Here is a 70645-nt window from a genome sequence, read left to right on the forward strand (position 1 = left end):
CCCTCCAGTGCCCTCATGCAAGAGCTGACTGAATTGACCAGGCGGTGGGAGCTGGGGAATGAACACGAGGCAATGCTCGATCCGGGCCCGTCAGCGCAGCTCCCTGCAGCGATGCAGCAGAGCTACTCAGCTCCCCAAACCTGTGGTCTATCACCTTTGAGCGGACAGCAGTGTTCAGAAGCACAACACAGAGCCTTACGATGTCTTGCAAGAGCTCTACGGTTTGAAGCTACAAGTTCAGCCAATCACCTTGTCTCAAGCCAGTTCTCTGTCACAAATCAGTCCATCTCACCTCTGCAGAGACCAGCCGGGGAGCTCTTGACCTGCCCAGAGAATTAATCATTAATTACACTGGGGAAGCACACAGGCACAGCCCTGACATCCAACAACAGCGGAATGGTAATTTCTCATCCTGATATCAGAGTTATAATGTAAAGGGCGCAGATCTTCCCACACTAGGGATGCCACATTTCCTGCAGAATGGTGACTAGGGACAGAAGATGGCACTCAGACATCGGTAGATAAGTCAATCATTGTACATACTCTAATTAAAACCAGAGCGCTTTGCCAATAGAAAAAGACATATCCAGGATGAGTCCGAACAGCCCTCATTAGTCCACTGCCTACAAAGAAGAAGAGGAACAAACATTTTAAGGTCATAGCAGACCTCTGCTAAAGGCACTTTATGGTTTAACCCCAGTCAGCAACTAAGCACCACACAGCCACTCGCTCACTTCTCCACCTGTGCACCTGCTTGCTGGCAGAGCACAGGAAAATGAAAAATCCTTCACTTAGGATAAGCACTACTTAACAACAACTAAAACATCAGTGTGTTATCAATGTTATTCTCACACTAAATGTAAAACACAGCACTGTACCAGCTACTAAGAAGAAAATTATCTATCCCAGCTGAAACCAGGACAGACATAAAGACACTTCCCATCAAAAACCATTTCTACAGAGATGAAAACTTGTCAAAGGTTCAGTAGTGTCTTCTCCTGGTGTGAGAAGCTGATACTAAGAATCTACTAAGAAAGCATAGTAAAGAAATAATTTTAGGAATTAAACAGTGGTTTCACATAGCTAGACACTCCAAAGGCCACAGCAAATACAGAGAGTTAATCAGATATAAAATCGTTAACAACACACAAGAAGCATGGGATGAATAATTCTCCATCATCCTAATGACTCAGTGCTTCTTTCCTGCTGCACCTAGATTTTTCCTTACAAGGCAATGACCACTTAACCTCAACAGTGACAGATTGACACTGAAACACCAGACAAACGGCAGCCAGCTGGGGTACTAACTAGGCTGGTGTTTGCATACATGATAGTACTGGATATTGATGTGAGCACTGCCATTAAGACTCTAAACTCTGCTGCAGCCTGCTAGGCAGAGGTGTAAGTGGTATCAACTTGATACCAGACCCTAATATCAGCAAGGCAATGGAATCCATGATCAAAAGAGATCAGACCATCGAAGAAGGGAACTGTAACTCATAACCCAGTCTTCTGAGGTTCATCCAAATGTGATCTGAGGCTTGACTGTGACCTTGTCTTCACTTCAGTCAGAAAAATTTCTTGTAAATGGAGCACAAACTAAAGTAAGCGAGACAGGTAAATGGAAAAAAAAAATAAGGAAAGAAACTATGGAGTCAGAAATAGTCACCTAAGGACTCAAAAATAACAAGAAAAGGTATAAAACCCTCAGCAAAAAGCAGAGGGTCAGAAGATGGACACCTGGTAAGATGAAGGATTGGCCCACTCTGAGAGACAATGGTGGGCACCACCTCCCCACCTCACCCACAACTGCCTGGCCAGCAGAGACTCACCACGTACCTGCGCTGGGCTGGCAAGCACATCAATGCTTAGCCCAGCAGCCTGTTACTCCCAGCTGATCCCTCTGTGGCTTAGCCAGAACAGAAGATAATTGTCACACAGTCACAAACTATGTATACTGCTGCTTTCCAGTGTCTACACATGGTGGACGATGCCCATTAAAAATTACCTGAAGAGCTGAGGTCTTTGGTCACAAAGTATTCCTGCTCCCATGGGTCTTTTCCACCTCTGTGCCAGAGCTTACCACCTCCTACAGTTGTGCTTTGTCACAACAGGGAAGTGATCCGTGCTAAGAACAGCTGCTAGAAAATTTGGGGGAGTCAGTCAGGGTCATGTCCCATAGGTCTACCAGCACATAGAGTAGGGAGGCAAATGAGCAGCAGGAACCACTGGTTAGATGTCAGAAGGGTGGTCTCTTCATCCACCAGTCTATCAGATGTGAGCACAGGAGTCTCTCTCAAGATGTGATGAATCACCTGCCTTTGATCCTGCTCCCACAAACACCAGTGGAAGCAGTAGCATGCTATGCTGGAATCACAGTTCAGCTTGTGAGCAGAAGTTTAGAGCAACAGTAGACTTTTCTATAGTGCTTTTGACAATTTCTCCTCAACCCAAAGCTACCTTCTGCTGAAGGCATGCTGAGTTCTAAAGCCAGGTAGGCAAATGATAATCCAGATGGTGTGATCATGAAATACTCAAGGATACAGTTTCTAAGCTTCAAATTCATTTGCCACCTGCTTTGCTGCTTCTTTCACCAGAAGTGCCCAGTATTTTAAAGCTGGCAAAGAAACTGTATTTATACATCAGCTGCAGGCTGTAATGGTCTCTGCCCCCTAAAAAATTAAGGAGGGAGGGGACAGCATGCAAGGGAGAGAAGTAAGATTTTTAGAACCACTTCAGGGACTTTTGGGACCTACTCATCCAAATGCAACTCATTTTGATAGATAACTGGTTTGCAAGAAGTAATTATGGGGGTAAAAAGAATGAAGCATCCAGTTCCCATTAACTTTTCCAGGACTTGAACCTGTTCTGCCTGTCATTGACTATCTACCCCAAATATCTAAGAGTTGGAGGGGGCTTTGTGTGTTTTTTCTTCTTTAAATAAGAGTCACAGCTTCTCTACTCCCCAGAAAACTTCCAGTATGTTTTCCCAAAGTCTTCAAACAATGAATATGCACTTAAACTTGTTTATATGAGTAGTTCCAAGATTTAAGCTTGCATGCCAAGGTTGGGAAGCCTAAGGATGCATAAACAGCATCTCTTCCCTCCTCCATAAGCTGCTCTCATAATAAGATAATGAACATTGAACTTGACAAAACCTGTTACATAAGTTGTCTGAAAGTAAATACCCGATATTACTTTAACCCATGCAACCCTCAAGGGGTTCTGATGTTCTAAACATTCATTGTCACTTTTAATTCGCATCCTCAAAGTTCAAACGCTTTACAGCTCCAATCCCCCATCATTCTTCAAGCCCTATCTCTGGAATCACTTGAACACATGGAAAACGCATCTCTCTGCCACCAGAGCTGGCCTTCCAGTCCCAAAGAGGTGTGGCCTAACAGCAGGATCCGCAAGCACTTGCACAAGGCAGATACTGCTAATGCATAACAGCCTTGGGAAACCACAACAAACAAATAAGAGAATGTTGAACAAACAGTTAAAAGATTATTTTTTTTTAAACACAGAAGAGTCATTGGCATTTTATTTTACCTTCACATAGAGAGGAAAGATTATCTGAAATAATTAAAAACTAAGTCACTCTATTTTTTTGTTCAACATGTGTTTTTGTCCTCCAGCTGAACTGGTAATCTGAAAGGAAAAGGAAATAATGTATTGCTCACCTCTCCTTGCAATCTTGGTTTCACAATTTCCTCCAGTTTCACTTAAAAGCCTGAACAATAAATTGACCCAACCCCAGCCTACGCTACCTCCCACCACTCTTCCAAAGATGGATCTGTGTCCAGCTTTTATCGCACTGAAATGTAGCAAAGTAATTTTTGAAGAAGAAAAGAGAGAGGGATAGGGAAAAGAAAGAGATAAAACCTGAAAGATATTTATCTTCTTACAAGTAGTATAAAAAAAAAAAAAAAATAGCACGGGCAAATGTAACTGCTTCAGTTAGTCTTTCCCAGCATAAATGCTACTTTTATTTCAAGATTTTGCAGAAGCTGCCTACAGTATAGCATGCTTGTGCTGGATTTTGCTGTGGAACAGTAACACGATAAAGATTAGTAGCTACTTGCAACAGGGCAGGTGGCTGGGCTGTTCTGGCAACCTGTGCAGTCCAGAGCTGGTCTGCATGCATGGGATGAACAGAACTGCAGGGGACAACCCTGAAGCAATAGCAGGAAGCAACAGTAGTGGCCACTATTTTTTGTAAGTGCCAAGTTAAAAATCTACTCCTCATCTCCTTTGTCTCTCAAAAAGGTTAAAGACGAAACTAATTTCAGCTATTGCTAAACAAGTCATTTCTGAAAAATCACAGAACGGTTTGGATTGGAAAGGACCTTTACAGATGACCCAGTCTAACCCCGGTGCCACGGGCAGGGACATCTTTCACTAGGATCGGGTTGCTCAAGGCCCCGTCCAACCTGGACCTGAACCCTGCCAGGGAGGGGGCAGCCACAGCTTCTCTGGGCAACATCTGCCAGAGCCTCACCACCCTCATCATAAAAAATTTCTTCCTTATGTCCAATCTAAATCTACCCTCCTTCAATTTAAAACCATTGCCCTCTGTCTTGCCTTGGTAAAAGTCTCCACCAGTCTTTCTTAGAAAGTCCCCTTTAAATATTTAAGGGGCCCCCATGAGATCTCTCTGGAGCCTTCTCTTCAGGCTGAAGCACTCCAACTCTCTCACCCTCTCTCCATAGGAGAGCTGCTCCAGCTCTCTGATCATTTTCCTGGCCCTCCTCTGGACCCACTTGAGCAGGTCCGTGTCCTTCTTATGTTGGGGGCCCCTGTTTTGCCAATGATCAGGCCTAGCACAAAGGACACAGCCAGCATAAAGATGAACCAATCACCAAATTGTATTTGACACAAAAGGGTCAGTACATGGGTGAGCGCTGGGGATACAAACAAGTCAGTCAGATTATACATAACCGACATCAATCCCACTGACCCCAACAACGACACCACACAACCAACAATGGGTGGAATAAATGGTGAAATGCAGTCTCCCATAGAAGGGACAGGAGACAACCAAGTCAACAAACCAAACACATCAGACCAAGGAAGCCACACACTGAATCTCTACACAGCCCACGTTTACAAAAGCCAGAGCTGACTGGAGCCCAGTCCCAGGGAGGCGGGAGGTCCTTCCCCAACAGGGAACTCTGCACAGGGCATCCCCCTCACACACAGACACTGCCCCTCCTGCAAGGGGTCCCAGCTTTTATCCCCCAGTGGGACACCTGACCTTTGGTCACTCAGTGCGGGACCCCTGGGGCTCCTTTACCCAACGGCTCTGTCTGCCAGGCCGGCACCACCCTGGAGGGAAGCCTGAAGGTAAAGTCACCCCCCTTTGGGAAGGGCTGTGGGAATCGCCCATATGTCAACCTTAATTTGGGGCTTGGGGTTGACACCCCAGCATTTCAGCCCCAGAGCTGGATGCAGAACTGCAGGTGTGGTCTCATGAGAGTAGAGGGGGAGAGTCACCTCCCTTGACCTGCTGGTCACATTTGTTCTGATGCAGCCAGTAGTTCCCAAACCACCTCAGCTAACACAGCATAAATACTAAAAAATATTTCAATATAGCCATGAAGATCTGGAGTTTTACTTACCTGGAGACAACCCATGCAAACCCTGGCTGAGGGAATGAGAGCTGACATTCCCTAGCCACAATGATATCAAAACCACATCTTCTTTGCTCTCCACCATGATATTTCATTAAAACAGTTACAACAGAGATCATTTCAAGGTAAACTAAGTTATATTTTGGCACTATCCGCTCATGCTGCTCTGGGTCTGATGGGCCTGGAGTTAACTTTCCCCACAGCAGCCCACACAGTGCTGTTCTTCGTAGCTGCAGCTAGACCAGTGTAGATAAACCCACCGATGCTTTGGCTGTCGCTGAGCTGCGTTTGCACAGCACCAAGGCTCTCTCTCCAGCACCCCCCAGAGGCAGTAGGCTGGGGATCGGCAAGAGGTGGGGAGGGGACACAGCCAGGACAGCTGATCTAAACTGAACAAAAGGTACTCCATGCCATAGGATGTCATGCTTGGCAATAAAAGCTAAGAAAAAGGAGGAGGAGGAGGGCAGAGTGGGTCATTTGTTACTAAGAGGTTGAACTTTCAAAGCAGCCGCTACATGTAACTGAGGTCCTACTTCCCACAGTGGGTCTGGATATCACCTGGTGGTGGGAACTACAGAATAAAAGTATAATTTTTCTTTTCCACTTTGTTTCTGCACACAGCCTTTTCTTTTTTTTTCATTAAATTGCCTTTATCTCAAGCCATGAGGTTTTTTTATCTTATATCTTCCCCCTGTCCTGCCGAGCAGAGAGAGAGAGAACAGCTGGGGGCACCTGGTAGCCAGACAAGGTCAACCTGCTACATATGCACAGAGTTGTGATGCACAAATCAAGGTTTCATGCAAGTTTTACTTGCTTGAATGCGCTGGCTTCATATTCTTTTGACATGTTTTTTCACTTTTTAAAAGTGCAATTAAGCATAGAAACCTGCCTTAAGAGCTGAATGTTTTATCATTCTTCTGTTTTGCTATCTGTGGTATTGTAATACAGAAGTTAAAGAAAAGATTTAAGCAAGAACATCTTGTATTTCCTATTTTATTTAGGTCAGAGTTTATTCACAAAGTAAGTGCAAGGGTTTCAGAGAGCTACAGATTTTAAAAAGCCCCTTCCTCACACCTATACACTTGAAATGTTTCAAACCATGCAAACATTCTGGTCTCATTGTTTCTTACAGCAAATGGTTTCATTGTTTCTTACAGCAAATAAATGAGAAACTGTGGACTGTGACCCAGCAAAGCCACCCACATTTACAGACCTTCAACAAAACCAAGACACCACAAATTCAGTTCTGCAACACAATGCATTTTGAAGTGCAGTGCCTAGTTTTATGCTTTCACAGCTACATCTATTAATCACAGATGAGGAAAAAATCTTCCTAGCAACAGCCCAAACAATGGAATTGCTAAGACTTCTGAAACCAAAGAGATCATAAAATGAAAGATACTTCCAATCTCACAGAAAACATTCACTTTGCTACCTCAAAGAATAATTACTTTTCTTGTGATTTGGTGCACACTATAAACTTGTCAGCAAACATAATCTTTAACTGATAGATAAGAATACATACTGTTAGTGGTGAAGTATCTCAGAGTTGCTCAGGTTCATGTTTTCCCTGATAGAAAATCAATCAATCAATCAATCAATCAATCAGAACATAACCACTTTCTTGTGACGGATGGAGAAGGCAAGCAGTCGATTCAATGTGAATGATAAAGCAAGCTTTTCTTTATTGCAAGAAATCACACCTTATATAAGCACTCACTATAATTATGCACACTAATCATAAAACTATTGGATACATCTAAAAGTCTACATTATAATATCCCAGCCCCTTGTGGTATTTTGAGTATGTCACAACATCCTCCTTCTTCTGGCTTGTTTTTTCCCAAAGGTTGTTTACCATTATAATTATAATCTGTACCTCAGTTTCTCCCTTTGTTAGCACAACTATCCTTTGTTAGCATAACTGAGCCCTGAATCTCCTTCCTTGTTAGCATAACTGTACCCGGGGTTTTTCCTTTGTTTACATCAGGTGGCTGTAATCAGCTCCTGCACAGACCCATGGCCTTGTTCTGCAAGCCATTCTCCAACAGCTTCACTCATCTTAAGCCGCTAAAACTTCATTTGTGGGGGGACCTCAAGTGCAAACACTCTAACACAGTACGCGGGGCGTTATGCTCTGTCGCCCTGTGAAACTCCTTCTCAGTACTCACCACTCAGACTCAGTATTTATCTAATGACAGAGCTGCTGCAATAACACATCTGTAAATCCCCTGCTACAGTTCATGCCCAGTCACTGAGCCATCCCTACCCCTGCATCTCTCGTGCTGCCTGTCCCCTTCCCCGGGAGAGGGCAGGGCGAGGGTCGTCTCCGGCACACCAGCCCACAAACTCTGGTCCCCTGCCCTGGGGCTCTTGTCTGGGAGTCCCAGTTTTGCCCCCTTCCCCCTTCAGATCGAGCTGAAAGCTCTCACTGACCCCAAGATCCTTTCCCCCTCTTGGACAGGTGCATCCCACCTGATGCCAAAAGCTCTGGCGTCCTGTACCCTGACCCGTGACTGAACAATCCAAACCCCGCCGGTAACGCCAGTCTCGGAGCCACCAGCTCATCTGTTGACTCCTCCCATGATCTTCCTCATCTGAGGGGCCTTCGGCACCCTCAGAATGGAGTCACCCACTACAATGACCCTTCTGGGGTTCTTTTGGGAACTGGTTTTAATACCTGGTCTAGGGCAACCTAGCCTTGGTGGACCTTCATCTTCCTCCTCCTTTGACTCATTTTCTTCCTCTTTCTCTGCTTCATTCCCAAGTTCCAGGCCCATATCTGTGGGGAAGGGCTCCCCCCACAGCACCTTTGCAGTGTGTGCTTGTTTCTGCATCACCCCGAGAGGAAGGGAAGCCCCTCCTGAGCGACCTGAGGCCATCGCAAGAGGAAACCACCCCCACAGAGCTCCTGTAGAAAGCCAGAGTCTCTCTTTGTTTTATCAACCGGATTAAAACCCTTCCTGTCTGTTCAGTGCTGCGGTGACCGTTGTCTAACAGACACATCCTGCAGCTGCTGCTTCTAAGCCAGTTCAGACAAACATTGATGCTCCACGGTTCTGCTGTACCAGACCCGGTAAAGGCAAACACCAGAGTTGGTGCTGGCTCCTGCAGCCCCCTTGTTTAGGCAGCAGCTGTAGACAGTCTTGAGAGACAGAAGGGTGGGGGCTTGGATAAAAGCCCTGGACAGGTAGACTTTTCACAGATTCTGGTCAATCCCTGCAAGGTTGTTGCCCCAGGGTGGCTGGGGGGCACCAAGAGCCTGGGGGGCACCGATCTTCCCATCATCCTGGAGGCCCTGCACCCCCCAGCAGCAATGGCCAGGCTGCAGGCAGGGGGGCGCTGGACAGGGGTTTGGTTTCTCACCGGCACTGTTTGAGCTCAGCCTGCCCAGCATGGCCTGGCTGAGGCTCCTCAAACCCCGGGTGTGCTGAGCGGGGGCAGTGTCAGAGGTCCCAGCACCGCCCCTCGCTGTCTGCTCGGCCCCTGGTGTGCAGAGGAGGTTCAGATTTCCCCTGCCATGGCTGGGCAGCTCCTGGCAGCAGAGGACTCCCTGACCCACGGCGTGGCTGTGGTGGGCATGTGAGAAGGGGACAGGGCTGGGGGGTGGGTGTCATTCTGGGGTGCTGTTTAATTGCCAAGCGCCCCCCAGACGGCTGTCGAACGGGGGAAGCTCCGCTCGATGCGTTCACTGGCACGTGACGCTCTTTCTGGAGCTTCCTTTAAAACACACAAGTTGTTCTGTGTTTGGGCGCTGCCGTCCCCACCCCTGCAGCCACACAAAACCCACCATGAACATTTGTGGTACCCTGCCAGTCTGCCGAGAGCCCTGGCAGAAAGAGCTGTTCTGCCCCGCGGTGATGTCCCAGGTGACATCAGCACGAAGCGCAGGGACCAGGTGGGAAGGGCGGGGGAAGCTCGCGCTGGTGCTGATGGCCCCCGCGGAGCTGGAGGAGGTGCCGCTCTCCGGGGGCTCCAGCGGGGACCACGGGGCCCTGGCAGCGGCCACCAGCATTGGCTGCACTTGGGGACCAGCAGTCCCCGGTTCTCGGCCTTTGCAGGGTGGGTGTCTGTGAGCCATGGGCAGGGCTGGGGATCCCACCTGGAGCCAAAGGCTTGCTGCAGCCTCCTCTGCCGGCCTGGGGCACCTCGGGGCAGCCCTTCCCTCCAGGCACCTCCCTGCAGCCCAGAGGTTGTCCCCAACGCTGGCTCGGAGCTCAGGGGGACGAGTGGCACAATGTGCGTGCAGGGAGCAGGGGAGGGAAGAGGCACGAGAGCTCCACGCCAGGTCAGACAGCCCGGGTGAGGGGCTTCACCTCCGCTGTGGTTCTCCCTTTCCAAGGCAGCCGCTGCCCTTCCGCTCCCACGCATGCACACAAAGACACCCCCCTGAGATCCGGTACCTGTCCAGGCCTCAGCCCCTGCCCCACGGTTCCCCAGAGCTGCCTGGGGGGGGGAAGAGGTCCCAGGAAGGACCAAGGGGAAGAAAGCCAGCCTGCCCCCAGCTCTGCTCTGCCTGGGAAAGCTGAGCCCAGCCCAGCCCAGCCCCACCTCTGCGGGGAGAGCAGCTGGGCGAGGGGCAGGGGGAGGGGGCTGCCTCCAAACCCAGCTCAGCTCCCCTCAGGGCTTGACTCCGCTGCCTTCTGGTTGACAGAAGTGACTGAGGAGCTCCTGGTCCAGCTCTGCTATGGGCTTCGGAGGAATGACAAAGACCTGCTCTATTCAGCCTAAGAATAACTGCTGTATTTAGAAAAAGGGTACAACGGGTGCTTGAGGGCCTCCAGAGCAGAAGGGGTGGTTGGGGCACCCAGAGCTCTCGTGCGTGGAGCAATCGCTACTTCTTGCCACGTTTCTTGTTGGTTTCGATCAGGAGCAGCCCCTGCTTCTTGATGTCTTCCCGGGTGAGGACATGGTCATGGTCTTCACCATCAGAAGCAGGGGGGTCTGGAGGAGACAGCAGAGAAGAGCGGGCTGGGGAGGGTCTGCGGGGCCACCTCCACTGTGCCCGTGTCCCCGGGGAGATGTGGCCCGTTTTGGAGGGCTGGTGGCATCCCAGAGAGCCCCGTGCCAGGCCCTCGGGCACGCCGTACATCCCTGCTGAACTACAAACAGGACAGGAAATGCAAGCGTGTACACGTGTTTGCCCATCAATAAAACCAAGCTCCCTCTGCCAGAGAAAATCCCAGAAGTTTGACTTGCAGAAAAAGACATTGGAAGGAAACTGCCTTCCCAGCACCACGCTCCCAAACCCACTTAGATTAAGTTTCTGTATCTCAAGATCTTCACCCTGTTGTGCTCCAGGTGCTGAACACAGAAACCAAGGAAACAACTCCCCACCTGGGCGAGTCTTCCCAGGAAGACTGTTTTGCCAAAGACAATGTGCAAGCTCATAGCCAGCAGAAGTCAGTGCTAAGGGCAGAGCTGCGTGGGAAAGTGCCTGTTTGCCCCTTCCCCACCTGCCTTGGGCCACAGTGGGAGCTACACACAAGTCTTCCAAGCACCCAAATTAACAGTTTTGGTCCATAGCCCATTCAGTGATAGACATCAACCATCTTTTCAGAACTATTAGATAAGAGGCCACGAGATTGTCGTAAGAATATGTTATTAAAGTCAAAAGGAAATTGCCTGGTTTCTACCATAATCAATCCTCGTTGACTGTGAGATAATGTAAACCAGTCCCTCGGGGAAACAGACCAAGACAGATATCCAAGAGTCCTGCAGAACATCCCTCAAGACCCAAAGCCCCACTTCCCAAAATTACAGGCCAAAGAGGAGTCAGAAATGACTCAGTGCTTCACCTTCTCAAGGGGCACAAAGCACAGTTCCATACACACAACCACACAAGCTGCTTTTCCAGCAAAGCCTCGCGCTTCACACCTGCGTCTCTTCCGCACGCTTGTTTACAGCAGATGATGTGTAACAACACCCCTCCTAAAAACCACCAGCCCACTGTTGTTCAGGTAGTGCTGACCCTCACAGGGACCCAGCCTCAGTGACCCGGGTCAGGATGAGCCCCCACGTGGGGAGCACCTGCGGGCACAGACACAGACCCAGACGCCCTGCCATGAGCCGCTGGCACTGAGGCTCCGGCCAGGCCGGTGGCAAAAGGAACGTCATTTCCTCTTGCCAAAGCTGAACTGTGCTATTACAAGAAAAACCCGCAGTGTTGTTTGGCACAGGTGTAAGTACTCTGTGAAATACAAAAACAGTTTAATGCCATGTTACAGCGTCCAGCTCCTTCTGCAGAGCTGAGATAAGGCTCCTTCCATCCTCTTACGCCACGCTCTTCTGCTGAGAAAGCTTCTAGGAGAGGCTCCATCTCTGCTTTTCCACAGCACCCGGCGAAACGCCACCCCCACCTCGTGCCAGGCCTTTGCAACCAACCGCAGAAGAGGGATGTCAGAATATCAGCTCTGATATGAACAATGAAAGGTCGATACTTTGCCTGCTTTGGCAGCCCAGGTATCAGGAAAGAAAGCAAAATTGTGGCTCATCTCATAACAGGAAAGAAAAAGCAGCTCCCACGGTGCATAACTAGTGCTGCCCTTCACCCCCGGGGACAGCACACCGACCAAGGCGAGTGTGGATGCTCTGCAGTTGAGAGCCACTGACAAACCACACTGAGCACTGGGCAGCCACAGCAGATCGGGAGGTGTGAGTGGGGGCTACGTGTGGGCAGGCTCACTGCCAGCCGTGCTGCGTGTAGTGGTTTAGGCCCTGCCGGGACCAGAGACCACGTTGCCGTTGTCCCTCCCCCACCCTCAGACCGGACAGGCTGGAAGTGAGGCACAAACCCCAGGGTTGAAATAAGGAAAAATTTAATACAACACTGCAACAAATAACAATCTGAACAACAACAATAGCAATAACAACAACAATAAACAGTAATAACAGTAAACAAGACAAAAGATATACAGAGAAATACCGCAAGGGACACAGCCAGCCCGCCGCGCGTGCCTACCCGGACAAAAGCCCACAGGAAACTGTTCCCGTGCTTCAGCTCCAGACCTGACGTCAGCATGGTATTGAATAACCCGGCTGGAGATCCCTTTCCACTGCTGGGGAAACTTAACCCTATCCTAACTGAACCAGGACACTGCGGAATGACCAATCCTCTTTGTCTGGCAGAACAGGGACACCTTTACTGCACCCCAAAACACCTTGTTCAAGCAACATCTTGATTTGGCAACAGATGCTGCACTCCCACGGGACATCCTGGTGCTACTCTCCCCTTGGATACAGAAATGACATCAACAGGCCACCTCCTCCACGCTTCTCCCAGGAATTACCATCAGCAGATCATTACTCTGTGCACTGGTTTGTGGACTTCTGCTCAACTGTGTCATTCGCCTGGCAAGAACCTTCAAAAAATGCACAGGAGAAACACCCTGAGAAATGCAGCACAACACTGGTGAGGAATAGCAGGCAGATGGGCTGGACTGCTGCAGGCTCAGCCCTGATCATCTCCAACAACAGATGTGGTCAGGGGAAGGCTGCAAATAAGGAGGAAGCGCAATACTCGGGGGGACCTCAGACTTCCAGAATTTTCTACATCTATCAGCTCTGCTTCACTACCCATTTACTGAGTAATTCGTAACAGACTAAAGAACAGCAAGAGACGCGGGATCTACCACCCAAGGCAAAAATAAGTCTTCATTCAGAGATCACAAAGCGCTTTACAAAGGAAGCCGGTATGATACCACATGGCAAAGACAGACTGTCCAGCCAGAGGTTACCTTTGAAGTAATTTTTTCTTTTTTTCCTCTTTTTCGCTGGGCACTCACAAGTCTTACACAGAAAAGGCCTCAAGATCTCTTGTCATGTTGTTTATGAATTGTAATTTTTTTCAATAGCCCAGGTTTAAAGAAGAAAGATTTGAACATGGGAAAGGGTGAAGTGTCCCTGTGACAAATCCAGACTCTAATGCTAGAAGTAGCCCCCAAGCAGTGAGAGGATATTTCTTAAAGCTTATTTTAAAATGTAGAATTCTGAACCAGAGTAGCAGAAGTCAAAATCTAGCCCAGACACTGAGCTCTTGCAGAGAAGAGCATGTTTTTCTTTTAGGAATCTTTCACCCATTCAAAGCTAGAGAAAGTTTTTGGAGAGCTCTAAATGTGCACATCATTTTCAGTTGATTCTAGATTTGACAGTGAGGTACCCCAGCCCTATTCCGTTTGGTTAACGTATGGCTAACAGTGCTTGCATACTCTAAAACGTTGCTGCCTGTAACACTTTGTCTGTAAACCTTGTATCTTAGACACCTTATACCTTAACACTCGTTGCCCCATTTCAAATAAAACTCCAGCCAATTTCATGAAAAGTTTTTTCACCCTCTCTCTTCCCTCGCAGTCACCCGCTCCCAAAGGGCTCTCAGCAAGCACTACGAGTGGGGCCATTTACAGTCCCCGTGGAGGTCAACGGCTAACGTAGGGTCACTTCTTAGGGAAGAGTGCCAGAGGGGACCCGGAAACCTCTCCTGTGGTAAATGGACACAAGCGTCTTGAACATGCTCTCCGGGACACATTTTGTTCATTTTGTTTCCTGTCTACTCAGTCTCAGTCTTGCTCTCTCTCTCTCTCTCTCACACACACACACCCCCTCCGTATTTACATTGCAATTGGGACTATCAGCATCGTGAAACTTTTTGTTTTAGAAAACAAGAACGTTCATCTCAAAATTGTGTCAACAAAATACGCCTACTTGATTACTTCCCAAGCCGTCCAAAAACATTTAGCATATTATTATTACTGTTACTCACGCCTGCAGTTTATAAATACGAAGGTTAATAAAGCCATTTCATTCCCTGGGAACAAGTCTAGTCTGGTCTGTCCTCCCAGTTTATCACAGTCTCCCAGCCGGGGGAGATAATCTACATTACAAAATGGTGTCCCTACGATTAATAGCAGTCTTGCAGGCTACAAACATACCCATTAGATTTCACATTTTATCTGATAAATACATTTCAGGGGAGTAACTCTGGAGGACAGAGAAAGTGTGCCGCAACTGTCAGAAGTCCACTTAATTACTAAATCCACTAGGAACCACCATTGCCTTCTGCTGCTGCATAAAAGCAACCTGGAGAACAGGCCCAAGTTCTCAGCCTAAAACCAAGCAGATGGAAGGGTAAATGCAGGGAAAACCCAGACTCTAACCCACCTGGCTGTGCATCATCCAGCCCTGCCTGGCCCCACAGCCTTGGATCATCCGGCACCTGAGAGAAGCAGCCTCAGACCTCCCCTGCCCGCCTTCACACCCTGCTTGTATCACACACCGGTGGGTTTCATGTCCAGCAGTTCCCTCCACTAAAGCACAGGCATTACCTGCACCCACAGAAAGGTTTGACTCCACTTCAGGACCCTCATAAGCATCACCTGCAACTATAGCACCTGCAGCAAGTTCCAAAAGTCCAATTACTCAGAAAAAAAAGGGCTGGATTTTAGCAGCTGGGAAGTAGTCCTCACCACACAGTGTGACATTTGGTAACAAACAGTGGAATTTACCTTTGCATCACCTATCCTTTCATCTATTTGAATGATTTCCTGTTGCCACCCAACCTGGTGCTAATTCCTGTGCTCTGATCCAGTGCTCCAAGGGCACCACCATCACCCCGAACTTGACCCTCAGCAGCTCTTTACAAATCCATCCCTTTTTCCAAGGGAGAGTGTGTAATAGCTCTACCAGGAAGAGGTTCTGGCATTCACCTTGAACTCCTGAATGCATCTGCCTGATCCTAATGACAGCAAGAACCCAGCACCTGTCTCATGCCCTTTGACAAGACTTTGTAAAGTGCAAGGAAGCAGAAGCATATGGGAAAAAAGCTGTATTTCCATCAAGTCAGGCAACAGGAGATGGATGCAAAATGAAATTAAGATCACCTGCAGAGACGGGAGCAAACATTTATTAGACACACTCACCTCCACAGCCTCACTCTGCCATCCCATAAAGGCAGGACAACAAAGAATTATGACTCCCTGTGACTGCACATCTGTCTCATCTGCTGGTGATTCCCACAAGAGGCAACATGTGCCTTCAAAGAGATCACAGCTGGACCCTAAATCATTTCAAACCGACTCTATTGCACAAGGCAGCACCTGCTATTCCATCTCCCATATGCAAGGAGTTACACTGACACCTGCCAAATCCGTGCTGAAAACTGTCAGGCACATTTCAAATGCAGGTAACTCGTGTAGAAAGAAATGTCTGTGCCATAACCATGAAATGCACAAGGTTTCCTCAAACTTGCCAGCTCGTATGTGCATAGTTCAGATACTGAAACCCAAAGCACTTGCATGTGCTGGTAGGAATTACTGCAAGACAACAGATCTCATCAGTATAAAACAAAAGTGTCAGACTAATTCTACGCAGTTCAACATTCTCCAAGAAAAAAAAAAAAATGGCTAAAGGAAAAACAAAACTCACCTGAAAAAGAAAAATTCTCATGGCACAAACTCATAGCCACTAAAGTGAGGGTTTGCCTTGAAACAAGATGCAACTGGATGTGTGCAGATAACAGCACACCATCTCCCTCTTGATTGCAACATCCTTCTCCCTCAGAGATGGCTGCTCCTCCTTGCTTATGTTCATATCCAGCTGTTGAAGAAAAGCACACCAGCTTTTTAACACCCTTATTCTCAGAGCACTGCTCAGCAAGCAAATCACACTGAGCATACATGGTCATGGTCATGGTAAGTAAGACTGCTATTAAGCTCATTCAGTATTATTTGGATTTTAGTCTCATTAGAAAGCTAAAATCCACTAGAAGTGAACCAGAGATGCAGCTCTAACCAAAACCTGCTTCCAGCCTTTTGAGGCAAATTCACTCTTCTCCACTCCCTAAATACTGCCCCAGGCAAATCAAGTGCAGATTGAAGAATCCAGCCTGGAGAACCAGAAAGGTCCCAAGCAAGCCACTGGTGAACAGCTCATTCTGATCTGAGAAAGAGCAGGCCAAACGATAAAAGCAGAGTAACCTCAAAGAAGAGGCACATGCCAGCAGAAGAGGTGAAGCAGGCCAGTGGAAGACTTTAGAAATCATCTCCATTCCTCAACTTGCTGCAGAGAAATTGCCCCAGAAAGCGAGTAAGACTAGAGAGGGAATATGACATCACCTGACCAGCACCTGCTCGCAGACCGCCAGCACACATCCCCCTTGTGCTTCCCGATGTGTCTGTCCCCAAGCAGACGCCTGTACAGGCAGAGGGGTGGCTCAGACCTGCATCGGACTTTTCCTTTCCCTTCTTTACCCTCATACTGGGGAATCAGCTGGTGGGAGAAACAAAGCAAAAGTCATCAATCATTCATGGCCTGCATGCTAGCCCAAAAGTCACAGCAGGCATCCTGCCTGCACTCTGCCCCTGGTTACCCCAGGCACCCACCGCAGGAGCAAGCGGCACTCAGCGCTGGCAGCATCAGGGTCCTCAACCTGGGTACTACCTGCTGAAACAGGAACCTGCTGAAATTTAAAGTCAGAGAAGAAATGAATTCAGTTTTGTAGTGCCCCCAGCTTTTGATCCATGCTCAGGTAAGGCTGCTGGTTAAATGGACGTGAGGAAAGCAGAGACAGAAGCGTGCACTGCAGCCCATACCTAAGGAGCAGAACTAGAGGATCCTGCAAAACCAAATGGCCTTTCACAAGCAGCAGCTGCACGCAAAAGGCATGTGCTGCTAAGGAGTGAATTCCCTCCACAGTAAAGCCTTAGAGTAAGCTCTGCCCCGAGCAAGAAGGCACCCTGTGTATGACACTGTCTGCCAGGGGAACAGCCAGCACAAAAAGGTGTCACACGCAGGAAAGAAGAAGCCACCAGTCTTGCTTCATCTGCCACAATGCTGCTTCAAAGCCTGTGAGAGAAGGCAAGGAGAAAGTGGGAAATAAATCAGTGACAAAAAATGCTTCAGACAAAAGAGGACAAGGGAAATTTTAAAAAAGGAGGTAGGCAGTGATCACATAGGTTTTTGCCACCTATGCTTTCAGTGTGAACAGCGGTCAGAAATGCTGAGTTTCGGCATCCTGCATGTGGTGTCTCATACAAGTTCCTCCAACACCAACACCTCTGAGCGCTGGGGAAGGTCAGAGCAATCCCAGCAATGGATTCAGTTCCTCTTCCCTCTCTACTGTGATGGTTTTAAGCCCTGCCGGGACCATAGACCACGTTGTCGTTGTCCCTCCCCAACCCTCAGCCGGTCAGGCTGGAAGTGAAGCACAAACCCCAGGTTAAATTAAGAAGAAATTTAATACAACAGCGTAATAAGCAATCTGAACAACAACAGTAGCAATGATAACAGCAATAAACAGCAATAACAGTAAACAAGACAAAAGATATACAGAGAAATACCGCAATGGTTACAGACAGCTCGCTCGCAATGCTCCCCACACCAAAGCCACAAAGGAAAAAGTTCCCGCGCTCCCGCGCCCGGACCTGACGTCAGCATGGTATGAATAACCCGGCTGGGGATCCCTTCCCCCTCTCTGCTGGGGAAACTTAACCCCATCCTAGCTGAACCAGGACACTCCTCAGCACAGGAAGCTGTCCCATACTAAAGCTCTGTCTAATGCCACATACTGGCAAGCTCTGGAGAAAAGAGACAACCCCACCGTGGTGTGTACCCTGCAGCCAGGAGGGTGCTGCTGCTTTTCCTATGCGATGCCTTTACTCCCTTCCAGCAGACAGAAGCACAAACTGAACAATTCTGTGTGATGGTGCAAAAAGGTAAGAATCAACTCCCCAGCTTCTAGGCCTTCCTGCTCCGCAGGGCTGAAGGACGAACAAGCAGCGCAGCAGGCAGTGCGCTCCTGGGAAGCAGGTCCCCAGGAACACAACGCCCTCTCCAGCCTGACTCGGTGCATCCCCACCACCACAGCAGTGCACAAACTGCAGAAGCGGATGTTTCTGGTCCCCTGGCCATGCTGTCGACGTGCAGGATGCAGGTGATGCCATCCCCACCGCACACGGGGTGCAGTTCTCCACAGGACCAGAGCTGCAGCCGAGGGCAGGACACGGCCCCGCTGCAGGGCCGGCAGCCACAGACCTGCCTCGGGTGCAACGTCCCACGGCAGGAGCCCCGGGGAGGGACCCGCAGCCCAACAGCACACAGAGCACACGAACGGCACCCAGCTGCCCATTAAGGATTGCATCACGTCGCACACACAACCTGGACATAACCTGGGAAAATTAAGATATAAAAGGGATATTTTAAGGCTGCAAGATCCACAGAACGGCGGCAGAAATCCTCTCATGTGGTGATCCATGTCCTTATCTCAAGGATGCGAAATATTCCAAAATCCTCTAATTACAGAGTTCTACTTTTATTGATTAAAGATAAAGCAGAATTTTAGTTCTCACTATAATAAAGTAGCCTTCCTCCAAGCGCAAGAGGGTAGGCAAGGAGAGCGGGGTCCAGATGCGTGGACCTGCACACCTTTGCTCTCCAATGAGGCTTCCTCACAGGGATGCAGCCACCAAGACAAAACAGAGTGGCTGAAGCCTCCCACATGTCATGTCTCACCCAGAGCAAGGACAGAAAGCCCACACCCAGCTGTCCAACCCCCACATGTGAACTGAGGCTCCTGTCCCAGAGCAGACTACAGCCAGACAGGCTGGGCAGGAGGCAGAGGCAGAGTTACAGCACTGCTGCTCGGCTCCAAAGACCTGCTCCACCTGGGACTGTGACAGGGGCAGGCTGCCTGCTCCTGGAAATTTGAGCAGAATAGCTCAGAAATGACAACTCCAGATCTGCCAAGGGCCTACGATCAGCTGAGGAACAACAGCCCAGACAGCCAGAGACACTCCTCGCCTGGGTCCCTTACTGACCCTGCTGCACCTCCAGAACAAGAACCTTGTCCTGCATTGATTGCTGCGACTGAAATTGCCATCCCTAAAGCAGGAACTCAGTGCAGGGCTTAGACATGAATAAGTAAACAAAGCCTGCCACCATTTCCACCATGCACCGGGTGTCTACTCCTGTTCTGAAGCAGGGTGTCTACCATTGCAAATTGCGCCTCTCCTCACACAGGCCCACCCCTGAGCAATAGGGCCAGGACAGGGTTATTTGCTGTCACAAATGTGATACTCTCACTTATACATATCTTCTAAACACATGCGCAGTTACACTTGAAATGAGATTAGAATGCCCAACTAGTGGATGCAGAATGACAGAACAAACCACTTTGTGCTACGAGCATGTATATGCAGAGTATGGGAGCAGATTACCAACCAGTAATCTTCCTGACAGAGATTTTTCTGCAAAGCTTAAGCTTTTCATGAGGAAGTTTTAAATTTGAGAGAAAATCATTAGACTTTCACCAATCGGAAATACTTGACACAGTAGCTCCAAACCAGATTTCCTTTCCCGAAACAGCTTGGAAAATTTCATATCAAGTTTCATGAAAAAGCAGAAAGTTTTTCCAAAATCACCTCCACTGCCTTATGCAAATGAGAGTTTTGGCTCATACGCACCACTGTGGGCCAGGGGGGCTGCAACACACAAACCTGCCCGCCATTTCCGTCCGACATTGCTGCAGGGACCCTCATGCAGGTGGTAACAGGGAGGAAGGCACAGCCTGGGACCAGGAGGGGGGAAGCATGAGAGGCAGCAAGGGTGCCACAAACCAAAAAATGTCTTTAACGTTGTAGTGATGAAAGACATCAAAACAGCAATAACACAAAGTGCTTTGATTTCAGGAGGACCAGATTCTTTGTAAATTAATTTCCATGATGAAAATTTTCAAACTTAATATGTGGCATTTTGAAAAGTTTCCCCAGGAACACTCCAGGACAGGAATAGTCATTTTCTCCACTTCGACTCCAGCACTGAACAAGGAAGCGTGGCATTGCATCAACAATTTCTGCAGCCCCTTGCAAGAACACCAGGCGTTCTTCAAACCACTGTTATGGCAACATGGCCTTGGGAGGGTCTTACACTTCAGGAAACAAGGTGGGAAGTCTGAACCAAAAAGCAAAACAAGGAAAAGCCTTGGCGATGAAATCATAGGCTGCCAGGACATTGCCTGGAATAGCTCCTCATGGGGACCAGCCCACGTTATTCAGTTTTAACACATACTAGCTAATTAGCATGAAAGCAGATTTTCCCATGCACCGGGAACCCAACTGTATCTCCCTAATGCCGCACCTTCGGAGGAGAGACGAGCGGTTCCCTGTTTCTCACCCTCTCAAGAACAACCTTCCACAAGACGCTAAAGCCCACCACATCCCACCATCAGAAGACAGGAATAACGAGTTCCCTGCCCATGGACTGAGACATTGCCTGTTCTCACTGCTCACTGCCCACACTGCTGCCCCTGTGCACTCCTACCTCTAACGTACATTCTGAAGAGAGAGGCTGCAGCCCTAGCCTCCAAGTGAATTACGAAGTCAGGGATGCGGAGTGACAGCTGTGTCACTGGCAAGTCACTTCTGGCACTGGAGGAGCAGCACATTAAAGCTGTGGGAGCAGGGGAGAGGATCTCTTGCTGAATGGATTGCACAGCACAAGTTGTTGCACATTCTCTGAGCCTTTCCTCACTCCCTCCAGTTCCTTGCCTCCTCCGCCCCTTCATTCACTCTCACCTTCACATTAATAACAAGTGAATTTGAAGGCTGGTATGAAATTTTTGAAGCAGATCAAAATCCGAACCCACTTTTGCCCACAATATTCTACCACTCCTATTTACGTAGTCCTGCCCCAGCTTCCACTCTTACACTTGCTTTTCTCCAAATCAGAAGCATGTCACATCCTAGAGAGGGAGGGAACCACCCAAACCCACAAAACAATAGTCCTTTAAAGAAAGTCCAAAAGGCAGCAGGAGGTGCGGTGCAGAACAGCCCTTTCAGGAAGAGGAGTTCCAGGGAGAGCTTTCTGCCCACAAAGCACCAGGGTCCCTGGGAAGAAATCTGATCAAGACTACAGCCTCTGAAGACCCTTGTTCCCCTCCTTTGTTCTTACTCAGGGTTTACACCTAAGGCTTGAGCGTCCTGGCTCTGCTGCAGCTGTAGACCCTTGCACAGATCCAGCACAGCCTGCACTGCATTGCTCCCCCCCAGGGCGCTAATTGCCCCCAAGCACTTCAGTGAGAGTGGACTGAGACCCCCAGACTCAGGCAGCCACTCCGATATGGACCATCATTTAACCAGACCTGACACACTGAAGGACCCCTGGGGTTTCCCATGAGATACCAAACCTGGGAAATTCCTCTAACACATCAGTAACCAACAAACAAAAATCTCCTTACTTGGGAGAGCTACAGTAGGATCCCAGCACCGAGCTGCCGTTGCGTACTGGCACTACAGCTTCTAGTCTGTCCAGCATCTGTACAAACGTGTGCAGCATTTACCTACAGAGAGAACTGTGACAATGGAAGAGACAACTCCTGTGCACAAAGATCATACAGGAAAAAAAAAAAAAAAAAAGACTTCTAGGCTGATGCAAAATCAGACTGTGAATATTCAACCTCTGGCTAGAAGCTCCATAAAAGCAAACTGCTTTGGGGAACATCAAAAATAGCCATGACTTTCTCCAACCCTTCATTGCCCCATCTGAGAGTCAAGAATTAAGAATCTCCTAAAGCCTCTTTCACAGGCACAGCCCTGAAAAAAAACCAAACCACTGCTTCTCTACTACTCTGTGCAAACAGAGCATGAAAAGTTTAACTCTGAACTCTATGTGGACAGTTTCTGAAATCAGACAAGTCATTTTAATGAAGACAGACCTTTTGCCTTGCACCTGGCAACCGGCAGGGATGTGGACCCAGCATCCCAGACCAGAGAGGGGGAATGGATGCAGGAGCACCCCTCCTTCTCACTTCGTCTTGGGAGAACTACCATTCAGACACTGGACCCAATAATGACAAAAAATGTCTCTTCACATCAGTTTTCTGTATGTTCAGGTTAGTTCTTTTATAGTCAGACACAGAAATCAGAAACAATCTCTTCTTCCTTTGCCAAAGCAAGCAGACTTTTAAGTAGTTATTGCTAAATAATGCAGAAGCAACCACAAACATTATAGCAGGTACTTGTATCCTCCCATGAAGCATACCACTGAAGTGCTTCTCATATTAAATTCTCTTCTCTACTCTAAGGGATCCCCATTTTCTGAGCTCCCAAGGAAAACTCCAGAGCTCTTTATGGATTTTCAAAGAAAAGAAAATGTCCTTCACCAGCCATTTGAAAACCAAACCAAAAAAAATGTACTCCAGCTATGAATTGAGAACATTTACAAAATACTCTAAAGACAAATTAACCAAAGAGCAAACATGAATGGGAAAACCTGGGAGGGGAACGAGAAGCACCACACAAGTAAAACTACCCCAAGTGCATAACAGCTCCACCAAGGACCACAAGCCCTGACAGCCCTTGGAAGAGTTTCCCTCCCCCAGATGCAAACACCTGTCACTGCACTGTGCCCAGACCAAGGATGCAAAAACGCAATGGATGCACAGGAGACCCCAGGAGAAGCCCCAGCACTCACCTAGGAACGAGGTGACGATCTGCAGACTGACAGCACATCCGGCAGGACAAGCTTGTAAAGAAACACGATGGCAACCGGTTACAGCACATTTACAGCAATCCACAGCCACAGCGCTATGCAGAGAGAAGAGACTGTTTTATGCAGAGCTGGTGCAGGGGGGAGAGGTGCAGATGAAGGAGCAGCTGACAGGCGAGGCTGAAGCAGTGTCCCCCACAGCCGGAGCTCTGCCGGCTGTTTAAAGCCTCAGAGTAAGTGCTGCTGCCGGATTTCCCAACCAGAAGCACTCCCAGATTCCCAGCACATAGAAACTTGTCCTTTAATTACTTTTCAATTACTTCTTGTACCTTAATTGTGTGAGATTTCTGCTCTGCCTGCAGATGTCAAAAGATTCTTTCTGAAAGCAGAGCAGGTCGTTCCAACTTGGAAAAAAGAGACTTTGTCTTTTGGGAAAGGTGCAAATTAGAAGCTCTGCACAGAAACCGACCTTTGTCCAGAAAGCCAGAGGAGCAGCAGGGCTCTGCAGAGGGGCTGGGCTCCAGCACACCCCCCTGCTCACCCCCCCCATCTCTCCCCGCACCTCTCAGGCTTAATGCCTGTTCCTGATCAGCACCTCTTGGCTCTGGTGACCGGCACCCTCTGAAGCACCACTCTGAGGCGTTTCATCAGATTGAACCCCCCCAGCCCAAATCACCACAGAGAGCAGAGAATATTAAACGTGTCACTTCTTTCACACCTGAAGTACAAATAAAGGGCTAAGATTCACTTTCCCTGGGGTAACCTGACAGATAAACCCCGCAGACACAACAGACCCCGACAGACAGCAAAACCCCACTGAGTTCAAGGTAAAAGGACAAGCACAGTCACACATCAGAACGTCTGGACAGCCCCAGATGTGACCACAAATATTTTTTTTTTTTTAAAGAAATTCAGAACCATGAAAAAGTTTGGGGTTTTTAGACCAAAGCTCTCCCCTTCCCCAGGGATCCCACACTCCCCCTGCAGGGAAATGGGCCCAGTCCCTGCGCTCACCCACTGCTGGGCCGGAGCCACCACCACGAGTGCTGGGGCTGCTGGGGACAGTGCCCCCTTTGCAGGAGAGAAATTCAGTCACCACCCAGAACAAAGGGAGTGTTTGAAAAGGAGCAGTTCCCACTTGCTGGGTGAACCAACCTGTGTGTGGGATATCCCTCAGGGGAGACCATCGAGAGCTGGAGGCCTCCTGCCTAGGCCGCCTCCCCGGAGACCATAGAGCCCTGGCAGAGTGTGGCAGGAAGTAGGCCCTGTGGGGGCCAGGGGCACCCCCGGGGGGCTCCAGCACCTTGTTCCCCCCCAGCACCTGCCCACACTCCTGCCTGTGCCGTGAGGGGTAATTGTGGTCCCGGGGGGATTATTGGGGGGGGTGTTATTGGGGTTCTGTGGGAGTTGTGGGGGTTATTGAGGTCCTGGGGGGGTTATTGGGGTCCTAGAGGGAGTGTAATGGAGTCGGGGCGGGGGGGAGCTGGAGGGGTTTGGGAGGGTCATTGGGGTCCTCGGGGGTGTCTTGATGGAGATATTGGTGTCCGAGGTGGGAGGATTGGGGACATCCTGGAGGGGGTTCTGGGAGAGCTATTGGGGTCCTGGGTGTGTGTCTTGAGGAAGGTATTGGGGTCTGGGGCAGTGTCTTGGTGCTTGGGGGTGTTCTTGGGGTCATGGGGGAGCTGAGGGGGTTATTAGTGTGTGTGGGGGGGCAGTGTCTAATGGACACCTGGGGGCAGTTTCTGGGGGAGATATTTGGTTCCTGGGGACAGTAATGGGGTGCAAGAAGGGTCCAGTGGGGGCTTATGGAGTCCTGGGGGGGATCTGGTGGGGGTGATATTGGGGTCCTGGGGTCTCCTGGAGGGGTAATGGGGATTTAGGGGAGTCCTGGGGGTGGGCTGGTAGGGTCCCGGGGAGATATTTGAGGTCTTAGGGGGTAAAATGGAGAACTGGGGGGCCAGTAGGATCTGCGGGGGCACTAATGAGGTTGGAGGGGGGGAGGTTGAGGGTGTTTTGGAGGAACCTGGTGGTGTCAGATGCAGTTTGGGTGGGTTGCAGGGGGCATTTGGGATTCCTGCAGGTCCCAGGGGTACCTTTCCCCTCCCCAGTGGGTGCTGCTGCCCCAGGGGTACCCCGAGAGCGTCAGCCCCGACTCCCTCCAGTACCAGTGCTGGGACGCCGTGGGGGTGGGGGACGGCGCCTCCACCATCACTGGGGCCACCCTCACCTGGGTGCTGCACGGTGAGTTCCCCCGATGCCAAACCCCCCCTTTTCACCCCAAAATGGCCCTTGGTCTCCAGATCAATGTTTGACCACCAAATTCCCCAGGTTTACCCCAGAATTTCTGTTTGACCCGATTCGCAGAAACAGACTCTACAACTGGAATAGAGTTATACAGCAGGTACGTTTACTCTGGCACTGGGGTGCAAGGGGATTTCTCCACAAAGCTTGCACCCCAACAGCACATTTTACCAGAAACTGATAGAGTGTGGATATCCATATTCATTGGGTTACGTAACACAAACATCCATATGCATGAGTGAGGCTGGGTTAGTTCTAGAGGCTGGTGTCAGCAGCCGATGTTTTGTTTGCACCAGCCCATTGCCTCCTGGTGGGTGTCTCTGGGGGTCTGTTGGAGGAAGGCTCACAGTCCTCCTCACCTTGTAGTTTTCCATGGAGCATGTGCAGATTCTCTTAGCCAGTTTCTTGAACAAGAGTGGTTCCTGCTGGTTTACCCTCTCTATCTTATCAAAACCACCAGTATATTGGATTCTACCGCCCGTACATGGCTATCTATCCACTTCAAAGACTAAACTTGCTAGAAGCCATCTGCTTTCCAAGGACATGTCTCTTATTTTTGCTGAACATTGTAGTTCTTGGTAAGTTTCCACAAAACAGTCAGGGCAAGCAGGATTATTAAGCAATATTCAGAAATCATTACAAGTTGCTATGAATTGCTGTAAGTAAATAAGTTGCATAGCAGGTGATCATTTTCTTGTACCAGTACACTTCTCCCCTGCCCGTGGTTTGAGAATGAGTCAGCTGTATCAGAAAGCAAGGTTGTCCCTAGGAGCCTTTCTTTAAATCTTAGGTCTAGTAAGGGGGAGGAAGAGGAAGGGGCAGCCTGAAAGCAAAGGCAGTTGATGTGGAAAGTCTTCTGTCAGCGCCTTTGCCATGGTGTCCCTCTGGATGCACGTTAGGGCCTCTAGTTCATTCTCCCCTGGTCCTGTTCCTCTCTGGCCACTATGCCTAATATGGAACTTCTAATCTAGGTGGAAAAGTGTAAAGGTTTTGACTTACATTTTGTGTAAGCTTTTTTTCAAGAAAATAAAAGATACACTTACTTCTTAAGTCAAGGACACATTTGTGTCCTGAATGGTTTTTGTTTTGTGGTGTTTTGTGTGGTTTTGGTTTTTGGTTTGATGGTTTGGCTTTTTTTTTTTTTTCTCTTCCATGCTTTAAAATATGAAATAAAGAACAGTAACCAGTAAAACTAAATCTGTTATTCATTTAGTCAGTGCTATGGCTAAATCTTTCTTGTCTTTTCCAGCTATCCTTGTTTAAATAATAAATCACTGCACCATAAGTAAAGTGAAGACTTTCAAATTTCGTTTAACTTCCTTTTTTTCAGGACTATGCTAAAGCACAGAACTTGGCTCTTCATGCTTGCCATAATACAAAAGTTGAAGCAATGCAGGCAGAGGGTTGTTATCAGCTGGCTAAGTCTTTTCATGTACAGGTAGGGCCATTTTCAAGTTGAGATTACACTTAAAAATCTGTTTTATGAAAGTTCTAAGTGTGAAAACACTACCTGTTCTTTGATCCTTCTTTTTCATTAGGGAGATTATGATCAAGCTTTCCAGTATTATTACCAGGCCAGTCAGTTTGCCTCGTCTTCTTTTGTACTTCCATTTTTTGGATTGGGTCAAATGTACATTTATCGAGGGGACAAAGAGAATGCGTCACAATGCTTTGAAAAAGTTCTGAAAGCCTATCCAAACAATTGTGAGACTCTGAAAATCCTTGGATGTCTTTATGCGGCTTCAGAAGACCAGGAGAAACGGGATATTGCAAAGGTGAGTTTTGCTTCTGCCAGCATCATGCTTTTACATCCGACAGTAGAACTTAGAAATCAGACTCGAAATCAGACTGTACCTGAAGCTACATGAAACTCAGGGTTACTTGGCTGTAGATACGGCTGTCATGAGAGATCCTCTGAGCTGTGGAGAGTCACAACTTCTCGACAGAACTGAGACTCCTACGGGGCTGTGGCTAAAGCAAGTCCCAGAACTGTGAGGAGCCCCAGCCTCGCCTTTGTATTTGGCACTGTGCAAAGGGCAGAATTCCTCACATGTATGTTATAATTCTCTGAAGATGGTAAGTTAGCTAATGTTTTCCTGAAGGCAGCAAATTAGCTAGTGAGTTTCATAAAACACTTGTCTTAGCTTCTCTGGAAGGACGATGTTATGCTTTTTTTTTTTTTTTTAAATGACAGTGTGTTTTAATGTAGTGTTGGGTAACTAAATACAAAAGGTGTTGGACATCATTTTTCTTGCCGCTCATGTTGCTGTAATAGTTTCTGCTTCTCTAACACTTTAAGCAGGTTTATGTTCTACAGAAAAATTCATTAATGAAGGAAGGAAACTAATGCAATTTTTTTGGTGACAAAATTGTGCAGGTGTTTAAGATGTTTTCTTTTGCAGTGAGGTATATCTGTCTAGTGTTAAGGTTAATACCTTCACTCTTTCTTTTGATTGTTTTCATATTTTTTTAAACAGTTTGTGCGTCCGCAAAGAGGCATAATTATTTTTTGCTGTTTTTCAGGGTCATCTAAAGAAAGTCACGGAACCGTGTCCTGAAGACGTAGAGGCATGGGTTGAGCTCGCCCAAATTCTAGAACAGACTGATATACAGGTGTTATTAATACACACCTGGCAAATTATGTGTGTGCTTCTCACAAGAGCACAGAGAGCTCATTCTCTTCTTTCTTTTATCCACGTTCTCTCCCTGTGTAAAGGGTGCACTCTCAGCCTATGGTACAGCCGCACGCATTCTGCGAGAGGAAGTACATGCTGACGTCCCACCAGAGATTGTGAATAATGTGGGTTCTCTGCACTTCAGGCTGGGAAACCGAGGAGAAGCAAAGGTGTGTTACTACTCAAAGTTTGAACTGAGTTTCTTGATCACCTAGAAGTTTTCCTTGAAGAATATTCTAGAGTCCTTTATTCCTTTTTTTCTTTTTATACTTTAGACATACTTTTTGGCATCGCTGGATTGTGCAAAAGCAGAAGCTGAACATGATGAGCATTATTACAACGCTATCGCTGTAACAGCGATCTATATAACCTTGCCAAAATCTATGAGGTGATGTCTGAACTTCATGAAGTGGAAAAACTCCATTAAAACATTTTAAGAGAACATCCGAATTACGCTGATTGTAAGAAACGTTTGGTACTTTAGTTTCACAGTCCTCCTTTTAATACCAAAACTCTTCCCATTGACAGTGTCTTCGGGTCACCTTCTATCTGTCTTTGCTTCTTTTCAGAGTAGTTTTGGGGGTTACCTACATGCTATTTCTCTACCTTCTTCTTTTTTTAAGGCCTGCATCATCCTTATAGTCTACTATTCAGCTTTAAGCCTTCTAATTCTTGGTAAATCATACTGTACTCCAAAACTCTAGCAAAATTAGCTTATCTAGACTTGCATGCCTTTGCTTACTTGCGCCCCACCCCTAACAAAGCCTTAGTACCTCAGCCCTCGGGTGCAATCAAGGCCATCCACTTGATACACCCAGGCTTTGCAACCCTGCCTGTGTGGGTGGAAGTAGAGACCCTCTGGGAGAATCATTTTATCTTGGACCTTGGCCCTCCTCCAGGGAAGAAGAGCTGTTGAGGGTGTTAGCACAGCTTCTATGGCACATCCTGGTTTTCCTCCTCACTCTGCTTTTCCTCTTGCCCTCAAGTAGCGGACCTGTGGTATTTGCTGCAAAGGCAGGGTGGTAGCCCTTGCTCAGCAAGCTGCAGCACACAGCATGCCCCAGCCTCATCTACAGCCTTTCCCCAGTTTGTTTTCTGTTGTTGCCTGCTAACTGATACTCTTCCTAAAGACTGTGGAGAGGGGAGAGCTGTTTGAAGTGATAAGAGAGAGTTATGTAACTGGTGTATCCTCTTTTCTTTGGGGTTTCCCAATCATCTTTAACTTATGAAACTAATGAAAAACATTCACATTACTTTAACTGTCAGAAATCTACAATTTCTGTATCACCACTGTGGATGGACATTCCTCTTCACAGGGTGTGTCTCACGGTGAATAGGGTATGAAAGGTGTCTCGATGTTTGCTGTCCTTGGCAGACCAAGAAAAAGATTGCTTTTGAAATTCATGCATGGCCAATATTTTCTTTGTTTGAGATAACTTTAATCTGTTTCCTGATTTTAATTTTCGTTTCCATTTCTGTTTTTAGGCGACTTGCGCTTGGGAGCTATGGCTAGGGATAAAGGGAATTTTTATGAGGCTTCTGATTGGTTTAAAGAAGTACTTTGGATAAATCTGGTTTGTAACCCTTTAAGTGTTTACAGTTAAAACACTTGAAATGCGACCTTCAAATTTTGTTTTCCTTTTGTTACGTTTTGATTTTGTTCACATAAACTAGGGGAAGAAGAAGAAACTACTGTAATCTGCTGTCTGTGTGTTTTGTTGTTCTTTTTTAAAATATAGAATTCTATTTAAGAAAAATAGTGTTTTATACTTGAAAAAGTAACCTTGCAAGGGAAAATGATACTTTTGCAAATTACAGTGAATTTTTATTTAGGACCATCCGGATGCTTGGTCTCTGATTGGCAGTCTTCATCTGGCTAAACAAGAATGGGGTCCAGCACAGAAGAAATTTGAAAGGATATTGAAACAGCCCTCCACACAAAATGATACTTACGCCATGCTGGCTCTTGGCAACATCTGGTTCCAGACGCTACATCAACCGGCAAGGGACAGAGAAAAGGTAATGGGCGTCTGTCTGCCCTGTGTGTGGTTTTATTTATTTAACTTTTGCAGGCTCTTAGCTACTCAGAGCCTTTCCCGATGCCTATTTGGCATCTTGTAGTCCGTCAAACTTCTGGGTAGATCCTTAATACCCCATTATAGACATGAGGGATCAACTGAGGTACTTCATTCTGCGGGAGAAGCGTCATGAAGACCGTGCATTAGCGATCTACAAGCAAGTACTCAGAAGTGATCCCACGAATGTGTATGCTGCTGATGGCATAGGTGAATATTAGACTCTAATTTTCCTTCAGAGGTGATGATATTCTTATGTTTCATGCTTTAGTATAGAATTGTTTTTGCAGGGCCTGAATGCTACGTAGTGGAGCACAGGAAGGAATGTCTTTCCTGTGCAACTATGTCCCTTAGTTTTTAATGGGGAACTTAATTCCGGCAATATTTTGTTTTCTTCGGTAACAGTACATGGTACTTGAACCTGGAAGCTTACACTGTAAATATTACTCTCCCCTTAGGAGCTGTCTTGGCACATAAAGGATATTTCCATGAAGCTCGTGAAGTTTTTACCCAAATGAGAGAGGCAACAGCCAATATCAGTGATGTGTGGCTGAATTTGGCACATATCTACGTAGAACAGAAACAGTACATCAGTGCTGTGCAGATGGTAACATCTCTAAATTGAACTAAATAATATGTTGGGTTAGATGACTTCTGGGTGTTTCGCTGCTGTCATAGCAGCTGTGAAAGTTTCTGAATAATATTTTAACAAGTTAGGTCTGTTTCTAGCATGCTGTTAGCTGTCAAGTCTCGATTTAAAACCAAACTGCCAAATGTGGGTAAGGGGTAACAAAGCAACTAGCATTTGTACACTTTTTTTTTTTTTTTTTTTTTTTTTTAGCAGAGTTAAAACTTCATTGGGTTAGAATTTTGTTCTCAATTAATTTTCAGTGAGAGAGGTTTCAGTCAGCATAGTTAACTGTATGTAATTTACATTCAGATGTTACTGAAGAAAGTAAATGCAATTTGTTGCTGAGATTTTTTTAATAGCAACAGTTTTTGTTCTTGCAAATGACTGCATAAGTAATAATCGGAGCTGTCTGAAAACGTGTGCCATGATTTCTTTCACCAAAGTTAGTATCACAAGGTAATTCATGTTGGAGAAATTGGTTGAGGTCATCTAGTTCAACCTGCTCAAGCAAGCTAACTTCCAAATGTCAACCTATTCTAACTAAATTCCCTCAATTAGTGGATGAAAGGCATACAAGTAAGCTGAAACAAAAGCGTACGCTGAACAGGACAGAAGCTAAGAACAAAATTCTTTCATTGAGAGTGGGTCCACACTGAGGCTCAGAAATACTTATCTCAAAGGAATCTTGAAGCTTTTTGTGATGGTCACAAGGAAGAGATACGGGGCCTTTCTTGTCTGATCAAGACCGCAGTAGTCCCTATCCGCCAGTGAACTCCTGTTAAAAAGCTTTGGTCACACAATCACATTTATCCTGTTGTGTTTGAATTACAGTGGGAAGCTGGGTATCATTTTCACCTTTTGATTTGTCAGAAAAACGTTGTACTCATCTGCCTGTATATTTCACTACAGCTGTTAGCAGAAATGTGTTTATTTCCTGCGGTGTTGTATTGTTCCCTGGGTTGTGCTATGCAGGCAGCACAAGCCACAGTCTGAGACACATGGCACTGGACTCAAAGGGAGATGAACTGAATAGTCTAGCTTACTACAGCCACAACAGTTATTCTACTGTACTCTACCACAAAGCATACCCACCCAAGGCAGACATAAGCTAAATAAAAAACTTTGACTCTAAAGATGAGTGAAAATTGGGCGCTCACAACAGTGTGATCCAAGAGTAGTGGATCCAAGCATTACAGTTTGGGCAGTTCCTGTACTGAGCTGGAAATAAAAATGACTTTGTATTTCTTACTATTTTGGAGGTTTAGAAAGGGTGAATGATTCCTTGAGAAAAGAGTATGTCAAACAAAAGGTGCTTGTTACTGGAAAGGATACAAGATTTGTAACTGAAGCTTTGATTCTAGACCCACAAAACCTCTAGTAACGACTCTTCCATTACACTCTAGAACAACTAGATAGCCCTTGGCATGCCAGGTTATTCAGCTAGGTGGACAAAACCAATATGTTGCTGAGTTATCTGAAAGGTGTGGATTTTTTTTTAATTAATTGCATCAGACACATGGAATTACTACATTAAATATGCTTCAATTTATAAAATATCTTGTATGAATAAAGAAAATAGATTTCATATCATATAGCGGAGAATAATTGAGTGCACTTAAAATAAGTCGTGCTTGTTGGACTTACTTTGCAAGTACCACCTATTGTAACGATTCTATTGTATTTTAAGACCTAGAGAGCCTCCTGGACTGCTGTCAGTTTCCAGGAAAATCAGGTACTTGCTACAGACCAGCAGAAAGACTTTTCTGATCAGTGAAAAGGAGGCATCTATGTAGCATGACACACTTTAAAAAGCAAAAGGCATATTAGCAGTAATGCTTTTTAGGAATAGAAACGCTTACTGGAGTTAGGTTAAATAAGTAACGATTATCACCTCTTGTTTTGATTTTTTTTCCTCTTTTTTTTTTTTTTTTTTTTCCCATTTCAATATGAACACTGCCTCCGAAAGTTCTGTAAGTATCAAAATGCTGAAGTTTTACTGTATTTGGCCTGGGCACTCTTCAAATGTGGGAAATTACAGGAATGCAAACAAACTTTGTTAAAGGTACGAACATAAAACATCATCTATCACAGAGTGAAATTACTGTGAGTTGATGCATGTTTGTGTCTCTAAATTCAGTAGTCTTGGATTGAAATAATGGTGCTCACTCTCTGTATGGCGCTTCAGCATACCCCTGTATCACACTGCGGCACATCTTCACAACTTGCTTTTTATTTACAGGCCAGGCACGTAGCGCCAGGGGATGCAGTCCTTACGTATCATACGGCTTCAGTGCTACGAAGACTAGCTACCTGTGTCCTGAAAGATGTAAAAAGCAATCTGAAGGAGATGCTTAATGCTGTGAAAGAGCTGGAGCTAGCCCACAGGTAAAGATGATTTGTTTCTAATCATTAGAATCTATTTTGTTGTTCCCTTGTGGTAAATTTGCAGTATAGATCACAGATCTGGTTAGACAGACCATCATCTCCTGTGAAGCGCTGTATGCAATTCTAGAGTTTCTACTAGGAAAACAAGACTGAGCCTGACAAAACTGTGTATTCAAACTTGCTCAAGAGCCAGTTTTGTTTGGCCACATGGCCAATATGTTTCCCAAAGGGTTTTGTATTACTACGGTGAAGATGTGCTTCTTCCTGGAAAAGCACAGTTAAAAAAAAAAAAAAAAAAAAAAAAAAAAAAATTAAAAATTATTCCACTAACTTAATACTTGTTTTTTATGATTTCTTTCAAAACAGCCTATAAGGCTCAAAAGCACATCATTATTATATAAGGCTAGTTAATGACTGGTAGTTCTTGAGAACTAATTTCGCAATCCTATTGGCAAATAAATCCTAATTACTTCATGTCTTAAGAACAGAAGGAGTTTTGGTGTGTTTGGGATCTTTCAGTTCTCTTTGAAAAAGAAAAAAAAAAAATCTGGGCAGAGAACAGTGTGATTAATCTGATCCAACTGTAACCCTCTTCTTCAACCACTTATTCTGCTCCTAGGTATTCCTCCCGTATCTGGTGCTTGCTTTATGCGCTCCTAGCTCTGCTGTTATGTTGAGGATAGATGTTGCCTTTCAGTAATTTTGGCAACTGAAGCCAGCCTTTCACACAAGCAAGCACTTCACAATTCTAGTGCTTTACATAATGCAAACTAAAGATTCAGACACAAATTCTAACTGAAATTCCATTAGCAGCTTGCTGTTACTGTTTTGAGACAGTTGCTTGAAAGCCTTTATTTTTCAGAAGTCTATCACTTTGGAAAATATTTTCCATAATCTAAAACTTCAGCAAGGAATTATTTTCTCCACATGCACAAGAACTTGAGTTCAGTCTAGCACAAAAGTTCTTAATTTAAAATGTCTCTGATGGAGTATGGGAAGAAACTGGCAACCATGAAAGTTAGCAAGTCGTTTTCTTTAAATTAACTGAAGAAACTGTTTTCAAGACACTGATCATCACAGCTTGCGCATCGACTTGAAGGTTTGTTGTATTCGTGAGGGCCTGTCAGACAACTAGGTTCCAGGAGGGTGTTCTGGAAGGTCTTGTAAAACATGAGTTTTCCTTCCTTTCCTGATGCTGGATTCAAGCAATTAAGCTGTGACAGACAAGGAATAAATCTGCTGGCATCAGCAATGTACTTACTGCTAGGAGCAGTAAATGAAATCTTAGAAGTCTCTTTAGAATTTTTCAGGGGGTTTGTTCTGCTCTAGAGGGGTTTGAGAATGTTTTAATTTTGGAGAACTCTGAATGTGCATTTCTACTGTTGTATTCAAAGGGGCTGCACACAGCCAAAACTGGTGAGATGTACTCATCTGTTGAGTTTGAGAAGATTGTAATTCAGGAGTAAATGCTTTGGTTTAAGGCAAAATGACAGTAAATATATAAGTAATGCCATATTTGCTTAGTTTTGTTGTTTTTTCCTCCAGGGTTGCTGAAGACAGGTTTCAGATGGATGGTTTTAAACAAACGGTGGTTGAAGGGGGTTTTTTAGTTGTTTGTGGTTTTGTTTTTTTCCTTTATCTTTGAATCTCATCAGTTTACTGAAGGGACATCATGCTACAGAGTGTTGGTGTTGGTAGCCCAACAAGCTACTCAGGAATGTGAATGCAGAAGCCATTCCTATCTGAAGTCGTCCCAGGCTGTTGCTGCTGAAGCACTGAGCTTGCTGTTGGGGTTCTGTGGGAGTTGTGGGGGTTATCGGGGTCCTGGGGGAGGGGTATTTGGGTCCTAGAGGGAGCGTAATGGAGTCGGGGTGGGGCGGGAAGGGGGATGTTCTGGAGGGGTTTGGGAGGTTTACTGGGGTCCTGGGGGTGTCTTGGGGGAGGCATTGGGGTCTGGAGGAGGGTCTTGGTGCTCAGGGGGTGTTAATTGGGGTCATGGGGGAGTTGAGGGTGTTATTAGTGTCCGGGGGGGCAGTGTCTAATGGGCTCCTGGGGGCAGTTTCCGGGGGAGATATTGGGGTCCTGGAGACAGTAATGGGGTGCAAGAAGGGTCCAGAGGGGGGTCACTGGGGTCCTGGGGTGGATCTTGTGGAGGATATTGGGGTCCTGGGGATATATTGGGGAGGCTAACGGCACTCAGTGGAGTCCTGGGGGTGGGCTGGTAGGGTCCCGGGGAGATATCTGGCATCTTGGGGGGTAAAGTGGAGAAGTGGGGGCCAATAGGATCTGGGGGGGGACAAACACTAATGAGGTTGGGGGGAGGGGGGGGCGCTGAGGGTGTTTTGGAGGGACCTGGCCGTGGCAATCAGTTTGGGTGGGTTGCACGGGGGATTTGGGATTCCTGGGGGTCCCAGGGGTACCTGTCCCCCCCCCGGCAGGTGCTGCTGCCCCAGGGGTACCCCGAGAGCGTCAGCCCCGACCCCCTCCAGTACCAGTGCTGGGACGCTGTGGGGGCGGGGGACGGCGCCTCCACCATCACTGGGGCCACCCTCACCTGGGTGCTGCACGGTGAGTTCCCCAGATCCCACCTCCCCCCCCCTTTTCACCCCAAAATGGCCCTTGGTCCCCAGATCTGTGTGTAATCCCCAGAACCACAGTTTTGCCCCAATATTTCTCCACTGACCCCCAAAACCATTTTTGCGCCCCAAATTTCCCACTTTGAACCGGTGTTCCCACTTTGCCCCCAAATCAGCCTCAGCACCCTCAAAACTCTTACATTTCATCCCCAAAATCTATCTTGAAAGTCAAAACCGCATAGTGTGACTCCAAAATCTGTTCTAGCAACCCCAAGAGCCTTCCAGTTTCACTCTAAAATCTTTCTTGGACACCAAATTCCCCGTTTTACCCCAAAATGTTCTAGTTTGACTGCCAAATCTCCCACATTCTCCCCAAAACCCCTCTTGGATCCAGAGAATCCCCCAGTTCGACGCCATAAATTACTCCAGCACCCCCAAACCTCGCCAGTTTCATCCCCAAACCCCCAGTTTGACCCCAAAACATCCCTGTATGCAAAATCCCTTTTTCCCCCCCTGTAACCCAAATTCCCCCATTTCACCCCAAATCCGCCATACCTGCAATTGCCCCTTTTCACCCCAAACTCCACCATGGCCCAGATCCCTCAGTTTCATCCCAAACCCCATGTTCCCCAAATCTCTCAGTTTCTCTCCAAAATTCCTGCCATGCCCCAAATCTTCCAACTTCATCCCAAAACTTTTTTGTCCCAAATCCACAAATTTCACCACAAAACTCCCTTGTCTGTGGGCACTCAGGGAGCTCTGGGGGCGGGGTCTGTAGCACAGTTGGGGTGTCGAGATTTATCGGGCTCCCCGTGCCCCTGGTGACCTTATCCCCCCTTTCGGTGCCCCCAGGGCAGGAGAAGGAGGGGCCCTTGCTGGAGGGGACCCCGCCGTGCCCACGAGCTCTGGGCGGAGCAGCAGCTCTGCTACAGGGAGATCCCCGAGGCCTGCGTGGGCTCCTGCCAGGCCAAAGACGCTGCGAGTGTCCCCCCGTGTCCCCAAAACCTCAGGGGGTCCCCACCCCATTTTTTGGGGACATCGTGATGTCCCCAGCTCAACACTCACCTCTAGGGTCGGTGGCCTCTCTCTCTCCTGAGGTGGCCGCACATCCCTGCGTGCCCGCGGCTGGAACCAGAGGGGCTCTGCCACCCCCACACGTGTGCTGCTGCCCGGAGCCGTTCTGTTCTGCGGCGTCCGAGGTTTGGGAAGGCCCTGGCGGCAGAGGGCTGCGGAGGGCAGGGGGCGGTGAACTCCCCGCAGGGGCTGTGGTGCCCGGCTGGGTGATTCCTGCTGGCCGAGGGCAGGCAGTGTCGGGGGCGTGGCCTTCTGGTGGGCGGGCCCATCCCCAGAGCCCCGCCCACTGTTCGTTAGCTGTCCGTCGGGGTCTGGCCGTTGGTCCGTTGGAGCCACCGGCCCCAGCGCCGGCAGCACGGAGCTGTGCTGGCCCGGAGCGGCGCTGGGAGGAGGCAGGGTCTGGCCGAGCGGCGCTGACCGGGCTCCGGCAACCCGCTTCCCGTCCTCGCTGTCCCCGGCTGGGCCGCGTCCTCGGTGCACAGCGAGGGTCCTCCTGTCCCGGGCAGGATGGGCCAGGCCAACGGCTGCTGCGGCTCCAGGTGGGCTCCCCCCGCGGCTCGGGGACGGGGGGGCACGGCCGCGCCCCGCAGCAGCGGCCTTTCTGACGCCCGCCGCGCTCTGATCCGCAGGGACGCTCTCGCCGACGCAGAGCCGGTGCTGAGCGCAGACGTGCAGCTGACCCGGGGCTGCAAGAGGAGCGAGAGGCGCCTTCTCCTCCTCCAGGGTGAACTGGTGGTCACCAAGCTGCGGTGAGACCCTCCGAGCCCAGCTGCCGTCGCCCCACGCCTGGCCCCGGCACAAGGGCTGGCACACCCTGGCCCCAGGCCCCGGGACCTGGGTGCTGGATGCACCAGTGCCCGCCCCAAGGGCAGGGGGGGGAGCAGGGCTCTGCCCGGGGGGGCACCCCAAGGAGGCCACCTCCAGCTCACTGCCTGCCTCCGCTCTCTGCAGAGGTGGCACCACCCTGCGCCCACAGCTCCGCCTGGCCCTGGACCAGCTGTGGGTGCTGAGCGACGGGAAGGAGGCGGCGTGGGAGGAAGAGGCGGAGGGTGTCGGCAGCCGCGAGGAGAGGAGCTCCCTCCTCTTCCTCTGGCCCAGGGGCTCCTGCACTGCCACTTTCGGGTGAGTCGCGGTGCCACGTCCCCCGGCCGGGCAGGAGAGGTTCCTGTGAAGGGCCTCTGCCCTCCGTGCAGAGCCTGGGCAGGGAGCGGGCAGCACGCCGGCAGGGAGGGATGGGGGGCGTTTCCACGTCCTGCATCCCCTGGTCGCTTTTGGTCCCCAGAAGGGAAGGGCCAAAGCAGCTGCTCTGGCAGCACAGAGGGACCAGGGCTTGGGCAGCGGCTCTGTCCCGCCCCACGGGGCTTCGTCCTGCCCCTGTGTCCTTCCCCACGGGGCAGGGCTGTGCAGGCGCCCGCCTCTGCCCACGGGCTGGGGGGCAGCGGGGCCTGACGCCGTTTCTCCTCTTGCTGCAGCTCCCGGGCGCTGAAGGAGCTGTGGGTGCACACACTGCTGGGGTAAGCTGGGGGGTGCTGCAGGCACAGCCAGATGGGGAACACAGCTTCCCAGCTGGGGAGAGGTGTCCCTGCGGCTGCGGGCGGCTCTCGGGGAGAGCTGCCTGACGAGAGAGAAGAGGCGGCTTGGGGCTCACCCAGCTCTCTCCCTGTCCCTTCCCGGTGCACAGGACACCCGACGGAAGCAAGAAGCCCCGAGTGACCCTCGTCCCGTCACTCAAGCTCCTGGAGAAGGAGCGGAGCCGCCGCCATGCCGTGAGTGTCTCTCTGGCACGGGCACTGTCCCCAGCACTGCTCCTGCAGCCCAGCAGCACAGGCATGGCTGCTCACCTTCTGCCTCTGCTTCTCTCTTGCCCAGTGGAGGCCGTTCAGCACCAGGAGCCTGGAGAAGCTGGTGGAGAGCCAGGCAGAGGTGAGAACGGCTGCCTTTGCCCTCAGGCTGTGCCGGGGGGCAGGGATGGGCGTGCTAGTGGGGGGAGCTTGGGAGGGTGCCTTGGTGCAATTCCGGGAGTGGGGAAGGTTTAGGAGCCACCAGAAATGCCGGCATATCCTGGCTGGTGGCACTGGGAGGAAACCTGCCACAAGGGGCAGAGGGCCGGGGAGATCAGAGGGTCCCCGCTCTGCCACGCTCAGGCTGCTGGTGCCGGGTTCTTGCAGGCTGATGTCAAGGAAGGGCCTCCGATGGCCCCGTCGTGCAGTGAGGGAGGACTTTGCCGCTCACCAGGTGAGTTTGGGAAAGAAAGGCCCCTCCTGCAAGTGGCTGGGCTGTGCTCACTTGTGCCTTGAGTGTCCCCATGCAGGTTGGGCAGCCTGAGGAAAGACGTCAGATGGAGGAGAAAGGGCAGCACCGGGCAGTGGCCGCTGGATGTGGTTCTGTGGGGACACGGGGCCTCTGCTGCTGCCCACAGCCTGGAGGAGGACAAAGCCAGGGCTGGGCCAGGCTGTCCTGGGGACACGCCGGCTCTCAGGAGCCCCCGAGCCGGAGCTGTTGAGCCGGAGCTGCGGTTCCAGCTGCCGGTCCCTGCCCGTCCTGCCGCACTGCTCAGCACCGTGCTGCAGGCAGGGCAGGGCAGGGCAGGGCAGGCTCTGGGAGCGCTGGCCCAGCAGCATCCTCTGACAGGCTCTTGCTCTCTTTTCCTTTGCAGCAGGAGGAACCAGCAGCAGCAGGAGGAGGAGGAGGGGGCTGCCCTGGCCCTTTGCTCTGTGGCGGAGCCCGGCCACTGCCCCGGCGCCAGGGCAGGCGGGCTCCGGCTGCAGCAGGGCGCTCTTTGGGCAGCCCCTGGCAGCCCTCTGCGGGGAGGATGGCACGCTGCCCCAGCCCATCCAGGTCAGCCAGCCTGGCCAGAGGGTCCCCAGCCCTCCCTCTGCAGGCTCCGGAGGGCCAGCGGGTGTCCCCGGGAGCTCTGAGGATGGGGCACTGGGCTCTTCACCCCCAGCACGGAGCCACCTCTGGGCCAGTGCTCTGGCCGCCGCTGCTGGAAGGCGGCTCCTCGGCCACACAACTGTCCTCCTGCCTCTCCCACAGGAGCTGCTGGCCGTGCTGCAGCAGGAGGGACCATCGACGGAGGGGATATTCCGCAGAGCCGCCAGCGGGACAGCGCTTCGAGAGCTGCGGGAGGCCCTGGACCACGGCGCAGACGTCGACATGGGAAGCCAGCCCGCGCTGCTGCTGGCCGCCATCCTGAAGGTGAGCGCTTCTGCCCTGCGGCTGGAGGAGCTCCCGGCTGGCCCCCAGTGTTCAAAGGCTCACCTGGAGGCCTGGGCCTTGCAGGAATTTCTCCGGAGCATCCCCTGCAAGCTCCTCGTGACCGAGCTCTACGAGGACTGGATGGCGGCGATGCAGAAGGCCAGCAGGGAGGAGAAGATCTGGGAGCTGAGAGCGTGAGTGTGGGCAGCAGCCTGCCTGTTGAGCAGGAGCCCTGACCGCTGGCCCAGAGCACCTGGAAAGCTGCGCTGGCTCCCACCAGCCTCGGGAGAGTCTGGGGGACGCTGTGGGCAGCATCTGCTTTAGTAGCACCGTGTTCCCTTTCCCCCAGGGTGGCCGAGAAGTTGCCCGCAGCCAACCTCCTCCTCCTGAAGAGGCTGCTGTCCCTCCTCCGGCACATCGGCCACCACGCAGCCACCAGCAGGATGGGCTGCAGCAACCTGGCCGTCTGCGTTGGGCCGAACCTGCTGAGCCCAGCCCACGCGGACCAGCTCCCACTGGAGGCCGTGCTGGAAGTGACACACAAGGTGCGCGTCCCCACCTGCCGGGGCAGCCTTCCCGGCCCACCAGCGCTTGGCTGCGCAGAGGGCTCTGCCGGCCTCCTCCCGCCAGCAAATGCTGTCGGGGTGGCTGCCTGGAGGAGCAGCCCCACAGCCACAGCCTCTGGGCAGGAGCAGGGGGCAGGGGTGGCAAAGGTGCTTGGCCCCTTGTCAGGCAGCGGGGTGGAGACCGACGGTTTGATGCGTGCAGGTGAACGTGCTGGTGGAGTTTCTGGTGGAGAACTGCAGGGAGCTCTTTGAGGAGGAAGCGGGCAGCCTTTCCAGCCCAGCAGACCAGGAGCTGGCAGCCCCCCTGGAGAGATTCAGAGGTGAGAGGGGGGACTGGGGGTTGGCAGCGGCTGGGGCTTGGGGCACCAGAAACCTCTGTGTTCCTTCTGACAGGAACAGGCATCGAGTGTTGTCCTCTGAGCCCCGCTTGTCCTGTGGCCTCTCTTTGGCCACTGCTCTCCAAAGATGAACGTTTTCCTCTGCAGCATGAGCTGAAGCCTGCAGACGGGCCATCGGAGGGCTGACCACAGAAGTGTAGGGCTTTGGGTGGGTGTTGCTTTAGCTCTGTTTGCTTCCAAGAAGTCACCATGTTGCACCTGCTTTTGATTTCTAGATCTGCGTTTTGAAGAGCAAAGTGTCCCTGCAGGCAAAGTGGACACCGAGCGTCGGGCAGAAGCTTTGCTGCATGCACCCCCCTCTCTGCTCGGTGTCCTCACAGGGGCTGGGGGAGATACAGTGGTGGACAGTGAAAGGGGAGAGGTACGTCAGCTCCCCCAACACGGTGAGAGCGTGTCTGGGGTAGGAGGGGAGTTTCCGATGAGGCCAAGTCGCTGCTGTGCCTCGGCCTGGCAGTAGAGCTGGTGTGGGTTTGGGTTATTCCTCCGCCCCTGGGGATGATACATAGCAAGGGAAATCGCCACAGTGGTGTCTCCAGTGCACTCGGCAGGTGTTTGATCAGCTAAAGGCCCACAGAAAGACAGGGAAGAGGAGTTGTCAACTTCAGGGGGGTTTGCTCAGGCCCTATTTTGTCAGAGCTTCCTCAGGGCTGTTTGTGGGTCAGCAGGGGGACTGTGTGAACTGTGGCTGATGCAAACCAGCCCCAGGCATCTCCTTGGGAGAGCTGAGGGACCAATTTAGCAAGAGTCCCTTACCGCCCCAGGTCATTCCTTGCCACATGCCAACTGTGACATTTCTGGTTTAGGCACGGCCAGCTTTGCCTTCATCCACCCCCGAGAGCACGGCAGAGTCCCTGGGGCGCCCAGAACTACTGGCCAGGCTTTCCGAGGAACGAAGGTAAAATGAGCTGGCTTTGGTTAAAATCAGCACTGACTCCCGCGGGCTGTGGCTTTCTCTATCTAATCCCACTGTGGGGTGGAAAGATTTTCAGGCTCTGCCCAGGACCAGGAGAAGAAGAGGAGCCGGAAGAGAAGAGCGGCCTGGGGAGAGGAGAGCGACGGCTGCCCGGAAAAGAAGAGGAGGAAGAGGGAAGGTTCTTGTGGGGACGGACCAGCACAGAGCCGCCGGCAGGGGCAGAGGTCGGGCAGCCCAGGTGCGTGCCGGGCTCTGCTGCCCATCTTTCCCCCCTCCCCACACTGCTCTCCGTCAGCCCCGGGCGCTGGCGAGGGGCAGCGAGGGGCCCCGGTGCTGCGCGGGCTCTGGCCATAACTCCCTGGCGGGGCCCGGGGGCTCCCGGCCGAGCCCTGCGGGTGGCACAGGGGCCCTGCGCGTCTCTGCGCGCGCTCGGGGCTCGAGGGGCACTGCCCGGGGGACGAGGCGCCAGAGCCGCCCCGCAGGCAGCGCCAGCAGCAGCTCTGTCGGGGCGTCAGCAATCCCTCACACAGGGTGTTCCCAGAGAGGCAGCACAGCCCTGCCCCTTCCTGCCGCCAGGGACTCACCAGAGCTTTCTGACTCTGCCCTTGCAGGTGCCGACTCGTGGTCACTGCCCGGACCGCTGTGCCTCCGGGGCCCCGCACTTGCCGTATGAAATAAAAAGATATTTTCTCTCTTGTGACTGAGTCTGCCACAGGATATTCTGAAGCGGGGAGCGGTTGTTCTGAGGTGAATCCTCAGGGGGGAGTTTGGGATCGTCCCTTGTCCCAACACCCTTTCCAGGGGGTGTCAGGGCTGAGTCGAGGTGCTTGAGGAGGGAAACCCAAGCCCAGAGTCACACGGGAGGGTGGAGGCTGGATGGAGCAGGTGACGAGAGCAGTGACAAGTTGGTATCACTCAGAATCTAAATGTAGCCGCCCCCAGCCCCTCTGACACCTGAGGGTAAACTGAGACGCAAGGGGGTTTATTTTCTGCCAGATTACCCTGTAAGGTGACAGGCGTCAACGCTGGGGATATTCCAGGGATGGAGACGTCACCACAGACACCCTGTGGCCACACTGGTCCCCTCCCAGTTGTGGGGCATCAAAGTGGGGTGCAGTCCAGGGATGGGGACGTCCCCAAGAGCCAGCTTGGGGTCTCTTGTGTCCCTTCAAAGTCATGGGGTGTCAATGTGGGGGACACCCTGAGGACGGGGGCATCACTAAGAGCCACCTTGGAGTCCCTCAGAGTCATGGGGCATCAACGTAGGGGACAGCTCATGAATGGGGATGTCCCCAAGAGCCACCTTGGTGTCCCCGTGTCCCCTCCCATGCCCAGGGTGACAATTTGGAGACTTAAGGAGACCCTGAGAGGTGTGTGGGGTGTCCCCATGGCCCCGCCGGGGTGTCCCTGTGTCCCCCATTCTGGACAATGCCGTTGATGTACCAGTGGAGGCCGTTGGTGACTTTCCTTGTCAGCCCGGTGTGGTTCCCTTCCTGGGGGGTGGGGGAGGGGACACGGGTGACCACAGGCTCCCCAAACCTGAGGGGAGTGGTTGCGGGGGGCCTTGGGATGCACCTCTCCCTTCCCAGGTGTCCTCGAGAGTTTGAGGGGGATCCCACCAATGCCACACCCTTGTCCCTGCACCCCCACCACCACCTGCAGGGGGTGTGGGGACAGCAGGGACACAGTGTGGGGGGAAACTGGGGGGTGTGGGGGGGTGACAGTGCTGGGACCCCCCAAGCTCCTGCAGGGGACAGTAGGGATGTGGAGGAGGGGTTTGGGTGTGCCAGTGGGGGAACCGGGGGTGCAGGGAAAGGGGTGACATCACCGGGACCTTCACCAGAGCCCTGCAGGGGACACTGGGGGAGTTCCAAGTGGGGAACTGAGGGTCTTGGGGGGGCTAAGGAGGGGTCCTCCCAATTTTGGGGGGTTGCTGGGGAGGTTTTGTTGGTCCCAGAGGGGCTTAGGGGTCCCAAGCGGTTGAGGGGTATCCTAGGGGAACTTGAGGTGTTCCCCACTATTTTGGGTGGCCTCAAGGGGTTTTTGGGCATCCCCATGGATTTTGGGGGGCTCTGGGGGGGTTGGTGGTTCCAAGGGGGCAAGACTGATAGAGAAAAGCAGCTCTTCTCCTCAGCACCAACCCTCTGCCTGCCACCCCCCCACACGCCCCCCCCTCCCCAAAAAATCACCTTCATTCACTGTCCCCCCCAATCCTTCCTTCTTCAAAGCTGTGTGGCAGCGACGTTACGATGACGGGATGAAGAGCCCACTTTGGGTGGTAAAGAGCTCGCTTTGGAGCTGGAGGAGGAGAAAACCCACAGAGCCCTCTCAGGTCTCATTCCAAGGACTGAGAAGCCTTAAACCATGGAGAGGGAATCTACTCGCTGCACCCCGAGTTTGTCAGCAACCTGCTGCTGTTTCCTGGACAAACACTCCTGCAACTAACCTGTGGCGTATTTTCTTAGGTGTATGTCTTTAGTAACCATTGCCTCTTTGTACCTTTCCTGAGTTTTTCTTATCTTTAATTTCTTGAGCTTTCTGATTCACACAATACGGGACAGAAAACACAGAAGTGAGCTGTCTGCTCTATTGACCAACCGAGTTCATTTCCAGGGACCTGACACAGCTTGTAATATCCAACACACCTAATTAACGACACACCAAGCCAGGTCTCTTTCTGTCCTATGTTTTTTATTGTTTGAAATCATGTCTTAATAATTTTTACATACAATAATCATGTTACTAAATTGTATTACTAAAAATAAAATAATGATAAGCTCAGCCGGGTCAGAATCCAACAGAAAGTCAGGAGCAGGGGCAGGAAGGACGTGATCTTCCCTCACACTAGGTGGGTGAACTTCTAGGTGCAGACTTGGACCTTAATAGAAAACACAGCACACAACAAAATAAAGTTAATTCTAAGCAGTCACTCTCCCCATTTATTTCCTCCCACTTTCTTTTGCTTTTTGACTCTCCATGTGCTTATTTATGTCAAAGCTTCTTTCAGCTGCTGACACACTACCACTGCAAACTGAAGAACTTGCCAACGTGTGAAAGTTTCTGCTGAGAAGGCAGAACAGCCGCTGCTTTGTTAGTGCAAACACACAGAGGAAGGGAACCTCTATTTCCACGGGCTTCTATCCCATGTGCCACCATGTCACTACTTGTTGGGCAATTTGTACAGGATGCCAAACACGGGTACTGCGATCTGACACACAGGAGCATTTAACCCACACTTCCAGCCCAGAGGTCCTAGCAAAATTTTCACATACCTCTGGCTCTAGCCAAGGGTAGTGGCTGCACTGCAGGAAAAATAATTTCTAAAAGCATCTGAAGTCAGCCTCTAGTGATAGGACTCAACGCCGTTACTCCACGAGAGATGCTGACGGCACTACTAGGGGAGAGCTCTTCAGACTCCTGCCCAAGGGAATTCTGGGGACGGGAAACATCAGCTACCCCGAGTTTTTCCTTCACAAATTTCTCTTTCACGATGTTTTAAAGAACCATTTCACATTATCCCGCATATGTTCGTTAGCATCATTCCTCCTCTCAAAGTCCTTCACCCATTTAAGATTTCCTCACAAACAAGTCTGATCTTTGAGTTCCTAAGAAAATCCATCAATGCCCAGGAATCCCTCGGAAAGCCACCAGTGTGCAGTCCAGGTTAACACCTCCCCGTGTACCCACAGGAGAGAAACCAAAGAGGAGATGACGGCAATTTCTCTCCCATCTCTCCTCCCAGGTGCTTTGAGGTAACGGTTACACCCAGAACAGGGAGACGCAGAAAATCCCGGCACTGGACCTCTTCAGGTTCTGGCCTCCTCAGGGCTGTCAGGAGCCGAAGGGTGTCGCTGCAGAGAAGCTTTAGTGAAAGAGACACCTGCTCCTCAGCCACTGCTGCCACACTGTAACTCTCGGTCCACTGTCATCTCTGCCGTAGCTGAGCTCGTAACCTGCATACGGAACCCTCTCCCTGCTAATCCCTGGAATCACCCCATCCACCTGGAGAGGGGCAGCGGAGATCCCTCTAGCCAGCCTGCTCCTCCGTTACGGACAGGTAAAGCAGTTACCTGGAAAACGAACGCTCCTTCGGACTCTTCTTTATATTCCATCCCTTCCTGAACCAGCTGTGAACTCATGTAGTCTGGACTTTTTCTTTTCCCTGTTAAAATAAATTTGACCGTTATCACAATTACAGCTTGACCTTTATTACAGAAAGACAAAAGAAACAAAACATAGCCAGAATGAGAAAATGCATACTGCTTGCAGATGCAAAGGTGGACATGCTATTTAAGCAAAACCAGTGTAGAATTCTTCCTACAAGTCTTAGGGAAAGTTTTAGGATGACATTTGCCTTCTTTTGGTTTTGCATGTTTACCACCTGCACCCAGAACGTCTGTTGGAGAAAACACTCTGTCATTTCTGCTGATGTCAGATGCACTCGAGTGTAACTGCCGTCCGACAGCCCATCGAAACACAGACGTGAAAACCAGCCCAACTTCACTGAGCCAAACCCCCACTCCTCTTTACGTCTCGTTCTTCTCTGTCAAACTCCTCCCGAGATAAGGGAGGCCAAAGGCACCCTGCTTGTGTCAGAAATGGCAGCGGGACCAGGGGAGCGACGGTGCCCCTGTCTCGGCTCTGGTGAGGCCGCTCCTCGAATACCGTGTTCAGTTTTGGGCCCCTCGCCTCCAGACAGACCCTGAGGGGCCGGAGCGCGTCCAGAGCAGAGCAAGGAAGGTGGTGAAGGGTCTAGAGAACAAGTCCTGTGCGGAGCGGCTGAGGGAACTGGGGGCGTTTAGCCTGGAGAGGAGGAGGCTGCGGGGAGGCCTCATCGCCCTCCACAGCTACCCGAAAGGAGGTTGTGGCAAGGTGGGCGTTGGTGTCTTTTCCCAAGTCACAAGCGACAGGAGAAGCAGCGGCCTCCAGTTGCACCAGGGGAGGTTCAGATCAGCTACTGGGGAACATTTCTCCACCGGAAGGGTTGTCAGGCATTGGAACAGGCTGCCCAAGCTACCATCCACGGGTAGATGTGGCGCTGAGGGACATGGTTTAGTGGTGGACTTGGCAGGGTTGGGTTATCGGTTGGACTCGATGATCTTAATGGGTTTTTTCCAAACTCGGTGACTCTACGATTCTCCAAAGGAGGAGCTTGTGCCATGGGGATGGCGTGTGAATGAGCCATTGGAACTGCTGCTGGTCCTCAAGCTGGTGACGTGTCTGCAGGAGCTGGGGGATATCCTGGAGGAGGGAGAGTGCACCCAGCAGACGGAGCCGCCCAGGTGGGAACTGAGGTTGTGGCGGTACCCCCGGGGGAAGAGGACGTGCGGGGGGGGTGGAGGATACAAGGGAGGTGGAGGCACCGGCACAGAGAGCGGTGTTGGTGCTGGTAGTGCTGGGCCCTGCGTCCTCTGGGTACGTTCACTGCGCGGGCGTCCTCGATTTGAGCTTCTAAAGAAACCCCGGATCACGAGTCACTGTTTGTTACACCCTGCCCTGATCATAAAGAGGAAGGCGAGTGGAGGAGGAGCGCGGTGGCGAGCACTTCTTGATCTCAACTTCAGCATTTTTCTCCTGCTTTTTGTTCATTTGAGACTATGCTGATTTCTCGGTCCTCATACTTGCCTTCCACATCCTCACCCCCAACAAATCCCTCAGTCTCCCCTTCTCTTAGTCAGTTTGGCAACTGCGGCTGGAGGCTGCCCGTGCTAAAAGCGACATGTGCCGTGTGCTCCTCTGACACACCTTGACACACTCAATACTCCACACTTCTGATCTCAAAGCACTGCACAGACATTAACTCATCTTCTCTCAAACTTCTTTTAACATCTTCCACACACGCTTCCTAGGTTGTTGCCTCATGATGATGTCTTTGACCCGTTCCTGGCCCTGAATTGTGATTTTTTGCTTACTGAACTTTTGGTTTTAGACTATCTGTGGGATGGACCGTGGTTTTTGTTTTGACTTATCTTTAAGATTTTATACACACAGTGCACCCTTACAATCTCTCTATAACAAATAGATACTTAGAAGGACCAATGATGCCGCAATAAACCAAAAGAGACTCCTCTCTCTCCAACTGAGAGAAAGCAGCTTGGCAATTTGAGATGACGAAATAGTCAGATAACGGCCTTGCTTTTTCCAATGGTTTGCTCAATCAGTATTAGCTACATTGTTAAAAAGAGAATTCTGGAGGCGGTTTCGATTGGGAAATCAATTTCTTCAGCCCTCTTCAGCCAGTAATCAAGAGGGTGCCTTTCCATCTGATCCTTTAATTATGTTTCATTTTTACAAGTGATTATGATTTCCTCAGAGAGACTTCTTTCTTCAGAGCCCTCTTTTCAATCATATACTGGAGTTTTATTTTAAATAATCTTCCTGAAAGCACTGATCCCCTTTGTGAAGGCCAATTCAAATAAAGCCATTTAATAATTAATTACCACATGTATTCTACACAATGATCTGTGCCTACTTATTCCCTTATAAATCAGCTGTTGTGTCCGTTCTGTGTTATGGCCTTGTTTAACAGGTTACAAGCAGCAGTATATTGAATTTCTGTAGCCTACTTACACTTCCCAGTCTGGCCTGCCACTTGCCGAGCGAATTTTGCCGGCTCTCACTGGATGACCTTCAGGCATGGGGAGAGAAAAAAAATCCCTTTCAGTTTACCTGAAGATAATTTTTTACGAGCAATTTGTAAGTTACGGTTACTTACCAGTTGTGGGTACTGATCGTCCCTGGGGGCCCAGAAGACTTGGTGATGCTCTCTGTCCCAGTCCAGGATCCTGATAGCCCTTGTGAATTGGTGCAAACAGTTGGAAAATAAGCTCTACCCAAACACAAGAATCACTGCATATGGTGAGAGAAAACCTACCTTCTCTTCCCACAAACCACGGACCGACAGCGGGGAAGGTCGAGTACGTTCCATGGCAGCCACCAGCGCAGCAGGAGCCACGGGTGCTGGTGGAGGTGCTGGTGGCTGCTGCTGCTGCCTCTGGATAATCTGTGCATAACCAGTGCCATTTCTGAAGTTGTTCACAGCCTAGAGGCAGAAAAACATTTACAAAGAGGTAACATGAACCTTCAGCAGCTTCATGAACAGAAGTCTCCACAGAGTAAAATCACTGGTGTATTCCCATAGATACTGTCCTTCCTAAAACAAACCAACATACAGATATATTCCGATTAGATCTAAGGGAGAAATTCTTCCCTGTGAGGGGGGTGAGGCCCTGGCACAGGTTGCCCAGAGCAGCTGTGGCTGCCCCTTCCCTGGCAGGGTTCAAGGCCAGGTTGGACGGGGCTTTGGGCAGCCTGGGCTAGTGGACGGTGTCCCTGCCCGGGGCAGGGGGGTGGGACTGGATGGGCTTTAACGTCCATTCCAGGTCAAACCCTTCTGTGATATATGAACACATCCCACTACTCACTGGGGCTAAGGATTGGTAACTCAGACTATCTGTCCGTAAAGCTCTCCAGTGTGAGCTCACAAGTGTGAGCTGAGTTTGCCAGATTGTCTCTCAAGAGTTGTCAGCATCTGTAACAGCAGGTAATGTATTTGCAAAGTAAATTTAGCCTTATTCCATTTAGCCTTGTTTAAGGAGATGTAAATTAATATTTTCTTCCCTTTCGGCTAATTGACTGACCAGACTTTTCTTAGAGTTTTTCTAAAAGTCACCGCATTACCTGGCGTAGGAACTTGTTGGCAACCAAAGTATCAGGAGAAACATCTGCCTGATGACACGATGGGCACATATGTTCCTCAGAGTCCAGCAATGCTGTTCTAACACCTGGGTATAATCAGAATCATCACAACAGGTTTTAGCTAAACTAAGGAAATTTTGGGGGTTCTATTCAGTTCTAAAAGCCTGTAGATGGTTAATGGGTGAATATGGTGCTGAATTGAGAGCACGAAGTTGAGAACTGAGAGCATGAAATGTTCAGCAGTGTAAAAAATTTCGAGTATGCAGGAAACAGCTGCCCAGCTTTGATATTTCACTACTGTAACATTTGAAGATGTAGAGTAGGCCGTGTCTTGATGTTTTGACTAGTCTGTTCTCCACTGTCCAGCAGAGTGAGAAGTCACCAACCTCAAGGTTAATGAATAAGACACATCTCCAAAACCCATGAGTAGGTTCAAGTTCTGATAGTTTTAACCAGCTCTCCCCTGGAGAAGAATGTGGATTAAATGCCTAACGAGCCATTTGCTGCAGACCACAGCAAGCCACCAGCGCTGGCTCTAGAGTTTTGTATGAGAGAAAGGACTGTGCAAAAACTAAATGCATTTGATAGCGAATACCGCAATCAGCTGCACCATTACGCACTCTTCTCGTGCTCACCCTTCCGCATGTAAAGAGGGTTTAACTAGATGCATAGAAAGGGAAAAACGCCTTCTGCCTTAGTTTTTTCGTGACTACAAGAAAAGTCCTTTCCTATTTGGGGTATACTTAAGTAGTAAACAGAGCTGGTAAGAAAGGAATGTTACAGTCTTTCTGCTTCCAGAAGATCAGGTGTGATGTTTTGAATTGACAAACATGGGAGTAACACTTACACTCATCACAGAAACTGTTTCCGCAGCAGGGAATAATAACTGCATCCACCATGATTTCTTTACAAATGAAACATAACAGCTCTTCTGGAACACGATTGTCTAAGGAGGAGGAGAGGGAGGAAGAGGACGGCTCCTCAGGTAAAAAGGGATGCTTCTCCTTCTTTCCTCTGGCATACGCTTCCCTGGAGGGGGGTGGGGAAGGAAAAAGAAAAAAAGTTACAGATGGGTAAAGGAGAACTTTCCCAAGCTTTTCATTTTATCCAGTGAAGACAGTAGGTGGCATTCTCACTCCAAATTAGCCTTCAAAAATGCAGGCATTTAGTTTAAAATACTTTTCTATAGCCAGAGCACTAGAAAAGGGAGGGGAGAACAATTTTCCTTCTGCAGAACTCTTCCCTTCATTGGATCAACTAAGAAATTAGCTCAGACTAGAGAAATCATTTTCTGACAGCTAGAGACCGGGTGAAATGAATCCCACGTCTCCTTTCACCAGAGGGTGAATGTGAATCGCAGGCTCAGGATAAAGTCAGTCTCCGCCTAATCATGTTTTATAAATGCAGGAAATCTATGTTACAGCTTCTGCAAAAGGAGATGCATGACAGAAAAACAGAGGTGCTCCCAAGTGCATTTTAAAACAGCCACTCTTGTCAGCACACACCAGTGTTTTCTTAGCTTACAGCAACAGGAAAACATCCCTCTGCTTCACACATGGGATTGGGCAAACGGCAGAGGGGGAGGGGATCTCAGTCCAACAGCTGTTTGTTAAATTCTGCAAGAAGCCTTACAAAGGTAAAACAGGAGCAGAAGGAGCTTTCAAAAAGAATGATGCCACCGTAAACACGACGGAGATGTTTTGCAGAAATAGGGGTTCTTAGCACACCAAAAGCTTACCCAGCGTTCAGGGGCGTGAACAGCAGGACTGCCTCATTTTAATATTAGAAATCATCACAGATTTTAAGGTGAAGATACAACGACAGTGCTTCTTCCCCCATAATTACAGATGCTGGCCAGCTTGGTGGCGCTGCCACTCAGACATGGACACTTGGCTTCTCTCCTTCACTTTTTGGTCAGACCAGCTAATTCCATACTCACGCATTAATAATTGGGATGGCATATCTTCCAGTCGGTGTCAGCATCGCACCCTTCATATTGGGATCTTCCACCTCCACCATGAAACTCCTGGGAATTCCCGTGCTCTTTCGAAGTCTGCGAACAGACTGAAAATTACTGTCCTGTTAAGAAAAGAAATGCAGACATATCTCAAGACCCACACTTAAAATGGCATTTCAACCACTATTTTAAGCAGCAAAAGCTTTAATCCTCTCCTTTTAGCTCGCCTAAGGGCTGCTCGACTGAAATACTCTTTTTCCCAAATGAATACAGCCAGCATGCTCCAAAGGCCCGAGCAGTGTTCTGAACTCAGTTGATATTCTTTGGCTTAACTTCAGGGTCCTGAAGGGTGAAATATCCCTCAGCTCACCGTCCCCTCAGAGGAGAGGCACAAACCCCCTCCTCCTCCAAAGGGCAGTTCAGAGGGAGAGCTGAATGCAGGGCTCTGGATCGGCCACTGGGGAAACTGATATTCCCCATCTACACACGAAGGTTGAATTCAGAGCTGATGCCCGTGCGTTCAGTGAATAACCTTAAATGGCATGAATACTCAACCAGAGACTTGTGTAATTCTAACACGCAAATATTCAATAGTTGGGGCCAAGAGAAATGTCATTTCTTCCTACAAAATACTAAAAAATGCAAACTGTCATTAAAAAGAGTTAAGACAAAAAAAACACCTTGCAGTAACATTGAAATATACAAAAATATGCATTAAAATTCACAGAGAAAGATCTGTGTAATATGTAATGTCTGTGACCTCGAAGAAAGAAAATTTCCCATTGAAATCTCCAGCTTTCCCTGGAATTTTGAAGGGCTTTGCACCACTGCCATACAACCTCTGTATTTCAGCCCAAGAGAAACAATTCCTCATAGGGGGTCCATGTAATTGCTGTGTAACTGCCAAGGTAAAACAATTAAAAACCAAGTGTCACCAGAAGCCCCCCACAATCTTACCCCATTTGTTGGACAGTTCTTTATATAGTGGCCAGGTTTTCCGCAGCGAAAGCAAACATAGGATGGTGGAGGTGTAGCCAGGGGTTTCTTCACGTAACTAAAAGGGTTTGGGGAGAAAAAGAAAATGGTATGCATGCATCTCTCTTGTTCCAACAACCATCTCTGCAATGTCTCCACAGTCTTCACAGAACAGACGGGACTTTGCCAACACTTACTTGACTGGATCGTACTGACAGCAAGACTGCGTCATCATGGCTCGTATTTTATCTTCTTCGGAAGCGTTGGCTTCAGCCAGACTGCCGGTCTGTTTAACAGGTAATTATGGGACACGCACATTAGAAGCACATTTAACTCCCCAGACAAAGACTCGCCCAATCCTGTAAAAGGCAGCCCGGCAGGAGCGGGGGTTGCACAAAAGCGACTGCTTGTGTGAGCCAGAGCTGTCCCAGAGATGTTCTGGGGAGCCCTTACGCCATCACACGGTGTCTCTGGGCCTGTGAACCTGCTTGGAAGGAGCATTTTGGGGCACTCAAATCCTGAGGCTCTGTTTGTACCTTACAGAAAGACTTGTGTAACCAGCCCAAATGTCTTCCAAGTGGACTGAAGCTATGTGTAGAAAGAATTACATTATCTACTAGTTTTAAACGGATTCTTGAGCTCCAGAGCATTTGAAGGAGAAAATCTCCACTGTACATTCAATTGAGAGAGATGTGTGCAAGTATCAGTGTTTATATTTTGCAGCGTTAAAAGGACATACAACTTAAGAGTTGGGCAAGTTGCTTTTATTGCTGAAATTCAGCTTCAGACACAGAAGCATTAAGAGGAATCAAGATTTTTATAACTCCTCAGCAAGACAAAAGATTCTTTTCGTAGAAATTTGTCCATCATGCGCTGTAGGCAGCCCAAACTGCATGTCCCCTGCACTTGGCCAGTTTCTCACATTGTAGAGTCAAACTTCACATGAGTTTACAGAACCAAGGACGTGTTTAGGGACAGCACCAATGGAGACCAGTTTCTTCTGGTGACTACTTTCCAAAGTAACCGTTGGGGTTTTTTCCCCAAATGTACACAATTTAATTCTGCAGTGGGAGAGGGAAGAAGAGAGTGGGAAGAGATCTCTCTCTCTTGGAAAGGAACGCCAGCCTTTATTTTCAGAAGAAAGAACTAGCTCCTCTGCATTAGGCCCCGCCTCCTCTATTCTTTAAGACGAGTAATTGAATTGGCTCGCACTACGCCTTTTCACAAAGTGCAGCCACTAGTGCTTTCCCAGACAAAGTCACACGTTGTTGAGAAGAAAACACAAGCAGTTCCATAGCAAACCCTGGCATTACAACAGCTTCAGAAGGTCACCTCTGCTAACACACTGCACTCACACATTGGTATATTCCCGCAAACAATGAGGCACATTTACACAATTTACACAGTCTGCGTTCAAACAAATTAGGTTGTGTTGTCTGCTCTCCACAGACTACAAGTTATGAAACTGTGCAGCTTTCCGAGAGTGGATCTATAACTGCAGTGACTAGAAACCAACAGTGGCCACGCAGTTGTCCGTGCTACAGAAAGGTTTCTATTTTGGCTGGTGCAAGCCCCCCCTGAAATGTCCATGACTTGCAGCCCGTTAAATTCTTCTGTGAATATTATGTCAGTCTCCAACACAAAATTAACAAAAGGTCTGAGAAACAGTAAACAGCTCCTGAAGTGCTGCTGCTTTGTGTCTTGAAGATGAGCAATAGTGCAACATTACGTTGAGGGACTCCCCTGCTATCTTCCCAAACTGGGAACTACTCTTTACGGGACACTATGGAAATATATACACATCTTAAAGTTAAAACCAATACTGTAAATGATTAAAAATTAAGTTTTATTCCCATTATAACAGTTACCCTGTTATACATCACCATACAAGATTTAAAAATATGAAGCAAGTGGGATTTTTTGTTGGGGGGGGGGGTGGGTGGGTGGTGTGTTTAAGCCTTTGACGAGAATATACACATACCTTAATGAGCTGGGCCAGAGGAATGGCTGCAGAAGAGTCCTCAATCTGTTCACAAAAAATTAAACACATATTCAAGTTGTACAATCAAAACATAGCAGAAGTTAACCTCTACTGCAGTCTGAAAGTCTGCACTATAGCCTCCGTGTGTCATGGAAAGAGTCATTTCCAACTGAATGTAATTGTACTGGTTCAAAACAAAGTCCAAAGCTATGACCGCTTCAGAGGGCCTACGTGGTTCATGAGAAGCAGCTAAACTCAGTCTGCTGGGGTTTAGATATTTGCATTTGCAGACAAACGATGAAACTAAACCCTTTCATCGGATAAAGTGGAAAGATCAAATGCAGAACTTTGGAATACCACTTTGGGTACCAACAACATTTAAACTCACAGCAATCTGATAGAGACCTTCATGTACTCAGAGGGGGCCAAACAACATCACTTCAGTCATACAGCTTTAGGAACAAATACTCAAGTATTTCAGGACACGGGAAGGAATCTTAGCTGCACAGAACTGTCCTCATAACCTAGGGGATAGGTTGATTTTGGGACTTCTTGGAACCACCAAGTCAAAAGTAAGAAAAAGTACCAAGTGGCACAACAACGGTTTCTCAGTGCGTTTTGACAACATCTTCCAAAACTGTTAGGCAAAGAAAGTACTTAAAAACAAAAGCTAAGTGATACAATGTGAAAATGGCAAAAAATACCCTCCAAACAATTTTAATTGCAAGAAACAAAGAGCACACGACAGCCTATACAAACACACTAGCTCTAGACAGAGAGGTGTAGAACACAGCACCAATTGAATTGTGCAATTGAACCTACATGATCTAGAAACTATCCTACATTATCTGTACAACACAAAGTCATCCAGGAAATATTCCAGCATATTCAGTATGAAACACAATGCCTCACTAGGCACAAATACCAATATTCACATTAGAACTGTGCAAATGATGGCATTACTCAGTGTTCACTGTGCTGTGAATCAAACACAGGGTCTCTACAACATACACTATGTCTCACTGCAAAACAGATTAACTTCATGTTTGGGAGATTAATAGGAGGCTACATTGTTTAGAATTAAGTGCAATGTGTAGGAAAAAAGTGTGAGATTGTGTTTGTACATACTGCTCTGGATGTTCCACTCGCTGGCTCCGTTCGAGTTCTAGAAGAAGAAATAAAGGGGATGAGAACTTAGAACAAAGCACTTGCACCCAGCCAAAAGCAGTGAAAGCAGATTCTAAAACCTAAACTTCAAGACATTATGTTCTGATAGTCTGGTCAATGTGGAAATGTATTTGTACGCATAAATCAAATCCCAAATCCCATTTCTAGTTTGTCAGCAATTACTGTAAGACTTACAGCTCTAGAACACAACAGTGCCAGAGGAAGTCCTCAGACATTTTGTCTCTGCTGTGTAAGTATCAAAACGATGAAGTCTGTGCTACAGCTTTGTGCTCTTAAACAATCAACCATCACATTAGCGACTGTTGCCCTTTCCTCTAGAGCCAGTATGCAAAAAAGCCAGATTGGAGGCATAAGAATACCTGCCATACCCCACCCCGCCTCCCCCAAATGCAAGACACAGTCAAACGCTGACAAACAGACTCTTCTGAGATGGGAACATGCGTATCTGTCTTTCCTATAAAAGCAAGAGAAAGAAGATCGATGCAAGCCGAGTGCCTCTCTAAACTAATCTCCACAGAAAAGGCTAAGAGACTGCAACCCCTGACAGAGACTGCAGTGCTTTACGGGTACTTACATAACTGGTGTTTTGCTGGTAGTTTTAACTCCTCTAACAGGGACTCTTCTAACAACTACCGAGGAGTTCTTAGGAATCAGAGCATTGGCATCTGTGTATTCTGAAAACAACACCAATACAGAAGAAAACATGAGTCAGTTTGTAAGAATATTAAGATGTAATTACATAGCACTTGAGAGACTCCCTTCACAGACAGGAAAGCAAAAGTTTATATCAAACATCAGCAGCAAAACCTTTTCCACTCTTTTCAAACAGTTTGGATGCCAGCAGCAAAATGGTCTCAGAGGTCCCTGAAGGAGAGTGTGCTCGTGCATGAGGTTCTTTCCTGACCTGCCTTAAGTTGCTTTTGCTTCTGCTGGGCTACAAACCCAAGAGATCTGTGGAGAGAAACAAACCACAGCAAAGTCTCACCCGCATAAACCAGATTCTAAAGTCTGACCAGCTTGCCCTGCAACAAAGCAGGCACTTGGCTAAAGCACGAAAACTCTGCCCCGTTGCTTTCCGAGCTGTTCACTAAAAACAATTCCCCCGTGCCGCGAGTGCTGGGGACTGACAGAACACAGAAGGAGCCGCCATCTCTCTGCTCCTCGGAGCTTCATCCATCGACAGCCACACTGACAGCTGCTCAGCGCTGTACCCTCACATGGAAATGGGACTGGCAGGGCTAGAGTTTGGATCACAGAAACCGGAGGGGGTTTTGAGCTTGCTTTCACAGGCAGGGCAGAACGGGCTCCAACTAAAGGGGTCTCTCCTCTCTTAAGCTAGTCATCTAGTTTGAATAAGCCAAAGGGACGTGAATTCTTTCAATTCACTTTTTGCAGAGCAGAGAGGCTCAAATGAAATCAATTACAAAGACAAGCCTTCTGAAAAGCCTTTTGAAACCACTGTGTGCCTGAGGGTCTCCATGCTTTGCCATGGCTTACACCGTGTCCCTCTTTTGAAGAGGAGGAGCTACCTCAGACACTCGGACTGGGTAGGCCTCAAATGTAAAGATCTCTCCATGAGTAAGCTTCAAACGTAAAGACGTCTCCATGAGAAGGGTTTATATATTGTACTTACACAAGCTGGATGGGACTCAATGTTTTAAAGCGCCATCAGCAGCCATTCCCTGTCATCTGCTTCCAGTCCTAACTACTAAAAGCCCTCACCTCTGGAGGCCAAATCAGAACGATGGCCCGAAAGCCAAAGTTGCTGTGAAAGTACTACTAATGACAGAACCCGAAGCTTTTACAGAAGTCATACCCTGAAACCAACGCCTAGAGCTCTGCTCAAATGGGGAATCTCCCCATCACGCAGCCACCTGTCAAGACAGGCCTGCGCCGGGACTTTCTGATGTCGGAGGAGCTCAAACACCACTGAGGCTGACAAGCAACGGGGACGTGATGCCAGCGGCAGCTCTGGAAGCCCAAAGCAGCTGTTTCCACCTGCTGAGCGGAGTCATACAGAGTGTTCTTTCTGGTCCAGATCACAGACCACTGGACTGAGATTTCAGAGGCACAGGATAAGCAACAGTGGCCTCACAAAAAGGCTGGAGTTTGCTAGGCCTGTGCCCCGCTGAGGGTTGTGCTGGGTCTGCAGAAGATTGCAGGTGGCAGCACCTCTCTGCGAGGGAGGCTGTGTGTATGAGGACAGCAACCAGTGCGCTTATTCGCCAGTTCTGCAAGCCTGCAGAGGTCAGCTGGAACATGCACAACAGGTGTATGAGGCAAAAAGGGGAATGGGTCCTCTTTTTGTATTTTGTGGCAATTCTTTGACCATTCATTGACAGATTGACATCTGCCTTCTGAACACACTGTCCTTGCATGCAGAGATATATATAGAGAGAGATGCATGCTTGTTTTCCATCCACTGGTGAAGTGCACAGGGAGGAGACCTCCAGCCATCTAACAGCAGACTGATAGAAAAATGAATTCCCCTTACGAGTCAATCAGTACACATTGAAATGGATCAGCTGAAAACTGAAGAGTGACAATAACCTGGTGAGGTAAAGGCTTTATTTGCACAGGGCACGTATCACGGCACGTATCTGTGTGGGGGACTTGAAGTATCCTCCCACTAGCTTGGTCACCGAGGCAGAGAACTTGTGGAAGAGGGTTTACAAACAGCGGAGTACGCTGCCGAGGTAGTTCTGTGCAGGGACCTGGCACCTGTTGGCTTTCATACATTTGATTTTCCTTCACCTCAACTCATTGAGTTCATTTTGGTGATGAAATTGGTGTCAATGGTGAAATCTGGTGAAGTCAAACAATGTCGACTTAAAAGTTAACTTTTTTGTTTTTAAATAGGAAAGGACTAAAACCGGAGCATTATTCCTGAAGTCCTTGGAAATTTCTGTTTGCTCTCTTTAACAGCTGCCAGCTTAGCCTAACAGCTCTCAGACAAAACTGGCATCTGCCAGCAGGAACCTGTTCCCCGCAGGCAGCAGCATCCCCTAGCAGAGCCTTGGCAGGTACCAGGAGCTGCGAAGCAGTGTCACTCCGCCTGGCCACGACTCCACATCTGCAGGCTGAGCAGTGACATCACGCTCAACAGGGCTACTTTTGACAGTTGTCCAAGCAGAGCTCCAACAGAAATGTTCAACAAAGCTGGAGCCAACCCCATCGTTGATTCCTACTCCCTTCTAGCACAAAGCTTGTTTTACTGCCAGTGATGGCCAGTAAGTGGCTACAGGGGGGGCTTTGGCAAGCACTACCCATTGCACATCGAGCAGGAAGTCTTCTACGCCCAGCTCCCTGTCTCACAAACAGATCGGAACGGCTCCGTGAGGTCCCCACACACGCCACAGCCACCAACGGTGGCCAAATGGCACTGTCCTTTCCCACCCCACCAAACTGCTGGCGCCGGTTCCCCGTACGCTGGAGGGACAGGCCCCGGGCTGACTCACGGCACGTGGGGACAAGCCCCAGAGAGCAGCGTGTGGTCCCGCAGGCCGTGGCCGCCGCCAGCCGGGCAGTGCCCGAGGCCCCGCGCCCGCCGCCCCCACGCACCTTCTCCGGTCTCAGCGTTGGTGACCCGCAGATCACAGTTGGCCGCCTTCAGCTTCTGGCGGCCCATGATCTCGCGTTTGAGGTTGCCGAGGGAGATGTGGAGGCCGCTGAAGGTGACCGTGTCGCGGCGCAGCTGGGAGGAGAACTGATAATGGACGCACGGCATGGCTGGGCCCGGCGACGCCTGCTCCTGACAGCGTCTGCCGTGCGCGGCAGGTGGTATTTGCCAGCCCCTGGCCCCCGGCCCTGCAACGCCTCCGGCCCGGGACCCTCAGCGATGGAGCTGGTCTGCAGCGGCAGCGCCCACCCTGCTCCTCCTGGCAGCCCGGGCCAGCAGATGGGCGATGGGAGAGGCCCCGCGGCCCCGGCTCAGCCTCCGCTCCCTCTCTCGCGGGCAGCGCTCCCAGGCTCGCTGTGGCAACTCGGGTGCTGCTGCCCCAGCGCTCCACCGAGGGGCTTCCTGGCCACCAGCAGCACAGACTGCGACCTGCCACCACCACTGCCACGGCAACGAGTCGCCACAGACGGCCACGGCACTGCCACGCCCACCCCGCAGCATTATGACCCGGCCCATGGTGACACAAGGCCGGTGTTCTGTCACCGCCCGGGGCTGTGCCTGCCCGGTGTCCCTCCTGCCACCCCCGGCGCTCTCCTCTGCCTGGAGTTCTGCCACCGCCATGGCCCGTGGTGTCCCCCCTGTCACTGTCCAGGCCTTCACCACGCAGCATCAGCTCCCTCCCGCCAGCCCCTGGGCCTGTGGGGTCCCTCCCAACAGCCCCGCACCCGTCACGGCCCGACCTCCTGTCCCCCCCAGGCTGTCACCACCCGCTGTCCCCTCCTGCCAGCAGCCCCCAGGGCAAAGCAGCCTGGGGCAGAGGCAGCGGGCTTTGCCCTGTTCCCTCGGCTGCCGGAGCTGCCGGGCGGGGACGGGAGGGGACGTCTCAGGGTGCCGAGCCAGGCCCCACGTCCCCTCTGCCGCCGCCCCGCTCCCCGCTGACGGGGCAGCCCCTTGTTTCCCGCCGGGGCCGGGGCCGGTCGGGGCCGGTCGCTCTAAAGGGGCCGCCGCGGCGCCTTTCTCCGGGTCTGTCACCGCCGATGCGAAGCCGGGGCCGGTCCAGCGGCGCGGGCCGGGCCCGGGAGCGGCGGCGGCGCTGCCCGTGGCCGTGGCGCCGGCGGCCCGGGGCGGCCGGAGGCGCGGGGCCGGTGAGTCGGGGCCGGGGGCGCGGCCGAGGCGGGCGGCGGGGCCCGGGCGGCGGCGGCCCCGCGGCGGGAGGGGCCGGGGCGGGCGGCGCGGGGCGGCCCCGCCGCGCTTCGGGCCTTTGTGGCCGGGGGGGGGGCGGCCGCGGTGGGAGCTGGCGCGGTACCGGCACGGGCGGCAGCTCCCCCCGGGTCGCCTGAGGAGGGACCCGCCGGCGCCTCCTGACCCGCCGGGACTCGGCTTCTGCCTTGGAGTAAGGAGGAGAGCGGGAGGGAACAGCGAACCCGGCTGCCGAGGCCGGGCTGGGGGGTTCCAGGGGCCTTTGGCACGAAAGGCAGCGGCCCCGGGAGAGGTTTGCCCGCAGCGCGGCAGCGCGGCCTGGAGCGCTGAGAGAGGGGAGGCAGCGGAGTGAGGTGTGACCGCAGGGGTGGAGGTTTATCGACAGGCTCACTTGGGGGTCCATGTCTCCCTGTGCCTCACTGCTCAGACCTAAAGGGCTGAGGGGGAAAACCGGAGTTTAAAAGTTGATATGTCACCATTGGATTGCTGAGTGCTCATTAAACTCTCGCTCCAGTGGCTAGAAGCTGTCCTACAGCTTCTACTAACCTGCCACTTGACAGGATGTTTTCCTCTCTCAGCACTTATCCCCAGACACACCCCAAAGCCCTGTTTCCAGTTCCCCAACACCACTTCTGAAAGTGAGCCTTACACAGAATTGCAAAGCTTTTGACTTGACCGAAGTGAGTGTAATTTGTCTTAAATAATTTGCTATTCAAGTAGGCAGTGAACGCTATAAAAATGCAGGGTTGACTAACAGCTTAAATGGTTTGTGATCTTTCTGTGCAGTGCTGCCTTATTCTGGTCTTCCGTGATGGCCAGAGCTCTGAAGCAGGGAGTCGTTAAGGTTTGGTATCCACATGCTTTACTAGAAACAGGGCTTAAGTTCCCCTGGTTAGACTCTGTCTTGAAAACCAACCTTTGACATCGGATCCAGTTTCTTCATTCAGTACTTTAAGGTTGTTACCAAACGAGTTTGTTCAAGAGGCTTTGGCTTCTTGGGATTTTTTTGTTGGTTTGTTTATAAAAAGCAAGCCTTGCAACTTTTTTTCTTGGGGCTCTGATGAAACATGTCTGTAATGGTGTTTTTTTTTAAGTTACTTTGAGTCACTTGGTAACTAGGGATGGAGGAGTGTTTCCTCTCTGGCAGAATGATGCTGTGCTGCTGGACATGGGGCCTGTTTCTGCTGAAATTGCGGCATTTATGTTTAGTAACGATTTTGCCAGTAGTTTGACCAGCAATAGGTTTGGGCCTCCTACTGGAGAATCGATTTGAGATCTGGGTTTTCCTGAAAGCTGATTTATGTATTTTTTGTGACCAGGTTGTCTGCATTCTAATTGACTGCTCAACTTTGGTCTCCCTCTTCTGGGATCACACCTGCATAGCCTTCATACTGAATTGTTGATTAATTCCCCTGCCCCTGCAGAAGCAATACTATCAAGAGAAGTTGTGGAAAACTGCTGCGGGCGGAGGAAGCAGGCAGCCGATTCAATGTGAATGACAGAGCAAGCTTCAACTTTATTGAAAGAAATCACCCCTTATATAAGCACTCTACAATAATCATGCATACTACTCACAAATCTATTGGATACATGTAAAAGGCTACATTATAATATCCCAGCCCCCTGTGGCATTTCAGATATGTCACAACATCTTCCCTCTTCTGGCCTGCCTCCTTTCCCAAGGTTGTTTTTACCATCAAGGCCATTGTGTACCTCAGTTTCTCTCTTTGTTAACATAACAGGCTGTTGTTAGCATAACTGTACCCTGGGTTTTTTCCTCTGTTTACCTCAGGTGGCTGTGACCAGCTCCTGCAGAGACCCATGGCCTTGCTCTCTGCAAGCCGTTCTCCAACAGAAAACCACTTATTGCTTTGCTTGGAACTGCTTCTTGCTGTCTTGGTAACAATAACTTATGGGGTGGCTTAAGCAGCTTCTGCATGAACAGAAGTTACAAACTGCCGAGTGGAACTCAGCATGAGAACGCATGAGGACACTGCAACAAAAGCAGATTTTCTTTCAAATGTTCTTAACTCTTTACTCTTCTCCTTGATCCCTGAGGTGGTTAAAAAAAGCTCCGATACCATGGTGGTATTCATCACTTAAAAGCCAAACTAAAGTCAAACATGAAAAATAATTCTCAAGTGCAATTTTCTCTCACTGTGGAAAAATCTGTATAAACCCTTTTAATCTTTGTACATTTAGAATTCTATTAGCCTTTTGTTCTATTGTTTATTTCAGAAAAAAAACAAAACAAAACAAAACAAAACGAAAAAACCAAACCAACACCACAAACACAAACCCCACCCTAATTTGCTTTAAATTTCTCCTCAGTTTCTATTCCAGGCTGAGGCTGGCCTCTGCCATTGCCTTCCATGAAGAGGCCTTGTGCAGGAGCCCCCAGTACTGGAACCCCTGAAGCCCAGCAGACAAGGTGCCAGTTTATTACGTTGCTGTTGCTCAGCTTTGAAAGCAGCAGAGTTTGAACAACTCGGGTCACATCCCGATTTGCCAGGACGCATAGAACCTCCTGTTTGGTCTGCGCTGGCAGCACTAATGACAAATAATGCATTCTGCTTGAGAGCTGGTGAAAAATACAGAAATATTTCTAAGATGCAGACAGCTGATGGATTGTGGCTGTGTGCTTCCAGCTCTGGTAGATTTATATGATGATTTAACCCTTCAAGATGCTTTGCTGTTTACTCCCAAGCTTCACTTGCCTCCTTTTAGCTGCGCTCTTGGAGCAGGGGAGCTCTGTGGATTAAGGGGTTGTCTGGGGGCCAGCTTGTGGCCAGTTTCTAGTGATTTACCTAATTCTAGTGAAAATGATGAAAGACTCGGGTAATTATGCTTAGTGTATAGATGCATTTTGTGGCCTTAAGCCACAATAAAAGCCTAGAGCTTTTACTCTCGGAAGTAATTCTTAGTCTGTAGAGCTGAGCTGTATTTTTTGACCTTTCCTTCAGGTCAGCTGTGCACAGTCCGATTACTCCAGGTAGTAGTTTATCCTGGGACACGGCCGTTGGGCCGTGGGACCACCTTAGCTTGCTGTATGTGGCCTGTGTGCTCAGCAAGCAGTAAATAAGAAGCAAGATGTTGGATTTTGCATTTATCAGGTAGCTTTAGCTGTACCGGTGTCCTGTACATCAAATTTCAGTGATTGAGTTTTATTTGCCCTTCTGTTGTTTCTCCTTTCATGAAGAAACCACTGGCCTGCCCTGTCACACACTTGGTTCCTTGGAAATACCTGTCTTAATTATTGACAATTAGCTATTTAGAGTACTTAAACTGAATCTGTTGCTTCCCAGTTCTTTTAGCCCACGGTTGGGATGTGCATCAAGACAGCTTTCTGGCTTACTTCCAGTCTGGCTGCAGCTTTTCATGGGGCAAAGAGGTTGCTGTTAATTGGTCATCAGATTTCCTTTCCCACTTTCAAAAAGTTGCTCTTCGAGGCACTGTGTGCATTAGCTTCTTCTTCCAGAAAGCAATTTATGAAACGGCTTGGATCTAGTGACAGAAAATCCCACTGGGCAATAACATTGCTTCAGATCCTGTATTAGTGTTGCCAGATTTATTTTTTTTAATTGCAGTGGAGCAGAGTTTTGAATAATCATGAAGGCATTTGCATAGAACTTATTTTTATCCCAGACAGCAGTGGTCTGTGTAAAACCATGAGGAGTCAGACAATTGTCACTATTAAACATCTGTGTCCACATCAATTTTGTATGGCCTGATTATTGCTGGGTGATTTCTTGGAGCTGTGGCATGATATTTTTATAGTTGGTGAGCTTTACATAGAGTGACAAACAGAGCAACGATCCTGTGCTTTAAATTCTTAGCGGGGAGAGGGGCAGGGCTGGGCTGTCTCAGCTGTAGCCAAAAGAGAATCCCTAAAGTGGACGTAGTCTTAAAAATATAATTAATAAAACATACCCCTGAACAGGACAGGCTGTTTTGCAGTGTTGTGTTGCCAAGCAGGTTTGCCTTTCCACAGGCTTCTCCCTTGAACTTCAAGGTCCAGCCGTATATTTCTGTGAAGTTTGGGTTGAAAAGGGTTATCCCCGGGGCTTTGGTTGTGCTGTACAGGCATGGCCCCCTGAATTTCTTTCTTGATTTCTTACCTGTGCTGAGAGATTAGAAAAGTATTTCCCTGTTCATAGCTTTTCCTTTCCGTCTTTTCCTTTTGCTGGGGCCTGGATTCATGTTGTTCAGTTTACCTTCTAATTTATGTTTCATGTAATTGTTCACTTTGCCGGTCTTTGTGTTTCTGGTTCTACTAAATAAGCTGTCTGGATAGTCAAGGCAGGGAGATTCGCAACCTTGAGAAAATAATATCAAAAAAGCCTAAACACCTATTCTGAAAAGAATGCTTAGGGCATTCTTTTACTACCAGTGTAGTAAGTGACTGCTGTCAGCAAAGTCTGGGCGAGAGTGTGGGCTGTACTCGTGCAGGTGTGTACGTCCAGGTTTTTCCGCTCTCTGCCGCAGCAGTACCATTTCCTAGCCATTGTTCTTGTCCTATCTTCCCCTCCCTGCAGCCATTCTAAACTACTGCCTCTAATCCACTGGCATTAATGGCACAATCTGAGATGAGTAGATGTGCCGCTGGCAATATCTAAAGAAAACAGACTCTGTTGCAGACATCTCTTACTTCTGTAAACAGCAAACGATGTCTAAGATCTGGTGTTACAACGGCTGTTGTGATAGAGGTAACATCCAGCAACCCAAGATGGCAGAAAAAAAATAGGAAATACCCCTTCAGTCTTCTTTGGTAATCCTCCACCAGGGAATGTTCCCCACAGGATATTTCTTAGCACCTGAAGCACGCTTTACTGAAAGGGACCTGGTCGTGAGTTCTGAGTGTAGCTATGTGTTATGGTGCGGTTGGACAGAAATGTGTATTTAGAAAACTAAACCAATTACATTTTATTAAATAAATGAATAACATTGTTCTTTGCCTTCCAGTCTGCAGAAGCATGGACAGTCACAACAGTCTGACCCGGCTGAACACGCTGGAGAACTGCACTTGCAAATCTTGCTGATGTTTAAAACCAAACCTGAAGATTTCCGTGAGCTCAGCTTTCCTAAACTGACTATGATTTTAGACTAGTTGCTTCTTTTTTGTGTGCGTGGCCTGACGAGTTTAAAGGGACTTTTCCCAACCTCACTGTGAGTCAAGGAACTCCTCTGTTTTTTAACTCGGCGCTGGTCATTCTTGAGATGGTTCACCTGCAGGAGATCGGCCTCTGTAACCTGATGGACGTTACTCGAGGCTCTGTGCGGATTGAGAAGAACAATGAATTATGTGACTTGTCCACGATGGGCTGGTCAAGGATTTTAGATTCTGTAGAAGATAATTACATCGTGGCCAACAAGGATGACAAAGAAGAGTGTGGAGATGTGTGTCCAGGAGCCGTGAGAGGGAAGAGCAACCGTGCACCTACTGTGATAAATGGCATTTTCAGTGAACGCTGCTGGACCCATGATGGCTGTCAGAGAGGTGAGTCTGGGGCGTGGTGTATGTCAGCTGTGGTTTTGCTGTCAGTTTTTAACCTGTCAGACCTACTGGAGGGCTAATAGGTGCCTATTAACCTGCTACCTTTAAGCACAACTTCCTAAAAGCAAGGCTCAAAATTAACATTATTCGGGTGAAGAGAGGGCCTATGGGTTGGGGCTGTTTTATCAGTTTTCACCTGTGTGAATAAAGTATGCAAGAATGTCGTCTTTGGTTTCTTTGCCACGTTAGGGACTGCCTAAAGCTCACAAGTGTAACTGACTCTGGGTGTATCTGGTACCTTGTGTCACATTTAAGGTGGTATTAGTATCTCTGCTGAGGTTTGGGGAGGGGATTGAAAGTCCAGATTGACTGAAAGGCTGCTGCAGGCAGCAACAGAACAGGAGAGAAAAGTCTGATGGAAGAAGCCCAACTCTGTACAGGTGCAATTCCATTTTGACTGAAGCATTACTGCTGTAGGAAGGTGTAAGGCCTGTGGGTGAGTGAGCAACGCTTGCACAGAGCAAGAAGCGGGAAGCCAAGTCAGACCTGAAGGGAAAAGGAGAAGGAGGAGAGAGGGCCTGGGTGGGGATTGCCTGCAGCAGGAGTCCCGGGGAGGGTGAAATACCTGGGCTTTGACCTGGGGTTTTGTTCAGGGGAGAAGGTATGGTCAGAAATTTAGCTGCTGCTGCTGCAACCCCTGAACTCCAGTTCTTCAACTGTATTAGCATGCCTCTTTTTAGCTGTGCTTTTGGAGCAGGGGTAGTAGCTCTGTGGATTAAGGGGTTGTCTGGGGGCCAGCTTGTGGCCAATTTCTAGTGAAAAGCAAATTTGTTCAGTTAAGGCCAACTCATGTTACATTTTGGGTCGGAAGGGAGAGAATATGTAGTCTTTTTGGGTCTAGCCTCATGCTGTTATGGCAGCCAAGTGTGTTCCGAAGGTTTTGTACTTTTGCAGCTGACATTTTTATAACATTTTGTACATACATACTTAGTTTTATTGCCGTAAAAATGTAGTTCTTGGTTCAGTGCAATGTGTTCATGCAGAGAGTGTCTTTGCTGAAGAATGCAGACAACAAAAACGCTGGAAATGCCGTGTCCTAGACCTCAGTCTAGATCTGCCAAAGATGATTTTCATATTTTGCATTTTTTTCCACGTTTATTTTTAATGTAATAAGAATGCTATATGTCTCTCAGTCCACTTGTGGAAGGAACAATTCCCTCTGAAATAGGATTTCCTGCCAATTGTCCTTGCAGTCTTCTCTGTTTATACCTCATTTGAAGCAGTCTGATGTTTTTGACAATCTAATTATAAAGGTGACCTCAGCCTTTTACTTGCATATTGCGTCATCTGGAGGTGGAGTAAGGTAATAGGAAAAAAAACGTGGAACAGGCAAATAGAAGTGACCAGGAAAATGATCTGCAGTATCGGACAGGCCCTTGGTGAATCCTGAAGGGCTGCATTCCTGGAACATGAAGATGGATATCTGAAATATAGGCTTTGTTCCCTAGAGGATATGATGAAATTCAAGTTCTCCTGTTCCCCCTGAATGAAACCTTTGTAGGAGTCTGTAAACTTCTTGATCTTGGGAGTTGACTACCAGAAAATTTGAGTTATTAAGACTGTGAGCCATTTGGGGTTGGTAGGTGGACTTTTTCTTTAATCTATTATCTTGCTTTATGCGATAAAAGCAGAAGTTGTGTCTCTCAATTAGTGCAATCTAGAATTTGTTGCACAATATTAACCTCATGAAAAGGAAGTGGGAAGTATAGGAAAGCATTTGGGCCACTTGAAGAGGATGCCCATCTATAAGAAGGATGGAAGGATGATCTGGGAAATTACAGGCCTGTCAGCTTGATGTTGGTACCCAGGAAGCTAATGGAGCAGCTCAGCCTGAGTGCCATCACACAACGCATGCGGGACACCCAGATGCTCAGGCCCAGTCAGCATGGGTTTAGGAAAGGCAGGTCCTGCCTGACAAACCTGATCTCCTTCTATGAAGGGCGACCTGTTTACTGGATGAGAGAAAGGCTGTGGATGTAGTTTACCTTGACTTTAGCAAGGCCTTTGACACCGTTTCCCACAGCATTCTCCTGGCGAAACTGGCTGCTCGAGGCTTGGATGGGCACACGCTTTGCTGAGTCAAAAACTGGCTGGCTGGCCGGGCCCAAAGAGTGGTGGTGAAGGGAGTTAAATCCAGTTGGCAGCCAGTCACGAGTGGTGTCCCCCAGGGCTGAACACCGTAGCCCTTGGTAAGCTTTCACAGAGCAGTCAGGGCAAGCAGGATTATTAAGCAATATTCAGGAGTCGTTATAAGTTGCTATAAGTAAAGAAGTTGCAAAGCAGGTGATCATTTCCTTGTATCACCTCCTTGCTTTATTTCCCTTAGAAGGCTGTTGCAGTGTTGTGGTAAGGCATTAGCTGTCTTTTTCTACCTGCCAATCCACAGACATGTGGCGCTCAGATCACAGCTAACCCTTGCAGGAGGTTAAAACCTTTGCGGGAACAAAAGCACAAACGCCAATATGGTGGTTGCTATTTGCTCAGTTTTATTAACCGTGCAGTTGCTTTATATACGCCTTTCTGCACATCGCGAGGTCTTTAGTTCCTTGTTCTTCCCGTACATCGCGAGATCTCTCATGCGCCTCTATTCTTCCCGTACATCGCGAGATCTTCCGAGCACATAATACAAAAAATCGCAGCGAGCATTTCTGAGGCTGAAGCAGATGAAGAGGAAAAGGCAAACCCAGATCTAACAGCGAGGGAAGACGCTGGAATTGTTGATGAAGGTACAACAGCAGTACGGCGTCAGAGTCCTGAAGTTCCTGGGGAGCTCAAATGGGCGGAGTCAGGAGAAAGTCTCCTTGAGGAAGACAAGGAGCGGGATGCAAGCAGCAGGGGGACAATGGGGAGGATCTCAGGCCATCGGAAAGCAGCGTGTTGGAAGTGAGGACAGTGATGAGGAGGGTCCTGAGAGTGACGAGGGGAGCGGTGAGTACAGCCCCTCTGCACGGCTGTGGGTGACCAGTGCACACCAGTGTGGCTGTGCGTCTTCACAGCAGGTCCTGGCGCAGCACGGGGGAGGCAGTTCTGGGCTGTTTTCAGGCTGCTAGAACACTCTCTGCAGCTGTGAGCTCAACAGCCACCCAGAACGTAGCCTTGGTTTATTGCTTCTTTTCTAGTGTTTCCAGTGTAAGGCTTTGGCTCTTCTTTTTCACTCCAGTAGCTGGGTTTCACGTGTCATGCAATTATTATGAAATCCAAATGCGATTGATTACCTGTAGGAGAGTCTGTATGCCAGGTTGGGGGAATCTCTTTATAATGTCGAAATACTAGATCCCAAAAGAAGCCAGAATTTACCTGTGTGAATCACAGTGCAGCAGATGAAGATCAAAACTATGTTAGTTGATCCATGATTGTGTTGCTTCACCCTGTCATGGATTTCTTGGGGAGGAGCAAATCAATTAGTTGTACAAGGCCTCGTTGTTACTGTTGATAAAATCTTGCAGTTTCAGCCTTACCTGTATGGATAAGGGGCAATTAGTAAAAGGTTGGCCTCATGAGCAAGGCTTTGCATTATTGTATCTGTGGAATGGGAAAAAATGTAAGCCCTTGTTTTGCAATGTCATCCAGATCACAGGGGAATGTCCTGGGTGCTGGCATATGGGTGCAGGCACCCAATAAATCAGGCAGCATAAAAGAACAGCTGTCTGCACTGGTGCTGGCATAAAGGAGAGCCACAGGCCATGGTAGATTAAATTTTCAGTTGTCTCTTTGTGTGCTGGATTTGCAGTGGAATGCAGAATGCATTTCCTTTATTTTAACAGAAGGTTTTGGTTCTGTTTCTATTGCTTTCAGTTCACTGCAGTGCATCTAAGATAGTCTTGTGTGGCATAAACAATTGGAATGCTGCTGCTTGATGCTCTGCTGGGTTACTCTGACCATCTTGTGTGTTGCTTTTGTTTTGGTTTGCATTCAGAATTAATGTGCTGTTGGTTTGCATTCAGTAACGTGCTGTTCATTGAATAATGCTGAGGCCTTCAGAGACGTTTGCTTCTGGAACCCCTCTCTTGTGTGAAAGAAACTTCAGTTTAGGCACTTTCACCACTAGGCTCAGATGAGTGGAGCAAGGACTACTGAAGAAGAACGAACCATATAAACCTAGAGGACAGAATCTTATGCTCTATTGATGGAGTGTGTCAAGCTAGTAATCTGGTCCTGAGCTGGCCTAAGACAATAGTGTGGTTCTTCATTAGCACAATTCCTGTGTGCTTCCATCCAGCACACACGGTTTCATGGCTCTGGGCTTGCACAGAGATCCTCTATCCAGTACAGACAGATAGTCCGAATGGTAAGTAGGTAACAGCGTCCGCTTCTTAGTCCAGTCCTGCATCATCTCTGCTGCCAGGAGACTACCTGAGATTCAGGGATGGTGCAGGTCAAGGAAGGACAAGAAAAATCATTGAATCCTAAAAATTACAGCTAGGAACGACTTCCTAAATTGCATAGAGATTTGTCCCCATCTACCTGGGGGTTATTGAGGTAAATTTTATAGCAAATAAAGAATTGTCAAGAAACCAAGTGTAGAGCAATGAAAGAATTGGTTTTCAGTCCTTTCTTGTGCCTCCAAGGGTCA

General features: G+C 49.2%; 2 protein-coding genes and 1 pseudogene across 2 annotated transcripts; 2 read left to right on the forward strand and 1 right to left on the reverse strand.

The window, feature by feature from the left end:
- Nucleotides 1-16303: 16303 nt before the first annotated feature.
- LOC141964736 (RNA polymerase-associated protein CTR9 homolog) lies at nt 16304-37578 on the forward strand (annotated as a pseudogene).
- Nucleotides 37579-39017: 1439 nt separating this feature from the next.
- Nucleotides 39018-41009, forward strand: LOC141964737 (T-cell activation Rho GTPase-activating protein-like). Its single transcript, XM_074915440.1, has 6 exons — nt 39018-39060; nt 39572-39663; nt 39862-40023; nt 40108-40217; nt 40373-40568; nt 40983-41009. Exons 1-6 carry the CDS (start codon nt 39018-39020, stop codon nt 41007-41009), a joined length of 630 nt encoding a protein of 209 aa, XP_074771541.1.
- Nucleotides 41010-52723: 11714 nt separating this feature from the next.
- Nucleotides 52724-59426, reverse strand: LOC141964738 (E3 ubiquitin-protein ligase RBBP6-like). Its single transcript, XM_074915441.1, has 5 exons — nt 59261-59426; nt 56274-56373; nt 55640-55676; nt 54512-54556; nt 52724-52816 (listed from the first exon to the last, which is right to left on the reverse strand). Exons 1-5 carry the CDS (start codon nt 59424-59426, stop codon nt 52724-52726), a joined length of 441 nt encoding a protein of 146 aa, XP_074771542.1.
- Nucleotides 59427-70645: the final 11219 nt, after the last annotated feature.

The sequence above is a fragment of the Athene noctua genome, chromosome 11, assembly GCF_965140245.1.
Source record: "Athene noctua chromosome 11, bAthNoc1.hap1.1, whole genome shotgun sequence".
NCBI classification, from domain to species: Eukaryota; Metazoa; Chordata; class Aves; order Strigiformes; family Strigidae; genus Athene; species Athene noctua.

Coding starts and splice junctions, on each gene's coding strand:
- LOC141964737 (XM_074915440.1), top strand. CDS start 39,018: ATGGCCCCGTCGTGCAGTGAGGGAGGACTTTGCCGCTCACCAG. Junction 39,061..39,571: donor AGGACTTTGCCGCTCACCAG/GTGAGTTTGGGA, acceptor CCCCGGCGCCAG/GGCAGGCGGGCTCCGGCTGC. Junction 40,569..40,982: donor TGCTGGAAGTGACACACAAG/GTGCGCGTCCCC, acceptor TCCTTCTGACAG/GAACAGGCATCGAGTGTTGT.
- LOC141964738 (XM_074915441.1), bottom strand. CDS start 59,426: ATGCCGTGCGTCCATTATCAGTTCTCCTCCCAGCTGCGCCGCGACACG. Junction 56,374..59,260: donor CAACGCTGAGACCGGAGAAG/GTGCGTGGGGGC, acceptor TGTTGTTTTCAG/AATACACAGATGCCAATGCT. Junction 55,677..56,273: donor ACCAGCAAAACACCAGTTAT/GTAAGTACCCGT, acceptor TTCTTCTTCTAG/AACTCGAACGGAGCCAGCGA.